The sequence below is a fragment of the Phalacrocorax aristotelis genome, chromosome 18 (genome assembly GCF_949628215.1).
Source record: "Phalacrocorax aristotelis chromosome 18, bGulAri2.1, whole genome shotgun sequence".
Taxonomy (NCBI): Eukaryota; Metazoa; Chordata; class Aves; order Suliformes; family Phalacrocoracidae; genus Phalacrocorax; species Phalacrocorax aristotelis.
Genome location: NC_134293.1, coordinates 10,353,201 through 10,425,289, shown reverse-complemented (window position 1 = coordinate 10,425,289; position 72,089 = coordinate 10,353,201). Strand labels below are relative to the sequence as shown.

The 72,089-nt window shown below is 42.6% G+C and overlaps 1 long non-coding RNA gene across 1 annotated transcript; it reads right to left on the bottom strand.

Annotated features, from left to right (window-relative positions):
* Positions 1–18,434: 18,434 nt before the first annotated feature.
* Positions 18,435–68,182, bottom strand: LOC142066149 (uncharacterized). The gene is made up of 5 exons (XR_012663615.1): positions 67,993–68,182; positions 67,165–67,538; positions 58,219–58,334; positions 55,980–56,052; positions 18,435–18,561 (listed from the first exon to the last, which is right to left on the bottom strand). It is a non-coding gene; the product is annotated as an uncharacterized LOC142066149 (long non-coding RNA).
* Between the last annotated feature and the right edge of the window lie 3,907 nt (positions 68,183–72,089).

Sequence of the window (72,089 nt, the reverse complement as noted above, 5' to 3'; positions counted from 1 at the left end):
CACAGCTAAATAAGAAGAAAAATGCACGTATACTGAGGTATATAAATCTCCCCTGGAGGATGAAGTATAGTGACCTTTTACTGAACCACATGTGTATTAGCTCTGCTATATTACTCAGGTGTCTTGAATGAATCCCCTTCTGGAAGATCACTGCATATAAAACAAATAAAAGTGAAGATATTTAGCTGTTGGAATATTGCTTCACCTTTCCCAAAATTATTCTGTGCACATCTACTTGTGCCAGACTGTACTGAAAAGATATGAATTGATCTCGCCTCATCCCTTTTTTTGTTGCTGTCAAGGTATTTTTAATCACTTGTCTAGTATAGACTTTGTATTTTCTCTTGTAAGCCCCATTCAAAGTCAAGGCTTCCTTGTGCTCCATGTCTGTGCATGGGCCAGTTCCCTCCTCAGCCACCCCTCAGGTCATCTTTGCTCTGTGCATGGCACATCCACAGACTAGTCACTGCCTTCTGTGGTCAGCAGCTCCTGGCCTTATTCATGCTTGTCACTGATTTGGCTTTCAGGCCACGCTTCCCTGTGGGCTCCTACCTTTGTTGTTGTTCTACACTTAGGTCTGCCCTTTTCTCCTCCTTTTCTATCAGGCAGGACATAAAAAGTACATCTCAGGGGTATATACACTGCCCTGAAGAGTTTGGTGTCCAGCTGGTCACTGCAGGCAAAGCTTGAGAGAAAGGGATATTTCAATCCCTTTTTAGCAACTGGGAGACAGGAGCATAAGAGATAGACCTGCACCGCATCAAACAGGAAGGTGGAAGGTGAACCCAGATTTGAACCCTACCTGAGAAACTACAGCCACAGAAATATCCTCCTGTCTTACTGCGTCTCTTTTAATCTGAATGCCGTTATCTTTGCCTTTTTTTTTTTACTTGTAGATAATAGCTCTAATTATTAAATACACTTTGAACAAGAGGTAAGTAACAAATCATTAATCTATTGCCTTCATTCACCCTGCCAGTGCACAGGAATTCCTAATTTCACAATGATCACAAAAGTGCTGCATCTAGTGTTGCAGACAATACCAAGTATTGCCAGTAAACACTTTAAAGCAAAATGTGACTTCATAAAATCTTTATACTATTGATATAGAAAAAGTTACCCTTAAAAAAAAGAAAAAAACTGACTCAATCCCCCAGTGTTCATGCACCTGTGGAGTGGAAACTTTTCTGGATTGCTCTTGAGCGTCAGGAATTTTTTTACCCCCTTATATTTTGGCGCCTTTCATCTCAACTTCTTTCTGAAGTTGATCATCCCTGTGGTGCCTAAATGAGAGATGACAGTGAACCCATGGGGAAAATAAGGCTGATGAAATGCAAAGTAGTGTTATTTATGCTAGGTCTGTGTGGAAAGTGCATTTCAAACTTCCTTGATTTTTCAGTAATAACCAATGTTGGGGGGGATGGGGCAAGCCAATATTTGCATTTGATATTTCTGAGTATTTCATATTTCTCTTTCTCCCTTGGTTCAGTGAAGCACAATTTTTTTTTTCCATTTGACTTGAGGAACTCAGTGACAACTAAAACTCTGCAGGAAACAACTAACATCTTTGGGATCCACAGATGGGAGAGGAAAATAGGCTAGAGAGGGTGGGTTTGGGCAACCCCTCCTTTCAGCCTATAGGAGATGAATGTCAGCTGCTCAGATTTTGAGGCATATTGCTGTGGTTGCTGTGAGAGTCTCACATTGATGCTGTCAGGGTCATATTCCTGTTCCCCATTGAAACGACTTACTTGACTTTGAAGTATTATCATGGTTGCTCCTCTTTAAACAAATATCCTGTCTTCCTGAACAAAAGACATCAGCTGTAAAGTGCTGCTCCAGGGTTGGCCACCTCCAGGCAGGGTTGGGGAACAGCCAGCAAACCCCTCTGCCGTACGCTGAGTCCATCATGCATTTGGCCAGGATTGTGACAGTAAAGAGCCAAATACTGATTTGTCCGGAGCACCTACCATCCCCAGGACTTCACTGGCCTGAATCAGCACTATGTAAAAAATTATCCAAAGGAGGTAGGATCAATGAGATCCAGAGATAAGTCACTCAATATTTCACCTTGGAAGTACAACTGGAGGACCCATCTGACCTATAATGCAAACCCAGATAGACCAAACCCTCTCTGATCTAAATCTGTGACACCAGTGAAATGCATTAAGTCAGGCAGGAAAGTACAAGGAAACCCTGTCCTCTTGATAATCTGACATTCTGCCTTTGCTTTTCATATTGCATAAATCAGGAGGGTCAGAATTCCTCCCACCGTTTGCACGAAGGGAGTCTTGCTAATTTTTCCACATCTAGTGTTACGAACACAGCAGTAAAAGAGAGGGTGAGACAGCCATCAGGCGCACACAATAACAGGTTTGCAGCTCTCAGGCTCAAGGCTTCCCCACAGCGGTGGCTCCGTGCTTATGAACACTTGAAGTGCATCCCTAATGATCTCACCCAGCCAGAGCAGACAGTTGGAGGTTTGCTGCTGGTTATCAGGCACGATGGTGGACTAGCTGCCCTGCTGTGCCACTGAGAATTGCCAGAAACTTGTGAATGGAGCCTCTGTTTGGGATCTTCATTGTCTTCACCATGATTATTATACCTTTGTAATAAGCAGAAAGAAATCCAAAGGACTGGTCTATAGCTCCTTTGGCCACAGGAATAGAGAGTAATGAAACCAGTGTGTCCCCAGCACTCCCATGGCTCTGTGTCTGCTCCCACTCAGGCTCCCCTATCCTCTGTTTAAGGCCCTGCAGATAACAGGGTCCCAAGAGAGGCAGAACTTGCAAAAAGAAAGAGGCAGTTCCAAATTTAGAAGGTAGTTCTGTCCACTTGTGTCGTGGTTTAACCCCAGCCAGCAGCTCAGCCCTGCATAGCCACTCACTCACTCACTCTTCTCTGGTGGGATGGTGGAGAGAATCAGAAGGGCAAAAGTGAGAAAACTCATGGGTTGAGATAAGGACAGTTTAATCGGGAAAAGAAAAGCCACACACACAAGCAAAGCAAAACCAGGAATTCATTCACTCCTTCCCACGGGCAGGAGGTGCTCAGCCATCCCCAGGAAAAAAGGGCTCTATCACATGTAATGGTGGCTTGGAAAGACAAACGCCATCACTCCAAATGTCCCCCCCTTCCTCCTCCTTCCCCCAGCTTTATGTGCTGAGCATGACGCCATATGGTGTGGGACATCCCTGGGGTCAGTTGGGGACAGCTGCCCCAGCCGTGTCCCCTCCCAACACTTGTGCACCCCCAGCTACTCACTGTTAGAGGGGGGTGAGAGGCAGAGAAGGCCTTGACTCTGTGTAAGCCCTGCTCAGCAGGAACAAAAACATCCCTGAGTTATCAACACTTTTTTTAGCACAAATCCAAAAAAGAGCCCCATACACGCTACTATGAAGAAAACTAACTCTATCCCAGCCAAAACCAGCACACCCTGGGGCAATTTTTGCTTGTTTCTAGTGGCACAGCAAAGGCATTTCTTATTTCTCCCCAAGCTAGGCTAAGCAGCTAGTCCTCACCAAGATCTATTTCCATATTTATTCTGTTTGTGTCACAGCCAGGCACTATAAGGGTGTCTATATGAGCATGGTAGCTCCAGGATCCCTGTTGTCTAAATATCCCCAGAGCCAGGCAAGCTGTATCAGCTGGCAGGGAAACCGGTGCTCAGCAGTGAGAACAGGCCTGAACTGAAGCCCAATACTACAGGAATTACTGACATTAACACCCCAGGCTGTGGAGTGCAGACAACTACACCCAGACACAGCCAAGAAAAGTAGTATAGCCATAGCCTAATTGTCATATTTGCATGAAGCTGAAAAAGAATGCTACATTAATATCCTGGTGCACTTTGCTGGTCTAAGTCCCATCCAAAATAAGGGCCCCGTTTTGCTTCAAACCATGAAGGCAATTATTTGCTTGCAACACAAACTGAATAGACTCTGCTTTAACTTTCCAGATTAACAACTCATTGATCATCAACCAGGCATGAGAAATATCAGCTCAAACTATAAATACTCGTGAAATTTATGGTCACAAAATGGTACAGAGAAAACCGTACGGCAGCCTTCCCTTGAGGGTTCATGTAACGCCTGCCGCCTCCAGCTGACTCCGGCAGTGCAGCACAGATGGCTGCTCCTCGACAGAAAAGGCAACCCCCATCACTGACGGGTGGTGTAGGCTGTTTTCTCCCACTGGAACAGGCACCAGAGGGGAAGACCACACTTCCTCAGTTTGTTGCACTGACTTCCAAATATATAGCTGTAAAAACAAACTACGGCCCTAAAGTTTTGTGTGTTTGAATGTAAATCATTACTGCAAGCATGCAAACAGCAAACCTGCTTATGAGATTTATTATTGTCAAGCTGGGCAATTACAGCATGAAGTCAAGTTTGTGTTTTAATAAATGAAGTACCAAAGCTCTTGCCAAAAGAAGAGGAAAAAGAATTAAGTCAAACTTAATCTGATCCAGATGGGCTGCACCAGGTTTTCCCCAGCATGGCACTGGTTTGATAAGAAAGCCGGGTCTTCCACCCAAAACCGGGAAAGGCTGCCCCCCTGCCTCAGGAAATTACACTTTTTAGAATCCAACTGTAAGAACATGCAATGGATCTTTAAATGACACAAATTAAAAATTAATTAGCTCTTTGGGTTCTTTGTTGTGTGATTGGTTTTGTGCTCAGGCGATTAACTGCCAGCAGGGTGGCGACCAGCAGAAATAAGCTCTGCTGCAGCCCCACGAAATGGCAGGGGTGGGTAACAATACGGAAACAGCTGGTGGCGAGAAGCTCCAGCACAGCTTGAAGAAAGGTGAGACTATCCTCCCTGACTTGCTTCATTTGTACAAGAAAACCAATGAGACCTTCTGCCAAAGTAACTGAACTGTGTGGGAGAGAGATACTATATTCTGTTCTCTTTTTCCCTTCCAAACAAGTGCAAAAGTAATATAGTAAGCACCTTCATCCGTCAGATGCTGCCCACTGAGGAACACAGCTTAGTTTACTTCATTTCACTGCTTCTCTTCCATGGACATTCACGATCATGTCCTGACAATAAGGTGCTGTTAAATGCTGTTTTGGTCCTTTGCCTGCGCCCACAGACCTGGTATCTCTGCCGGCGGCTGCTGTGTCAGCCTTCCCCCAGGGATCGGGCAGGCTGCTGCTATCCCACTGCTCACGTACCAAACAGACCAAGACGGGAACCGGGACTCCCACACATCGACAAGGCGAATCAGCTGCGTTGCACTTTGCGCTGGGCCAGAGGATGAGGACAGGTGGTATCCAAAACCTGGCAATTCTTTGCCCGTTACCACCAACGAAAAATCTACTTTCTAAGAACCTAACAAACAGGTAAACTGTGTCCTGACTTGGCAACTTCTGTCTGAGTTCTGTCATTGCCTACATTTTTTTTTCTGAAGTGCCCCATATTCTGCCATCATTTTCTTGCCTTGCTACTAGTCTCAGCGTTCAGGGTCACAAGCAAATGAGACACATCTGCTTTCTATTTAAACTGGTGAGGAAATATTTATTCTGGAGGAGAACCTGTGGTTTTGCTTGCAGTGTCAGAGGAGGCCATTCAGCGTACAGCAGGAGGCTCCAGGGCACCTGCCGATAGCTAGCTGGGCTAGATCAACGTCTTTGTATTTAAGTGGCTGGCAGCAAGCCATTAATTGTGTTTGAGTTTTTGCCTTCAGTAGGTGGTTTCACTCCACTGGAGCCCAGCATCATGGGGGGGGAGAGGGAAGGAAAACAGAAAGGCATCACCAGTGTATACCCAGTGTTCTGACATGCTAGTTAAGTTCTAAATTATGTTTTTAATTACTTGGCATGATTTATTGAGACAGTGTCTCAAGGTCATAAAGCACCACAAAGTGACACAACTTGCCTGCCAGCTTGAATCTCTGCCACTGAAGCACTCTCTTCTCTTCTGCTCTGTCATGCTCCCTGTGCCTCCCCCCACAGCACCCAGCATCTCTGTGGTTGGATGGGATCAATCTTAACACTTTAGGTGCCTTTTGGGGCTAATTTAGTAGCTCTGAGCCAAGGCTGGAAAGGGAAAAATTTGGGGATAGTAAAGCTGGACTGAAGGGTTGGCTTCCAAGGCATATGTAAAACATGTCTGCCAAAGGATTAGTTAAAAAAACCAGTCCCATTGTTGATCTGGTGATAAAGAAACAAGAAACCTAGAAAGCAATCAGGTAGGAGTAAACAGGGAGAAAAATTTTGCTGCTGTAATGCCTGTCATGCAGCCAGTTCATGCAGCATGACACAGCCTGTCTGTGTGGATGAGAGAACAGACCTGAAATCCACTGAATCCACTGAATCCACTTGTCTTGCACCAGCCTAAAATAAGCAAGAGGATGGCCAAGGCTCTGCTCCATGTTATTTGGCCCCAAAGAGCTGTAAAGGAAGATTCACTGATCTTAAGTGTATAGCAGGAACTCCCTTGCTTTGCACCCAGTGCATAACGATGTGTTACTGCACTGCCAATTAAAGCTGCTAACGCTCTTCGTGCCTTTGGGAAGGAATTTGTGCCCTTCCTGTGGCAAAATAGTGCAATGTGGCAACGAATAGACTGTGGAATCCGACCCTGATGCATTTTAAGGCTTCTATAAATAATTAAGGAAGCTCATTAATTAGTAAAAGAAAGTGAAATTGAAAAAGCAGGAGGAGGGGGGCAATGAATACCCACTGGGGGATACTAAGTATGTCCTACACTGCAGCTTACACAGACTGAAGTCTTTTAGGGAGAGTTAAAGTGGCTTTGTGGTTTGAGCTAGAGAAACAAATCTTAGCTGGAAGAAAAATCTTCTGGGAATAACAAAGCTACTTCCTAAATCCAAGTTACACTTGGGAAGATTTTTCAAGATTTACACACTCAAGTGACAACAACATGGGATATATACAGATGTATCTGTGTATTTCTCAAATACATGAGAAAAAAAAACCAAGAAGAACCACCTGGTGCCTGAGGTTGGCTTGTACCAAGTCTTTGGGGAAGAGGTAAAATACAGCAACGCAGAGAAAAACATCTTTCATTAATTAGATCATTATTAGTCTCCTCTGGCTCAAATGTGGGCAGGTTTGAAAGCCTAGCTGCTATCAAAGAAAAGATTTACAGAAGTTCCACAAAGACAGAAAGAAACAATAAAGTCTGGTAATATCCCAGTGGGCTAAGAATCGGTAGAGTACACTGACTGCAAGTTACTAATTACAGCAGCTTTGAAATCAGAAGCTTAAATCTGTGCTAAACAGCAACGCGGTGCTTTGGGCCAGAGTTTCAAGCACAGAGAAGAAACATGCCAAACACACGCACCCAGGCACAGACAAGCCATTGCAAAAGGAAACCAGGACACTGCAGGTGCAGCTGAATGCTTGTGAGCGCACAGTTACCCAGTGGGTGCTTGCAACTGCATATTTCATAAACGCGCAATTACCTCTTTGCACCCCGGCCTGCATATTTTTGTATGCAATTTAAATGCTTATCTTTAAGAATATGACCTTGGTATCTGAAAATACAAAACTTGCCTGGAGAGCTGATCTGAATGTCTGGTAGGCATCAGGGTTTTAACCAGGTGAAAGGGCTATTTTATCTCATATTACTGACACACTGCCTGACATGAAATTGGTACTTTGCTGATGATGACTTCTCATCTCCTAAATATTTCCCTTGGAAGTTTTGGCATGCAGCTGGTGAGCCGTGCAGCACAAGTGAAGGGAGAGTAGATGTATGTCTACCCTACAGGAAGGAAATGCAGAGAAAAGGTATTAAATGAGGTTGAAGCCTGCGATCTTGCCAAATCAAGAAAATGGAAGGTAATACAGGTGGCTGTGCTAAAGGGCTATCTTTTGCTGTCAAGCAGTCTGACATTTGCTCTGGTTTCAAATACTTATAATCTGTTGTGAAATATCCTTTGGATTTTACTGCCAGCATCTCTGCAGAGATGCAGGATCTGTGGCTGGGAGGGCGAAAGAAGGATGTACGAGTACATTCATCCTCTGCTGCCCGCCCCACAGACCCTGCCCAGTGTGGCAGCTGGCCAGCAGGGTCCAGCACACAGCTCCCATGGGTACCCTTATTTTTTCAAACTCTGCTAGAAAAGCTTCCACCATGAAACAATCATGATGCACGTTTGATGCAAAATGTATTTAAGTAGAGGAGAAGGCAGTCAATAATAAGACAATATCCTAAATAGAACTTTTACTTCCTACTTTAGAGCCTGCATGGCTCTACAACATGATACATGTTTAATAACACCCAGCAAGCTATTTGCAAGTAGTAAAGAAATCTTTCCCAGTGCAGAGCCAGCACAACCCTTATTTCTAAATTTTCCTCCCCCAGTGTAAAAGACTCAAAGCTAGGGTAACTTTCAAATCTGCTACACCATCAGGTTTTAGTGCTCTAACCCCACTGTACTGGCATCCCACAGTCCCAGAAAATTATACTAATCCTAAAATATATCTGATGAAATGACTGTAACTAAAATGTTGGGGGAAGGGGTTGGGGCTTATTTGTGCTACCTCGCTTGTACTGCTAGCAGTCTGCCATGCCTTCCAAGAAAAAGCAAAAGAAAGGAATAGAACTTGAAGAAATCATGCTAAAAAATGGATATTAGTTGCAGAAAAGTTACACAGTTATTCATTACTACTCAATAGTAGTTTTAAAAGACTGCATAAACATAAGAATTGATGGATGAAATAAAAAAAAATATTGCCACCTGGTACGGGGAAAAAATCTCTGTCCAAGGCTGTAATGATTTATTAATATAAGCAATCAATAACAATAGGTCTGTATCAGTTTTACATCTAATTTAAACTTTCAGGTCTCAATGTACTCATTAAATAATATAATAGATTTACATATTCTAATTATATTTTATGGATTCTGAACATAATGTAATTAAAAGGGTTTTTCAGCAGAAATGATTAATGAACAGGGCAGCCAGACATTCTGTACAGTCATTGTGTGGAAGGACTTCAATGGTATGAGCTCAACCCCTGAGCTGAGCAGCAGTGGATTCACCTACACACATAACGGCGTGCATTAAACAGCAGCATGCACTGAAACGAGGCACTGAAATGAGGCAACCAGAAGCCAGAGCGAACGGGCAAAGCCTTTTGACTTTAAGCTCCTCCCTAAGCAATCAGTTACACCAGGCACTTATCAAGACATGGGCTTAGAAAAGCATCGCCCAGAGAGCAGGACTGTGTCAAATACAGAAAAGATATTTCAGGTCTTGTGCCAAGGACCTGTCAAGGTGATATTCCCTAGACCAAGCACCGCTCCTGCACACGTTCAGCTGTCTTATGTGGTTTACAAGTGGGAAACTGAGCCCTGGAAGAGGGGGAATGAACTCGACCCAGGTCCCAGCACAGGCAGGGACAAAGCCAGGGTGAGGGACAGGGCTCCCCGTGTCTACCTTTCTTACCCAGCTGTTAGGCTGAATGAATGATTTGACACCAGGTTGGTGTGCCCAGAACTGCTTTTCCAACCATATCAGACCAGCTAATAAAAGATACTAAATCTTTCTGCAAACTTGCGTCTTTCATATCCTTAAATAGTCACAACTATAACACCATCGCTATTACTTCTACATTCAAGTATTACCTATCAGTAAAATACAGCTCCCTTGAACCAAGGTCAAAACCTACTGAACTACATCCCCAAGAGCTTCAGCAACCAAAGTGACTGCTGAAGACAGGAAGTAAAGATGATCTGAAATAAAAACTGAAATGAAAACACAGAGGAAAGGAGGTCAGCATTGCCAGCTCTCTTGTCTTCACTAAAGGTCTTTGATACTTCACGGTTCCTCTACAGCTTCAGCTATTTGGTCTTGTGAGCAAAGAAATAAAGTTTCTAGTCCTCATGGCTATGAAGGAAAAGCTAAAAATACAACTTCAGGGCAATCAAACAAGAAAACCTAGAAGGCAAAGAGAAAGACCCCCAAAATTCATACTTAATGCAGCCCAGGGAGGTTCTAGTCTTAGTTGAAGCCTCCTGGTGCTACTAAGGTATAAAATACTATTACAGCGCATAACAACAAAAGAGCAAGCAGTCGGTTGTCTTGTGATTTGTTGGCCCCTAGCATTTGAAAGCCTATGTATGTTTATTTAGTAGTCAATCCTCAATTACTCTCCAGGTTTCTTTTCTCCTTGTATAAAACCATTCTCTAGCATCTATACCAATAATACGTCAATAGAGCTCTATAATAGCCATAAAAATCCATGATGTAGGACGTTTTGTGGTTTTGAGATCCCTTCACTGATTTAGGGAAAGAATTCATTGTTCTCTTTTCCTTTCTACTTCATTTAAAACAGCTGTGCCCTCTGTGCCCTTCACTGCAGTGAACTGCACCATCTTCCCGCCTCGGTCACTCTTCCCTTCACAGCAGCCCCTGCAGAGGCTGGCTCAGGCATGACTGACCGCAAGGCCTCGGGAGGGCAAGATCTGGGGAGGGCAAAATTTGGGTCAGGTAAAGTTTGACTTTTACATTGTGGGGTAGAGAGGCCAGGTAGCCAAAGCATTTATCTGACTGTCAGGAGTGCTTAGGAGACCTGGTGAGGAGAGAGCAACACTCCCTCAGCCCTCTATCCATCCTGATCTTGTTACATATTCAGGGTTATTCAAAACACTTAGAGTTTCTTGCAAGACAGATCGCATAAATTGCCCATGTCCAGGATGAAACCCAGATTTCCTGATTTGCCATCATTTTCAGTGGCTTCCACATTTTTTTTCCATTGTATTTTTCCCTTACTGTGAACTTGTGAGACTTCTGACATGCAGGAAGGGGACAATTTTGGCTTGGCCTGGCACAGGGGCAGAAAGCAGCAGTAAAAACACCCCTGGCATTTCTGTTTCCATCTGAGCCTACCTTCAGCATCTGGAATTTGATTCAGTTTTCTGTGCAGTCAGGTCCAGGGAGACTCTCAGTACGTGTTATATCTTAACAACCCATAGACCTTTCCAAGCTGAGGCTGAGTTTAAACAAATCTGAGCTGGGCTTCAGACAAGCCAGCTGGGACAACTGGGCAAACTATAAACTATGAATAGCATCTGTCGACTGCTTTGGACTGTTTCATAGCAAATGTTCGCATATAGTGAGATTTTTTCTACCGTTACTCAAGTTGAATTAGACCTTATTCTGCAGAAAACATCACTGTAATAAGCTGTGCAACATGAAGTTGGCAAATCTTGTAAATGTTTCCTTTGATTTTCATGTATTATCAGTTCACCATACTAGTCACAGAATGCTGTTTTGGGAGTAGCAACTAGTGATTTAATTTATCTCTGTTATCTTCTACCCTCATGAACTCTTTCTCTATCACATAACACATTTATTTCCGTGTTTAAATAATTCCTTGTTACTGGTCTTAAAACCACTTCCCCTGAATATGCACACAGATGACATTTCAGTTTCACTGGTTTTTCTGAAAAAAATGGATTTTAAATGGAGTGTAAAATACAACTACATCACAACAAGGTTAGGAATTCCCCCCAAAAATCAACCTGTGGTGGCTGAAACAGATACCCACTATGAGATATTCTGAAAGGGGCCACTCCCTAAGAGAACAGCGCAAAATTTGGACAGATTTACATGGTGCTTCTGTTCCAGCTCTCTGCTTGAGCAACCTCACTTTCACGCTATTTCTACAACACGAGAAAACATTAATGCCTTCTAACACACACATTGGTTAATCAAGGTCAGTCTTAGGGTTACAACTGTATCCACTGGCAGATCAGTCGTGCTTAAACATCCTACTAGTTGAGATTGTGTCAGTCTTGACCTCTAGACAAGGTCTTTCCTCTTCTTGCTCAGCTCTACCTTCAAATCATAAAGCAAGTTTTATTATCTTCTCTGAAGAACCTGAATGCATCACTTTCCCGTTATTGTCCATGCTGTTACCATCAGAAACTTGTCCCCAGGGTCTCATCTCTCAGATGGCATGCCTGTTCCCTTCAGCCTTGGCTCCAATTCCAGCTCTCACTGATGTTTCTGCATTTGCTCAGTAAACACACCATGCTCTGTATAATGTAAAACATGAGCATCTCATACACTGATAAAATTACTTCTGTGCTTACACAGCTACTTAATTTCATTTTGCCATTGATTTGTCATTTTAAAGTTAAATAGTAAACATGGATTGTAGCCAGGATACTGAGTGCTGCTTTCTCCCCCTCTAGTTTTTGATTTATGTGTTTGTTTATTTACTGATATATTTAAGTACTCCCTATTGCATTTCACACATAATCTGACAAATCCTGAGGATTTACTTTCACAATTGATTACAAAAGTCAATGTTTTACAGATAGGATTAAAATGGAAAATATCTGGAAGCCTTGACGGAATCTACTTATGACAACTACTATCTCCAGTAGGCTCTCCAGCCCTCAAAAATCTATGTTGTGTGTTGTCAAACACTGGGAAAATATAACCATTTCCTGCCACAGGTATTACGTTAATTAAAGAAATATACTTGCTCATTTGTCCATTGTGGGAGCGCCTCCTAGGCTTTTCATTTAATCAGCACATGGGAAAAGATCATTGTTTTCCATTTGCTGGTAGTTCTCTCCAAAATTAAATCAGACAGGCTAGTAGGCAATGCTGAGGCAAGCAGTGCATCTTCAATATTGTCACTTCAGTAATCTAAATTTAAAAATTCTAAAGATATTAACATGTGACATTCTGGGTTTTTTTTTTTGTTTTTTTTTTTAGCTCCAAACCATGTACTGCTTCTTCAGTTTATTTATTTTCGAATCAAGTGTTTAGAATATTTTTAATGCTTTATGACAGGGCAAACTGCTTTTTAGCTTTTTGAGTCTCTGTCAAATGGTGAACCTGGCTTCCTTTTGATCCACTCTCACAAACAAAAATAAACCAGTTATTCGCACACAGCTTGCTCCACAGTGGAATAATTTTCCAGATCATGAAATTTCAGTGCAGAGTGATAAAAAGATTAGGCTGGTGTCAGAAAGCAGATTACAGGGCAGCCTGGAGAAAAGAATTTGATCTACTCCTAATCCCATTCTCCTGGGGCTCGGGTCATCTTGCTGGCCTTCACTGGTGCTCCTCAATGGTAAAGTTCAGTTCTGTTGCGCAGTGCCATCGGTGGTTTTTACTTCTAACAGGGCCTTTGTTTTGCTGTTCTTAGTGAATTTAATGCCAAAATGTGAAGGGAAAGGAAGGAGATCGTGTACTGGGACTGAGAAATTCCTAAAGAGAGCAAGGCATCGCTACATTATTAGCTGACCACTGGAATTTGTAGAACAGTCAATATTGATTGACCTTGCCTGTTACATAAAGGTCAAGTGAGCAGACAGGATAAGATGATGGGAAAGCACTGTTAGTGTATCTCATTGCTAAAAAGTCATATAAAGCCAGAGACAGACAATGCTCAGAGACCCACACAAATGTAAGGCACTGGAAAACACCCCAATTAAGTGAAAATTACAATCCCCATTAAGTGGCAGCCATCATTGCTTAATTGCTACCCAGGGAGGTATCCTGATTAAGAGCAGATGAAGTTCAGCACATCTTATGCGGTGGGTTATTGCTCAGATATAAAGGAAAGGGAAGAAAAGGAAAACAAGAAATACAAGACTAAGGCACTTTGGTCCAAAACTGAAGGTGTTAATTTTTGCTAGATAAAACCAGAGCAGGGCTGGGGACCCACTGAATTGGGGTGTCTTTGTCTCCTTGTGCGTAATGTCAGGGTCTTGCAGGGACTGGGGCTCCTATGTCCCTGTTTTGCCATTTCTTTGCTCCCAAGTGGGGAAGGAGCAGGAGACGAGTCTGCCTGCTCCAGTCGGACACTTAGCCCAGCCTGGGCTGGACTGCTGGCCCGTGCAGTCCTGCTCTGGCTCTGCTTCCTCTGCAGAGCTCAGAACAGCCCAAAAGCACCTTTTATTCAGCTAGAATCAGGCCAACTGTTCGCACTCTAAATCCCCTGGCCTGAGTGAAGAGCATGGCTTTGTCAAGGTAATGTGACCACTTTTTTTTTCCTAACCCAGCAATTCCTCTTTCTTTGGAAGAGCTTTGACCTTTAAATGAAGGTGCATGCCAAGAAAAATCCAGAGCTTGTTATCAAGACAATCTGTGGCACAGGCTGTGTGGTAATGTCCTCCCGAGGTGATGAATCAGATCTATCAGCGTGTAGATACTAAGGCCTTTTTTATCCTTGCAAACTCAGGGCTTTCCAAATCTTTAAGCCTGATCAGAGATAGAGCACTACAAGAGCTTACTTAAATCTCAGCAAGCAGAAAAGAGGGCGAGGGGGAGAGAGCTCACATAAAATAAAGGACACCACTTTTTAAAGATAAAACATAACTCTAGGTACAATAAAAGCCTTTAGAGAACAGAAGAGATCTTTGTCAGGAATGTATCTCATTTAGTCCCATTGTTTCACTTCGTGCTTTTCAGAAAGCCAGCCATTTATCTTGCCTTTTTTTTTCCCCAGGTTCTTTTTTTTTCTCCTTTCCTGATGCCAGTTTCCATTTCATTAGGAAATGAATCACTGATGAGGTGCTAGTGCTGTCTCCCTGCAAGCACACCTCAAAAACAGACCAGTCAGGAAAAAGAAAATACACAGTCTTATGACCTAAAACCTGAATGCTTTTACAAGTCCAGTATTATTTATGTTGTGCTGTGTTACGGATAGCTGTTGTTTAGTGTTTATGGCATGCAGGCTAATAATTCCAAGTCAGAGTACCTATGGTTAGATACCTTCAACATGTTTCTAGGTTCTAAAGAAAGAAATTTTCAAAGGGAAAAGCAACGGGCAGAAGAATTCCTAAACTTCCACACAATTTCCCGTGTGGGTGCTGTGAGCCAAACCTTCCTGGTTCACAGCACATTGCTGGAACACTGTACCCGTGTCCCTGAAAGCCTCAGAGGGATCTCTCATTTTCACAGTTGGTGTACTGCGCACATATTTGTTCATGGAGTTATATGCCCAGACAAGGAGACAATCACATTTCTGTAGCTTGAGTACCCCTGTGATGAGGCATAATGCTGTCGTGGTTTTTTGTACAGAGAAGGAAACTCCCAGGAAAGCCATGTCAGCTTGAGTCTGACCTTTCATTCAACAATGATGCAGATCAGGATATTTTCTATACAACATGACTGCATACTGAGCACACACAAGTTGTCAGATACGGTACAGTCTACACCCAAACATCCTTAATCTGATGCTCCCTGAAAAGCAAAGTCCTGACCCACACAGCACTTCATTTTGGCTACTTCAGGAATTCCATGGTGAGAGAGGAAGGGAGGGGACATTGCTTTCCTATCCTCTGCACAAACTCATCCAACTCAGACTGAATTGCTGTAACGCACAAACAGGACCATTGCCAGAAATGTCCATCTTGGAGCTTGAAAATGTGTTTGTTTTTCCCAGCAACATCAGTCTAATAAAATACATTTCTCCCTACCAGCCTAGTCTCTTTTATACCCTGTGACAATACACCTGCATGACTATCGTGATGCTGCATGAGTCTTTACAGCTTCCAGCTACATTTTTGTTAATTTTGGCTGGATAACAACAAAAGAAAACAAATGCATTTAGCATTTGCAGAATGTTCTCCCTCAGCTTTATAAGGTTAAGATACATAATGCACACACTCATTTTATACAGCTTCTAAGTGACTAATCTAATGTGTCCTCCATTTAGAGAGCACATAGCATTTTGCAAAAATGTATTGGATTGACCCACTCAGAAGATGGGCATGAATGACACACATTTTCACTCGCACCATCAAAAAGCTTTGAAAATTGTTGTACTGGGAGGTTGATCAAACTCCTGCACAGCAACAAACCCCACAAGGGCTTCTGCTTTTGAAGATCCAGATTTACTAACCAGCAGCCTGATCTTCAGATTTTCATAAGAGCAAAAAACCCAGCAGCCTTCTGAGTTTCCTTGCCCCCTTTTTTTCCAAAAGCAATGCATGTGCTGCATGACTTCTATTCATTCCTGCATGGGTGGCATGTGATGCCTAACTCCACCTGTTCCTACAAACTGCTTATAATCTTAACAGAGAATACATAAAGAGATCAGGAACAACACCAGAAACTTGATGGGCACAGGCTGAAGTGCATCTCAGGTGCTTGCAGTCAAAGACATGAATTCAGGGATGACAACACCAGTAGTCAGCAGCTTGCTTAAGAACATGCAGTCTGGAAGAATGAGCAAGTGATAACCACCATCAAACCCAGAGCAGGGTAGCCTAGCAATGCTGAACTTAGTTGTAAGTCTTTGGCCAAATTGCTTTGTTTCTCCCAATGCCTCCTGTCAGATTTGGCTCATCACCTCTATGAGAAAGCCTTCTTCACATGACGTAGGTAAAAAACCTAAGGTCATGGGGCAACCCCGATTATCTATAGCCTATCAGGCCACAAAAGAAAACCAACCAAGTCACCCTTAAAACTAAATACTTCTACTTCTCCTGGAAAGTGCTTTAGCTTTGCAAATTGGGTTGCTTTCTTGCTTATTCTACAGTGAATTGGTTTGTATCTCAAACCTGCTTGTAACTAAGTAAGCCTATTATACTGATTTTGATGTTGCATTGCTTCTTTGCACTCTGTTTCTCTCTACCTACCTGCTGATACTTGTTTTCTGTTCTTATTAAAGCATTTCCAGGTCAGTCCTTTTTGTATTCTTTCTTGTGTTGGAGGTTTTTTCCCCTCTGTATTTTCAGTACTTTTTGCATTTGTGTAACTCATAGTGCAGAGTTTTCAGTAACGAGTTTGAATGTTTTTCCTCGTGGCCAGTTTTGCTTCCTCTGTTTCTGTTTTCTCTCCTTTATGCTGGAGCAAAGGAGGAAATCTCAAATGAGCTGTACATCAGCCCATTGATTAAGTAGAGTACCTTTCCATGCAGTAATTACCATGCCTAATCTATACCCAAGCACAGCAAATCATTTTTATTTCTGTATGCTCTGCAACTCAGAGAGAGAAGCCCCAGTCATAGACAGACAGCGTATGAATTGCCAGAAAAATCCCAGGTTGTGTACAGATCATTTATAACCTAGCCAGCCCAGTGTTTGCAGAGGTTTTTGCCCACTAAACATCTCATAAATCACTGACTTCCTTTAAAAAGATAACAATAATTTCAAAGAGGTAAGTGGGATTGGTCTGGATCATTATGTTCTCCCTCTAGGGCAGGGAGTTGAAAGTTTTAATTTTCTTTCATCAATCTAAGTCATCACCCAGGGCTGGAGTGTGATGTTTGACTTCCACTACTGGAAACCTTAGATAAGACGAGATCTGAGCACCCTCCACAGAGGTCTCGAGTGGTGCTACTGCACTTGCTCAGAGATTTGTACCATAAGATGACTGCCTGTGAGCAGGGTGTTCTAACTCTGCCCCCGTGGGATCAAGGCCTAAAGCCACCAGCAGCAGGGCTGATTCGTTCTTCTTGTCATGGGTTTACAAGAGAAGGGGCAGGGAGATGTCATGTTTGTGACCAGGCCTTCCCACAGAGGTCTCTGTCTACAGGCATTAAAGAGCCCAGCCATAGTGAGTTCAGCATGGTTTTGGCAGCATTGAATTCACTGCGCATGTTCTGCAGAGTTGATTTGTGCACGGAATATATCTGGGGTTTCCAATGTCTGGCAACCCAAGTTATTCCTCCAAGCTAGCTCACTGACATTCAGGAGCCTGAATAATTGTTCTAAATCCTTCAAATCTAGGCAGAAAAAGAAAATATGGCCCCATAAACTCAGATGTACAGTACTCAGGGAGGGAGGATTACTCCTCTGTAACAGCAGCTGAAAGCTACGCTGACTCTCCCACCACGCGACACGTTTGTGGAGGTGTACAGCTGTCTCCCCCACCAGTCGAGGACGGTATCTCTTTCTGCATCTGAATCCCCCTTTCTGTTTGCTGCTCCCTTTGGCTCTGGAGCAGCAATGGGCTTTTTTGTTACATTTGGGTAACAGAGGACTCTAGAATCCTTGTTTACGGTTTATGGCTGATGCTTTGATGTGCCACCGATTCTAGCCGTGACAACCAAAACCGAAACAAGCGCAACCCTGAGCTAAGCATTAGGTTTTTTAAAATTAATCTAGTGGTTTTTCTTTTTGCAAAAACTGTACATCTATTTAATAATTTTACAAAATGTGCTAATTATTTTAAATAATTTGCTGAATAATTTATATGACTAGTTTTCAGAATGTGCGTTGTTTCTTTGTTTGTTTTTTTTATTGGAATCAACTTGGTTTTAGCCCATTGTAATAATTCTTTGTATTCCTGTCAAAAACAGAGGATCTTTCTGATAGGATCTGTACAGAAAATGAGATACTGAACACCCCTGTAGTCCATAACCATGTAAAAAATACCACAAAAGATTGAGACAAGCAGAAGGCAGTAAACAGGAAAGCTCATAAGGCACAAGTGGGAAAGAAAAGTTTTACAGAGCCACCACTGCTCAATCGTGGCTTACCCGCGTTCCTGAGTGTTTTAGAGGAATCCTGGCAGGAGGAAGTTCAGCACAGTCACACATGTGGGATGCTCCAAGCCTGAAGGATGTCAGCTTTGAGCTTTCTTGCAGTATGCTTCATATCTTCAACCTGGAAAAGAAGATGCCATGTTAATACATCAAAGGACAAAGCAACTCAGAGCAGACAATGTTAGAAACCTATTACTAACAATCTGACATTCTGGCAACAGCTTGTTGATGGCACATTGTAGCAGCTATGCGAAGAACTGCTTCTGCAGGCAAGAGGAATATCAGGGCACCAAGTTCATTGCTTCCTTAATCCATCTACTGACACTGCCAACACAGACAGTCCTGCTTTTAGTACCAGATTTAGTGAGCTTTTCCAAACAACATATTTCCTATGGGCCATAGATGGCAACTGGAGTGACGTACTGCAGATGAGTGCAAGCAAGAAGCAAATCTGTCAGGTCCAAATCACCTTTCCCACCCTTGAAACAAGATCCACCTTTTCTGAATCCTTGCAGATATTGGACTCACTGGCAACGTGCCTGAGAACACAAATACAGATGTGACAGAAGGAAACTTCTGCGATGCAGAATCACAACCATGCACCAACTACTGCAGGAGTGCAGGGCTTGGAGGAGGGACTGAACTGCAATGGACTAATCTTCCCCAGCTACTGCTTAATTAAAATTTTCATCACCCTGTTCAGGATACAGAATTAAGTTATAGTTCGATAGGAGTGTCACAGAGTATTTAAATAAAATATATTTTAAAAAAAGGACATTCAATCTAAAGAAGAGATTTTAAAAGGTATGGATGTATTTCCCAGAACCATTGTTTCTACCCTTACAAAGAGATGATGTGCTCACTAAAATCTAATACCTACCTATAATGTTTTAAGAGGAGTATATTACATTTAGCTGCTTACCTAGACTTCCTTGTAAATTAAACTGAAGCCCTCAGTGAGACTTATCTTCCTTTTGTTCTTTCCTCTCTAATTATACTGTGGCACTAATTATCTTATGGGCAGAAACAGTAGATTGCTGCTGCTTCAAAAATTCAACCACTGCTCCTGCTACTCACTCATACCTTATGAATATTTTCATTCAGTCAAAAACAACAACAAAAAAAACCCAACCAAAAAATCCAACAGAAAACCAAGACTCTGCTCCAAGTTTTCTCCTTTCCTACACATTCTTCTGTCTCCCTGGTTCTTACCTGCTTGCTATCTCTACTGATTCCCAAAGTCTGATTCATGTTTACCCTTGATCTATAGCACTTCTCTAGACTATAAATGGTACCTGTGCTCTAAAAAGCATGACTGTTTCCTTAGTAACACGACTAAAATTGTCAGGATCTTTTCCTGTAGCCTTTATGTGGATGAGTAGTCTACCTCTAGTGTAATCCCATCTGGAGCAATTTAACAGCAGCTGTCAATAGCATAACCATGAATTTTTTCATCTGAGAAAATGATTGTAAAATTGGATCATCATAGGGCACATTTCAGTGAAAACACCAGCTCTTTTTTTTTTTTTTAAGTATAAGCTCAATAAATGGTGTTTCTAGTGTTAAATCATGCAATGTTAACTTCTTGCTAATGGCACAAACGTATGCTCACTTCACAAAATCTACCACATTAAGACCCTCTAAAGAGAGACAAAAAGGGATCTTAACAAATTTTTCAACTCATCAACTCACCATGGAGTCAACTTAAAGCATTGATTAATAGGACCCTTGCTATTCTAGCTGAACCCATAAGTAGCTTAATAAGACATAAAATATTCTGCTCAGGGTTTTTAGTTTAATACTTTTTTTATTGATTTTTTACAGGAAAATACAATAACATTGTGCATATAAAGCAGTCTGTGCAAGGCCTTAATTTTGCACAGGCACATCAAAAGAAACATTCACTCATTTTGCATGTGTCACCAATCCACATGACCTTTAAACTGTTATTCAGCAAGAAAATTAAATATCTAGCAAAAAGCTTTGAAAGAATGATCCATTAGAGAGTACCTAGCATGTGCTACACATTGCATCAAGTCACACACGCACACACACATCTAATGGGAAGCTGTTGACATCTTTTAATGCCAGCGGTGAGCATGACAGTCTTTTTTGTGGTGAGGAGGAGATATTGCCGCACACGCATAGGATGTATTTGGGCATTTATGAGCCTCATGAGAAAAGAAAGATGTCAAGCTACTTCACCAAGGTCATCCACTCCTTTTAACAACCTATACGGTGTTCACAGCTGCAGCGCCTCCATACTTTGTACGGATTTCACTCCTCCTTTCACTGCAGCCCTGTGCTACCCAGAAGAGCCATCAGAGCTGTCACCCTCCCCAGGCCTCCTCACTTGTACCCCACTCCAGACCCACTACATCATCTTCCCACCACCAGCCCTTTCTCCCCCACCCAGGCAGTATGACACCCCTACTCCTAACCTGTGTTTTAACCACAAGGCTTTCTTTTTCCCCTGCTGAACTCCTTGGAGCTTGTTCTCCCAATCTGGCACAATGAAATAGCTGTGTGTTTTCCCCAGCTTGAATCAAAGTCTTAAAGTGCTTCTGTTTGCTTGATTTCTGCTGGCAAGGACAAACTGCTCCATTGACCTCAAAGCCATTCACGGCTTCCGACTACCCTCACAGCTAGGAGGTTTCTACCTCCATTTGTCATGGTGCCCACCCTACATGGCTCTGAAGTCATTACACAGGGCAAGAGAGGCAGCTGCCTAGAGCACAGGACTAATAATGGGCAACCAGGTTATTTTGGTTCTCTATTTTATCTCACTTTGTTTTTAAATGTCTTGCCTAGAGCAAAAGGCCTGGAGTCACCGCCATTGGGAAGCCCCATCATCACACAGGGATCTTCTCCATGAGTCAGAGCATAAGGCAGGTTTCAGACACGCTTATAACATCTTCAACAAAACTGTCTTCCCCCGTCCAACAGTGACCCCTTTGTGACATTGCTCAATAACAAGCATAGACTTTGGGGGGAAGGGGGATTGTAATCATTAAATTGTAAATCCCTTTAAATGCAAAGATCAAAGGGAAAGTTTCAATCCAATGACACATAATTAAAAATGCAGACGTGAACGGCTTTGATTCATGAATGCTTATGCACTTTTAAATTGTTGCCAGGGAGATCAGGGCATGAGAAAATTAAAAACCATTACACTTCAAAAGGATAAATGATTTTCACAGCTTTCTAACATTATTTCCTGTTGCGCAGATTTTTGTGTGTTTTAACATTTCCCCCGCCCTGCCTGGGCAGATTAGTTCTGAAAAATGTTTTCCAGAAAATGTTCAGGACTCAATGAGATTAAAAGGAGATTAGTGAACCTGTTGGATGGAGAGTTCCCATTGGTACTTAATGGTAAATGCTCGGGGCAGTTAAAGAGGAACACACACACACACATTTTACCCTTTTACCTGCATTTTAATTTTAAGAGCTGTGACCTTTTAATTCATTATTCTTTTTCTAATTGAGCCACTACAATACAATGGCCATAAACCTAATCTCCCCGAAGTTAAAGGAAATATTCCCATGACTGTAGTGGTTTCAATTTGTTTGTTTAACATTTCTCACTTGTCAAAGCACTTAAAGGAAAAGGCTGCTTCCTATTTCACAAATAAAAAAATTGACGCATACAAAGTGGACATGATTCTCAAACATCATATCACAGATGTTACACTAAATCTAGGGTTGTCAACTACGGCAAATGCTCCCACTTCTGATCCGTGCCATCTCAGATCTTCCCTGCTTCAACATGTAACTGTAACACTCCCAAATGGCACCTAAGACCTAAGGGCTTTAAAATTATCCCAGTCTTACCAGAGACAAGCAGTGTTGCTTCATATTTGTAAGTGTTTACAAGTTAATTTCTTGGACAGAAACATATTGCTGAAATTCACCTGTGAGTTGATGGTTTGCAATGAACTCATGGGCAGCATTTGCGTTAGTGGCCTGAAAGTACATGTGAAAACAACACGTGCTGAACTCACACTACTACTTCACCACTGCCCACATGAAGGGTGAGGATGACCAGATAAAATCTTGAAGCCTATACTTTACACAGATATTAGCTGTCCATTTGATGGAATACAGGACAATCCACCTCATCTGCACACACCTACATACGTAACTTCAGACGTCTTTGTATCATGTAGGTGTTTTTGGTTTATATGTCTAAAGTTACACAGGATGAATCCCACTGTTCAAAAGGTGAACCTTTGGGGTGAAGGAGTAGATACAGACCCAGAGGCACAGCAGCTCTAAATACACCAGAAATCCCATTACGTTTGCGTGTCTTGGAAATTCAGGACTCTACTTTTTTTTAATAAAGTAAGGTGCAGTTGAAATAAGGTCTGCATCAGGCTGACTTGCTCCTCACTCTACTGTGGCATTTTTCAGCTGCCAGTCAAGCCGACCTTCACAAAATTTTCCCTGAGGGGGAAAAGCCAGACACAAGTAGCAGCAGACTAACAGAGTACTGAACAGTTCAGCAGGCATTTGATGGTGAAAGCAAAAAGCTTTTGTATTTACTTTTGAACATATGAATCAGACATTGTTTCTGTTTGAGACTGGGCTACTTCTGAAAATTGTCTCCACAGTGGCAGCCGCCTGAGATTCGGCATAAGGGGCCATCCCAAAAATGCACGGATGGCTGCCTTTGTTATGCCCTGCATTCAGTGAGATAGCTCCAGGAATAAGATGCCCCACATTAAGATATTTAACATATCAGTCCTTTTTGTTATTTATTATTTCTAATACCTGAGTAGCAAATAAGACATGATAAATTTATTTTTTTTTCAGCTGGGGGTTGTTCAAGAACATGTTAATATTATTCTTTGTTTGCTGTTATTGGATCAATAATGTTGCTACATAATTCTTATTCTGCAGATTTCAGTCCAAAGGAGACTTTCTAGTTTCAGTTTCTTTGTAGCACAGACCATAACACTTAATCCATTTACTGCAAGGCTTGGATCAGTAGCTTGCATTTGACTTACACAAAAGCATCTGGTGTTGACTTGAGGACTTCAAGAAGCAGAGAAGGAGTTTATTCTATTTTTTTAACTGCCTTTTCTGTTATGTGAATTTGGGCCTTTCTCCACTGATGCTGATGTCCCCATCAGCATTTTCTATGTGCAAAACCAAAGCCCTCTTCATGTTTAAGCATCTGGATCCTCTCCTAAACCTGGCTGTTTAACACAATCTTCTTCCACGTACATGCCTGCAGAATGACTGGCCTCTCTTAAGGGAGCAAGAGACAAACAGACCACCTCCTCTGCAGGTTTAAATGAACTCTGATTCATTACTGTCATCAATTTACATTAACTGTTTAGCCCTAAGCCAGGCAGTATTATAAGAGCAGGCTGACAACTACTGGATGGTGGAGACTGACTGAGTTGAGACATGCCCCTCCATTGATGTGAATACTTGGACTTCTCCGAACACCCCCAGGGAAGGAGCTGATGATACTCCATTCCAGGAGGGTTGTCTGGCCCAGTTCAGGGCTCCTCAGAGGTTCCTGGGCCCATATGCACTCAGTCTTTGGTTTAAAGGAATTCACTGAGCCAAAGATGAGGCACTCAATTTCATCACTCTTTCCTCAAGCTTTTTGGCAAATATTTGTACTGTTCTGCTGGGCAGTTCTTGCCTTCAAAAGCAACATGCTTCCTTGTAAAATAAGGGACAGGGGCATATTTACTGCACCCCAGAGGTGCCTCAGGCAGTCCAAGAATCTCCTCTGTGGCTGTGTATTGAGTTTCTGCAGCAGCACACCAAGCATAAGGTTTGTTCTCCTTATAGTCAACCATCATGGCAGAGAGGGATTTGCTATAATTATGTCCAATCTCATGTCCAGTTGGGACACTGCGTAAATATCAATAATTCCTCCCACTCTATTTTCTGCAGCAAAACCTGTGATTTTTCTCTGGTTATATTTGTCAACTGCTCAATTACGAGATCATGTCTGGGATTCTCTGCTATTCACTGCATTTCTTTATCCCACTTGTCAAAACAGAATCAGTCTTTCAGTATCACAATGACACCTTAATATACTGTAGATCAGGTTATGACTGACCTACAGACACACAGAGGAGATGGAGTAAGAAGCTGTCTTCTGCATCAGTAGGACACTGCCCTGAACTGTGCAGATGTCATTTGACTCTCCCTCTCAGACATAATGTACACGAGGGAGAAGGTGAACAGCAAAGAATGACTTTGCCCCTCAGTACACATCTAAAATACACAGCTGAAGCTGGGGAAAGTGTGAAGGGAGGGAGAGGAGTCACAACAATCCTAATTCTCTCCAGCGTGGTACTCCTGCAATTCCCATTTCTGTTGATATCGGCTCTGAGCAGCAATGTACCAAAAGCATGTGTGCTGTTTGCACATTAGCTGGCAAAACCAGGGGAGACAGGTTCTGATAAAACCAATGTGAAGGCAGTTTCCTACATCATGGATCTCTGCTCAGCCACCATGCCAAATACTGAACTATTCTGTTTCATCCCCAGGGTCAGGGTTTGACTCTTACCAGGACTAATGGCAGGAGCTAGGCGAGAACAGCTGTTCTGATTCCCAGCATGCTTGAAAGCAAGGGCAACAGGAAATCTCACAGCTGAACAAAATCTTTTGCTCTTTGTTTTTATTTGTGTTCTTTCATTTCAGTAATGAGACAGTGTGAACTGGCATTCAGACATTTAGGCCCGTTTCAGGAACTGGTGGCGTGACTTTCTTGCTCAATTCACATTCATTCAGGGCCTAATAATGATTACCTTTGTCCCAGGCTCATCACAAGTCTAAGCTCACTGCAAGTCCAGGAAGAGGAAGAGAACAAAACTAATGAGTCCAAATGGTGTTTATCAGTAATAAATTGTATAAACTTCTTGGCTGTTTGCAGCAGCTCCAATTTACCCTGCTTAATTTGCTATGTAGGGCAAAGACCACCATAGGTTCTGACAATCTCAGTGGTTTATCCACATACTGTGGAAGAGATTATTTTAAGACGGATAGGTAGCCAGATGGCTAGCGTTCTCTTTAAGACACCTGCATATCTGGAGCAATTCTCTTCCTTAACACTCTCAACCTCACCATAGATAGGACCATTAGAAAGGGGAAGATGAAGAGGAAATCCTCATCCAGAGATAAAAGCTGCCAACTGCCTTTTCTGCCCTATTAGAAATTATATTAAGAGTTGAGAATATCTCTTCTCACCTACAGAGTGGTTGGCAACTGAGTGCTATCTATGTCACGAAAGACTCCCAGTCCACTCTTCTGTGCACTTTGCAAAAGAAATCAGTGTTCCTCATGTTCTGCAGGTTCTTTTACTGAACAGCTACTTAAGCAATATGCTTCCTCTGTTCAGCTTGTCCTTGAGTTGGAGTGGTTGTTTTATACTAGGACAGAGCATATGTTATAGACATGTTTTTCAGAACAGCTGAGTTCCTAGAAGTACATCATCACTGTACTGGGACTCAAGAGACTTGCATTCATCTTCTGACTCCATCACTGACTGACCGGATGACCTCAGCTTCACCACCCAAAAGGTAGTGATGAGAATCAGCAAACAGCTACTTGAGTCTTGAACACACAAAAGCTGGGGCTAAGCAGAGCTGAAGAACAGTGAAGCATGATTACTAATAGCTTGCATGATTATTCCCAAACATATGCAATCTCATAATATTGCCTTCATTTGGCATAACACTGCCTGAAAACACCAAGAGGAAAACACTGGTTTGCTCTAGTGTTTTATTGATAACTGGAAGGGGATATACAAGCAAAATATCTTCATTGCCCCTGCAGACAAACAAAATCCCCACATCCCGCAGGTAATTACCATCTCCTAATTGGGTTTGAAAACAGGAGATTTGAGTTTGAATGCATGGAATTTGCACCAAAATTAACAATTACTTGTCTGAGGAATTCAGTGGTTTCAAAACACAACAGGAAGAGACTGAAACTGAGGATGAGTTGAGGCTTTACCTGGGAGTTGGCAGATAGCCCTTACAGACCTCCTGTAACAAGCTGGTTACTTTTACTAGTTGGAATCAGAATACATACTCACCCCTATTGTCATTTTTATCTGCCACTCTAGGCTCATTACATCAGTTTAACTAATGGCAATTAATATGAAAATTAAAATCGATAGCAAAATTAAGTACTTGGAAGACAGGCACTGTTCCTGCGTAACTCTAGCATGTCTAATTACTGTTGTAACAAAACCCCAGTAACAACCTGTGCTTTCCCGGCCAGCCCTAACCCAGCCCCAGACACCTCTTCCTGCTGCACTCCCCGACCCAGCCCCTGTGTCCACGAGACAGAGCTCCCATTCCTCCCCGCTAGGTTCACTCATCACACTCCTGTGCAGCAGCCAAACTTGAGAACTTTTAAGATGTTGTCACAGGCTGGTCCCCTTTCTTCCTGTTGATGCATGCAAAGATTTATAGCACGACTTACAAGGCAGAGATCAAAAATAGACACAGCCTTGTTCGATACCAATCAGACCTCTTCAAAAAGTCAGGTTTTCTGCCAACAGACTGTCAAAGTCCTATACCTGATACGGGAGGAAAGGAAGCCCTCTAAACCTGTCCATGACCTTGGGGTTTCGTTTCTCTGAGGCTTGGTTCACAAAACATCTACTTTGCCAACCCAGATGCTTAATTATTCAGAGTTTGTATAACACTTTGAAGGCACAAGCTGTACCCCAGAGTTAAAATATTATTACAAACAGGTTTCTGATATCTTCCAGCCTTCACTCAGCAGCACTTTAAATGTTATTTGCACCAACATTATTGTGACAATAGCCTCTCAAGCAGATCATCAGCAATGTCCAAGCTTTCCACCCATGGCATGCAGCATAAAATTCATCTCTTGAAATGAGCTGGCAGAATTAGAACTATCCCCTATATTTTCCATTACCAAGATACCAGACATGCATTTTACAAACATCCTTTCAGCAAGGGAATATGTCAGTTTACTGATACAATAATCAACATAAATCTGCAAAACTCTTTTGCTGACATTGTTGATAGGGAACAAAACACAGTGTTAAACACACTCAGCCCTCGTTCCCCCAGTACAGCTTATCTGGAGTTGCTTTGTAGAGAGGATGGTGTGATTTTATGCTGGCGTATCCAATTTTATATTGATACCTGCTGTGTGTGAGTGGAGCTATAACTGTGTTCTGCCCAAGAGCTATCCTTACTATGCACCGACTATGCTGTAACTACCTTCATCTTGTATTTATAAATGGTTCCAAGCAGCAAAATAACATCTGTATTGATCTAAAGAACATTTTATTTATTAAACAGTGCGGAAGAAACCATATGAAACGCAGGCCCATTATTTAACAATGTCTTTCCGGTACCTGTGTTGGAAATATAAGAACATGAGGCTGTTAAATTTTTTATCAAATGGCTCCCACTGAGATTGCTGTAATGATGTAAAGTCAAATTGCTAAGCTTTGGGTTTGTTTTGGGTTTCCCCCCCTTCTATTCTCTTCTACAGGGGGAAGGGAAAGATCTACAGATGAAAAACTCTTCTGGATATTGACATTAAAAGGATAAGACAGGACAAAAGTGCATCCCCATACCTCTTATGGCAAGATGGCGCACAGGTCTAGGACAGGAGATTGGTGTGGTTCAGCAACCTTTTGGGAAGGACAGCTTACACAGATCCCCACTGGCCTGCACTTTAACAGCTTTAACTGTGTTTAATGTCAGATGAAAAAGCTACTGTGTCAACAATAAGCAACACGGTGAGGCGCACCCAATCCAGGAGGCTCCTGCAGAGCATCAAGGATAAATTTTTGACACAGGTGGTGGAGGAGCCAATGAGGTGAGATGTGCTGCTGACCTTGTACTAACAAACAAAGAAGGTCTGGTTGAGGATGTGAAGGTTGCGGGTAGCCTTGGCTGCAGTGACCATGAGGTGGTGGAGTTCAGGATCCTGTGGAGTAGAAGCAGGGCAACAAGTAGGATTAGAACCCTGGACATCAGGAGAGCTAACTTTGGCCTCTTCAAAGACCTGCTTGGAGAAATCCCATGGGTCAGGGCTCCAGAAGGTAGAGGGGTCCAAGAGAGCTGGTCAATATTCAAGTACCACTTTCTCCAAGCTCAAGATCAGTGCATCCCTGTGAAGAAGTAGTCAAGCAGAGGAGCCAGGAGACCCATAAGGATGAGCAAAGAGCTTCCAGAAAAACTCAAATGGAAGAAGGAGGTTTACAGTATGTGGAAAAAGGGACTGGCCACTTGGGAGGAATATGAGAATATAGTCAGGGTATGCAGAGATGCAACGAGGAAGGCCAAGGCCCACTTGGAACTAAATCTGGCAAGGGATGTCAAGGATAACAAGAAGGGCTTCTTCTAATACATCAGCAGTAAAAGAAAGACTGGGGAAACTGTGGGGTGCTGCTGAACAAGGTGGGTGCCCTGGAGATGCAGGATGCAGAGAAGGCGGAGTTACTGAATGCCTTCTTTGCTTCAGTCTTTACTGCTAAGGCTGGCCCTCAAACATCCCAGACCCAGAGGTGTGACAAAAAAAATCTGGAGAAAGGAGGACGTCCCCTTGGTTGAGGAGGATTAGGTTTGAGATCATTTAGGCAAACTAGATCCTCACAAATCCATGGGCCCCGATGGGATGCACCCGCAAGTGCTGAAGGAGCTGGCGGATGTTCTCGCCAAGCCACTCTCCATCATCTTTGAAAGGTCGTGGAGGACAGGAAAGGTGCCCAAGGTCTGGAGGGATCCAGCATCACACCAGTCTTCAAAAAGGGCAAGGAGGAGGACCCAGGAAACTGTAGGCCAGTCAGCCTCACCTTGATCCCTGGAAATGTTACTGAGCAGTTTATCCTGGCGGTCATCTCCGGGCATGTAGAGGAAAAGAAGGTTAGAAATAATCAATATGGATTCACCAAGGGAAGATCATGCTTGACCAATCTGACAGCCTTCTATGATGGCATGACTAGCTGGGTCAACAAAGGGAGAGCAGTGGGTGTTGTTTTCCCCGACTTCAACAAGGCTTTTGACACTGTCTCCCAAACCATCCTCACAGGCAAGCTTAGGAAGTGTGGGTTAGATAAATGGACAGTGAGGCGGATTGAGAGCTGGCTGAACAGCAGAGCTCAGAGGGTTGTGATCAATGGGTCAGAGGTCTGTGATCAATAGGCCTGTAACTAGTGGTGTTCCCCAGGCGTCTGTACCTGGTCCAGTCCTGTTCAAGATAGTCATCAGTGACCTGGATGAAGATACAGAGCGCACCCTCAGTAAGTTTGCAGATGACACCAAGCTGGGAGGAGCGGCTGATACAGCAGAGGCTGTGCTGCCACCCAGCGAGACCTGGGCAAGGTGGAGAGCTGGGCCCAGGGGAACCTCAGGGAATTCAACAGGAGCAAGTACAAGGTCCTGCCCCTGGGGAGGAACAAACCCCTGCACCAGTACAGATTAGGGGTTGACCTGCTAGAAAGCTGCTCTGCTGAGAAGGGCCTGGGGGTGCTGGGGGGCAGCGAGGTGACCCTGAGCCAGCACCGGGCCCTTGGGGCCAAGGGGGCCAATGGTATCCTGAGCTGCATAAAAGGAGTGTGGCCAGCAGGGTGAGGGAGGTTATCCTCCCCTTCTACTCTCCCCTAGTGAGGCCACATCTGGAGTGCTGTGTCTAGTTCTGGGCTTCCCAGTTCAAAGAGGACAGGGAGCTATAGGAGAGAGTCCAGTGGAGAGCTACCAAGATGATCAGGGGACTGGATCATCTCCCGTATGAGGAAAGGTTGAGATACTTGGGTTTGTTCAGCCTGGAAAAGAGAAGGCTGAGGGGGGATCTCATCAATGCTTATAATTATCTAAGGGGGAGACGTCAAGAAGATGGGCCCAGACTCTTTTCAGTAGTGTTCAACAACAGACCAAGGGGCAACGGGCACAAACTGGAGCACAGGAAGTTCCACTTAAACATGAGAAAAAACTTCTTTCCTGTGCGGGTGCCAGAGCAGTGGCACAGGCTGCCCAGAGAGGCTGTGGAATCTCCTTCTCTGGAAATATTCAAAACCCACCTGGATGCAGTCCTTTGTCCCCTGCTTTGGGTGTCCCTGCTCAAGCAGGGGGTTGGACGAGATGATCTGTAAAGGTCTCTTCCAACACCTACCATTCTGTGATTCTGTGATTTTATGTGGAAGGGCCATCCATCTTCAAGGCTTTGTATTTACTCTTGCAGGTAGAGGAGGGGGATTTGGAAGAGAGCTTTAGGAATTACATGAGGGGCAATTATCTGATTTTAAAGAAACCTCAGCCAAGTGTTTTCAGGCATAGCACGGAGCAGGAGAAGTTTGGCATACAGGCACAGGGGATCAGCACAAGGCTGCCTCCTGGCAGTAGATGACAATTTACTGTACCTTTTAGTTCACATCTTACATCCCTGTTTTTCTCCTGAAGAGAAATTCAGAAAACACCAACTGACATCTCTGCCAGGTAACAGGAAATGTAAATAAAACCCAACATCCTCTTGGGAAATCCAAACTCAAAGGCTTTCAGACTCACTCTCCACACAGCTCTGAACTCCCCAAGATTGTGGGAGTCTGTTCTTGTATGAGAAATCCAGTATCAATTGTTTTACCATTGACATTGTGTTGTAAGGGGAAAGATACCACAAGAAGGTGATGAAAATCTAAGTCAGGAAATTGGATGGAATCAAAGCTTGGGGGACAGAAAGGAAAGAATGTGATATGATGCACAACTGTGACACTGTTCAAGGAAGGTTTTCAAGCTATTATGTTATGGACATATTTTAATATTTCTAGTTGTATTTATTGTAAGCAGAGAAAAACCTAATGACTTTGATATCACAGGAATGCTAGTATAGATTTTTATGTGGATCAGTTGGAAGAGAAACCCAGTCATTGTACAGGAACCTGAGGAAGGAAAGCCGCGTTAAAACTGGTAAAGTCAACTCCGTGAGGATCACTTCCCTTTTTGGGTTTGGGGCTTTTTTGTTGATATTGTTTATTTTTTCCTATCTCCCTTCTATACTCTTTAAAACTTTTCTCTGTGGAATAGATTAAGATGAATTATGCTGGACTGAGTGAACCCAAGCTAGACAGTCAACTGAGGAAACTATTTTCTCTTCTGGCATTTTTCTACACCAGAAATCATTACCATCTGCCAAATGATATCTTCTAAAATACTTCTCGCCAGGTTGAGACAGTGGAAGCCAGTGCCGGAGCACACAGCAGGTAAAAGAAAAGGATCTGAACTTCAGCACCTCTGCCTCCAAAGACTCATTATGGTCTTTGGTAAGTCTTTTCACATGTCTTTCCATACCAGCATTGTGGATTTAATTGAGAGTGGGAGACCCTGCCCTAGCTTTTTAAGGAGGCTTCTTTTGAAGATTAAAAGTATTACAGAAATATTATTACCAGGGCTGCAGAGGAATTTGTTTTCCCAGGCTGTACATTGTCATTTTAAATCTTATCCCAAAACACAGAAAAACTGTTGGTGATTTTTTTTTTTTTTACACACACACACACATACATATATATACTTATTTAGCCTTTCTTGCACACACCCTTCCCGGTTTTGGTTTGCATTAATAACCATATTGAACATTTAAAAAAAGCCCACCAAATTTTTCAGGCACTGCTTTTGAGAGTTATGTAATTTAAATTCTTTTCATAATAGTTTCATATTGGTATTTTCAGGAAATAAAAACACTTAATAAAAATTACTTCCCCAACAGTACTTACAAATTAATGTATTCTTGCAACTACCAGAAGAAAAACCCAACTTTTTCAGGATATTAAATAATGGGGAACATTTTTAGAAGGGATTTTGTCCTTTATAAATAATAGCATATGAAATTGGAAATTTAAGAACACTTCGTTCTATGTGTGAAAAAATGTTTGGTGATTTGTAAGGATAAGCACAGTTTGAGCATTCTCTCAAGTGACAGGTTGAGCAAACGGCCTGGATTCAATCTGAACTTCTCCTCAGGGGAAGCTGGAGACCCTCTACTGATTGAGGCACCGAACTGGGACCCAGTTCTGTTGGGTGTAGTTCCTAACTAGACCACGGACACCCTAAGTCATTTTGAACAAATCATTTCCCACCTCCTTTCTCTATGTATGATGGAGGGATAACAATGCATCTGCCTCTACTTTATCTTCTATAATGGAATTAGGTCCTTAGAGATTCTTGGTTTCTGGGGTACACACCCAGCATAAGAAGTACTCAGCATAAGAAGTTATACCTAGATTAAATATGGGGCAAGTCCAACGGATAATGAATGCAGACTGAACGTGGGATCTGTAAACTCTGAAAGAAGTCTGAAGGACAGTGAGTAATTTAACCTCAGCAATTTTGCCCCAGAAAGCGCGTTGCTCAACCCCAGTTATGGCCTGAGCTGCTTCTGCAATGGCTGAATCAAACCAGAGGAGTCAGTGGGAAGAACCTGTAGACCAAAATCTTTTGGTGGCATGCAGCCACTAGGGGACGCCTGAGTCTGGTAGAGAAAATACAATAAAACTGCAGAGGTTCACCTCAGTAAAATAGAGCAGAGGTATATTTACAGCCAGACATGAGGTCTTCCGCCTTGTGGCTCTCCCTGTAATGTTTCAAGGACCTGGAAATTAACGTCAGAGTCAAGGACAGTGCTGAAATGCACTCCAGCTATGCAGCCTGGCAACTATGCAGGCAAGCCCCTTAGGGATGTTTAGACAATTTAATGGTGGAGAGTAATGCAAATGGTGTGTTCAGAGCATTTACAAAACTAACTGATTCTCCCTTACTGTTTTGCTACTGGAAAGAGACTTTTTTCAGTTAGTTACAGTTCATCAACTGCTACCATCGAGTGGTTCTTATTTTAATTTCTTTGATCTAATTCAGACAGTTTTTTTCTTTTTCAGCAGTCAGCCAGAGCGTAAGTTTTGGCTTAGTTAGTGAAATATATAGCTAATTTACATTAATAACTATTACAGAACACCTAGAAGCATTCAGACAGTCCAATCACTCAATAGACTGAACATTTTAATTTCATCCCTTAGAAGAGAAATGCTGCCTCATGCAATGGGAAAGGTAATGGCCCACTTTGGAATGAGCTTTGAAACACCTGAATCAAAAAACACAAACGTGTAGGTTTGGAAGAGGAACTATGGGGACACTTAACGAACATGCAGAGCCACGTAAAGGGAGACTCTACAGTGGTCTGAGATGGGAAAGGCAATTTCCAGTCTGGCCTCAGGCCCTGTGAGAGCTTCCAGTAGTTGCGACCCAAAGGCCCACATCTAGAAATCTCAACAAAGGGACCCAAGTGTTTCCAAGTCTGAGATCTGTGGTATCAAATCTTTTAGGCTGAAGTGAAGACAACTTTGGAAAAATTCCGAGTCCTTCCCTAACTTAGATTTAATTCAGTGTTTTATGACAAAGATATTATCTATGCCGTATATGTTCTCACAGGATCCAGAGAGACCTTGTGCCATTTCCCTGTCTTCTTCAGAGTTGAACAGTCTGCAGGAAAAATTAGCAGCATTACCAAAGCAAGCAGACTCCAGAGTGGAATAAAATGTTCACACATTTGAGGAGCAAACATATTAGTGATTGTCGGTCTTGTACCACACTACATACCAATATGGCCCTACACAGAGCTGAATGGGGGATGGAAGTCCTCTGGCTGTGACAGTGATCACCGTGTAAGAATCACAGCCATGCCTGCGTTTTTCTTCTTTTTCATTTTAAGCATCAAAATCTCTAAACCAAACTTAGACCAGTGGTGCCATGTGTGAGATGTAACAAATTGAGGGCTTCTATTAACTAAACAGAAGTTAGCTGCATAAAAAAGTAAGTAACAGCTTGTTTTATCTTTAGCATCTTCTGATGCATCTTCATGATTGAAAGGCAACTTTAAAAACATCGTATTAGAAAACATGGAGAATGTAATACTCAGTTCTCCTGACTCAGGAGAAGGACTTAGGTTACTACAGGGAAGCAAACACACAGAAAACCCCAGGAGTCCCAAGGTCAGCTTGTTGCTTTCCCATTCTTCATCGCAGGAGGGTCACAGTTACACAGCAGAACAAAGACGAAACCAGCAAAACTGACCAGGAAAAAACATGTGCCATTGCAAAGACTGAAAAAACCAACATTCCTATTCAAGTTTTATGGCACAAGCCTGACACCACTTTGGTTCAATTTTCTATAATAGAGGCAGACGGTCTCTGAAAGGGCAACAGTAATAAATATTGACAGACAAAATCTGTCCATTGAAACTTTTTCCTAACAAGATCTCAGATCTTGGCACCAGGCATAATTCCAGGGTGAGGGATCATGCTGCAGCATAGAGCATTATACCATATGCTGATACAGCCACAATAAAGAAAAATATCAAGAATACAAAAAGCCTTTGGAATCCAAATTTTTAGGGGCACAGTTTATTTATAGAGCCATAAATGCTTCCAGTAAAATTTCTGTTGGTTTATATATGAATAGGGGAAAGTAAAGTAATTGTGGGAAAAGTAGAGTCTAAGGCAGAACAATTGTTTTGATTATTTCAACAGCAACCACTCCAAACCAGTTTCCAGCTAATTTTATTGCAGCTAAGTACCTGGGATTTTATTGACATCATTTTTAGTAGTCAAAACCACTTTCTATCCCACTGAAGCTTCTCCTCTGCCTCTTGATCTCCCAGAGCATTGCAAATGTGGGGCAGTGTAACATAAGCTTCTAAACAGGCCATTACTTAAACAAACGGATGGGGTCATTTTCATTTATTTCATGGCAGCCATCCTCCACCCTTTGCTTTCCTTTGAGGTCATTTTTTGATTGTCTCATTTTGAAGCCAGGCAATTTGTCCTACACTCACTGCTGGTCATGGGCTAATTAGAATTTTAAAAGTAATTTAAAGACCCTTTGCAGAGTGCTGTTAATTCCCTCCAGATTGCTGGGAACATTAGCTTCAGTGTTTGTTTATTTTAACTGACTCTAAAATATCAAACACACTAGAGGTCGTACCAGATTTGGGATAACTCGCATTTAACAATGAATGTGTTACAAAAGTAAGCATCCTACTAAATTAGCATTGGCTTGTGCTCACAGAAGGCTCCACACCCCAAGAAGACTGTGTGGCTGAATCACAGGGTGGCAGATCTCAGTGCCGCAAGAGGCCAAGCTGGGAAGACATGGCCTCCGCACCCTGTAGCGACCGGCACAGGGTCGCTCAGGCATCTGCAGAGTTTACCTCATCACTAGCACAGGCTGGAGTCACAGCTTCTGGGACAGCCCTGCTGCTGGCATCTGTGCTGGCTGGACTGTCACTAGCACATGTGGGCCACCTCAGATACCAGGCACACCTTGGTCTTTCCTCTCATTTCTTCCAAGCAGCTGGAACTAGGTGCTGGTTTCATATGAGAACCTTCTCTGGCAGAAGTCAAACCCTGACCTGAGCCCACAGACACAGCCAGAAGAACCACAGCCCCCAGCACATCAAGCCTAAGTTACATTTGCTCTCCTGTGCTGTGACTTGGCGGGGACCCCAGAAGGGCCGTCCCCCTCCCTGTGTGGCTGTCTGGGCTGCTGCGGTGCCAGCAGGCACGTGGAGCTCTGAGCACTCCTCCAGGCTCCAGCGAGGCTGCTGCTGATCACCACGGCTCAGCCGGCCTGCGCCTGTAACAGGTACTGCCAGGGACAGCGGAACATGGTACAAGAAGCCTTGAATCAAATCAAACATGGAAATGTTCTAACCACCTTTACATTGATATTTTTAACTGAAGATTACTGTATGCAAATTGTGTAAACAGAATTAACTGTATAAGAAATAATTATGATACAGCAGGAACCAGCACCAGGAATTTGGGAAAGAAGTGGAAAAAAAAATTAGCAACAGTTCACAGAAAAGAATTAATACTATAATACATTCACTATCTGCAGAGTCATTTCATTTATCTTCTTCTACATCTCTGTCTGAAAAAAGAAACAGTTTTATGGAAAAAATAATCCCTACTACACAGTCCTGCACTTTGAAAATACCCTATTACTTGCACAAACAAAAAGTTAGTGTAAAATTCTCAGTAAAGATTTGACACCACTTTCCACAATGAGCAATATTATAAGCAATTAAAGCTGAACTACACTTGTCAGAGAAGTGCCTACAATATACGTTGGTGAGCATTAACAACCACTTCTATCTGGCATGTTTGCTTACGCATTAATACCCTGATTAAGCCAGCTAAGAACATGAAAGCAGCTGTACCTGGGTTCATCTAGCCAAGGAGCCTCTCTTCGGCAAGGGCCATAAGTTGACACCTAGAGATGAGTAAGAACTGTGCAAATGTATATGGCACTCCCCAAGTACTCTCGCAGCCTCTGACAGTTTTAAATTCAATGAATTTCTTGAATCTAACATGACTTGTCTATCTAGTAACACTCAACAAATGTTGAGAGCCAAATGCTGTGCAGGCTCTCTGGGTCCCACATACCCTTTTCCAAATACAACAGTCTTTGACAAGGAGTTTCTGAGACCTAATAACACTTCTTTTTGTCTTGAACACAGTTGCTACAATTTATAATGACATGACTATATTTTCCATCTATTCCTTTCCTAAAACTCTCAAATTTTTTTTTTTTTTTATTTGCTTTTCTGGTAGCTATGGAGTATTGAGCTGATGTTTTCATGGAATTCAAATGTGCTCTGAATTGTGGCACACACTTTTTGTACAGCTATATCACTTCAGAAATCAACAGCTTGACTTCCTAATGTGGTTACCAGTACATCACTGTAGCTTGAAAGAGACCAAATACTTTTATAGCCGTGTAACCGTGCCGGTACTTGAGGCTGCTCTAGCTGGATCACATGTTAGTATATTAGTTTTAAACTGAAATACTTAGCAAGGCACAAGCTGGTGCAGAGACCACCCAAAACCAGACTATCGTTTTACTGTCTAAGAAACACTGGCTTGGAGCAGCAGCACGAGTCAATCAGCACTGTTTCATCGGAGCCCGGCTCTGCTGACACAAAAACCACTCCCTTACTTCTCCTCTATTATTAATACTCTGTGCTTTTGTTTACCCCCAAAAGAGTTTGTATACAGTGCTCAGACCCTAACACATCAAAGTATTAATGAAGATTTAAACCGCCAGGCTGGCATTGAAAGTTGAGAAACAGTTTCTCCCTTCGGTTTCCATGGTTACTGCATCCCCAAAGTGCAATTCAAGTCACTTATGTCATAATTTGCTCCAGGTAGCTTCCCGAGCTGTCACTGAGGTATCATCCCCCTTTGGATTAATAAGCGTATGGCAGGGACAGCCGGTGTAACTCTGATCCTTCTCACTGGCGTTCCCAGGGAAGCGTAAGGTGTACTGAGCGAGGGTAGCTGCCGCCTCCTGGGGTACGGCCAGCAATGGCTCTTGCCGTTGAGTTCACAGGACCCACGCAGGCTATTGCAGATTTTAGGCTAGGTGCTCAAGACTCAAACCTGGCCTTGTGGGAGGCAATGAGATTTTGTCTATGGCTGAATCAGCTTTCAACAAAGCCATATTTACTGATGGCTTTTATAAATCTGGCATTTTCCAGAGAACATGAGGCAGTGGATAGCACCACCACAGGCCCGGGTCAGTGACCTCCCAGGGCCCTATTTGACTTGCTCAAATGCCTTCAGGGCATCACTGTACTTCTACAAACCCAATGCTAAAGCTCCAGAGATCCTGACAGACTAAAGTCAATCAGAACTCACTTAAAAAGCAGCATAAAGGAATGTAAGAAACACACATACCAGCCTGTAAAATGCAAACTTGGCAGATAACAGGATAAGTGAAGAAAACAATAACTATATATAAAAGAAGTCCTTAGAACAGCTGAGATTACAGGTCTAACATATTTTCCAGCTACCCAGTCCCACAGATAATCCTGCAGTAATAGAAATCACCAAGGAGACAATTGAGGCCCACAGGTCAGGAGCCTGTGTAGCAGAGACGCAGAAGGCAGTGCATTACATACTAAAGCTTATAGGAACCAGGTAATTTAAATACTGTGTGGGCAGCAGGGCACCGTGGCTCAACATGCGCAACATGTTTGAGGCTCAGTCATGGGATGAAAAGCAAGAACTTCAGCAGAGCAGTCTACAACAAGCAGATCTAAACACCGATGCTCGAGAGCACAAAAATTCTGTCACATTCAAGGCTATAGTCCGCCATCCTTTCCCTCCCGGAATGGGGTGTCTTGTCCCAGGAACGGAAGGGCACTATCCAAAGGGGATGATCTCCTTATGAAGAACACTCATGCACAATCAAGCCAGACATTCCTTAAGTGAGATGCAATTTTAAATTTCCTAGATTCAGGTATCATGAAAAACCAATTGCTAAGATGCTGTCAGCTGAAAACAAGCCCTGCTCAAGCATCTGAAAGTCTGGAGGCTGAGACAGTCTTCACTCATTCTTAAGGGTCATGGCTTAAGGAATTATTTCAGACTGAAGGAAAGTACGCTACCAAAGAAAAAATACAGACAGGTGAAAACTATCACGATTAATAAATACAGAAAATAAAATGAAATTCACTCCTAAGCATGTTACTACACTCAGTTAAAAATGTTTTAATTTCTGATCAGTCTAGCTATGTTTATCTGCAAACATATAAAATGACATTATATGTCCCTTCTGGTGGATAAAATGGTAAATAGTTAACAGCATGCAAAAATAATCAGGGCAGCAAGCGGAAAAAAGCACTTTTCTACTAGAATTTACACATGGAACCTAGAAAGAGACTAATTGCTCCCTGGGACCCTCTGATTAGCTAAATCTGACTTGTAAACAGCTGCAAGATCATGATATCAAGGAGTGGGTACCTCTGTTTTCTGTCTCACTGGCTGCTTGTGACACATTTTTTCCCCTGATTTGAGCTGATTGGGCCTCTCATTTACCAATTAGGGGATGAGACTGAACAGGGAGGAAAGGAGGATGATTAAAAAACCTGCTCTTTACTATTTCTGCAACAACTGTGGACCATTCCCTTCCAAATTAAATCTGGCTTCTGGCGGGTAAGCTAACTGGCAAATGCAATCTCATTCCCTGAGTGCCAGAGCGCATCAGCTGTACATGTGCCATTTGTGGTCCATCTGCAGGAAACATGACATGCCAATTGCTCTTGGGTGGGCCGGGAGGGGGATGCAGTGCTGTCAGGAAGCATGTCGCTGAGCTTTCCTACTCCTCCCACCAAGGGTGCAAGGTTTGGGAATCCTGTGAGACTGTGCTTTAAAACAACTTTGGCAATTCACTCTGTTTCCAAAACACCTGCTTTTGTCAACAGGTCTGGTTATTAAAGTATCATTCTTTAAACGGGAAGACAGTGGCTATGAAACCTTTTTATTGTTTAAAAATAATTACAATACTATCTTGGAGTTCTGGCAGGTGATGTAGTGGGAAACGTGTTTGGTTTCTTTGTCCACTCTACTTCTTGAACTATGGTCGGGTGCAACTGAACTGAACCCACACTCAGGAAAAAAGTTCAAACTCAGCTATTTAAAATTCACTCTGAGCCAGAAGAGAAGTAAAACACACATCTATAGGAAACCCGCATTCTCCATAGGATTATCCTTGGGCACAGGCGCCCCACAGAAGGCTTTAGGCCTGTTTCATAATCTTTATAGTTTTATAATCACTATCTTGGGAGGGAAGTGGTGCTCTGAGGAGAGGAGGAGCTCTCTTTAGAATAACATTGGGGTTTTTTTCTGAATAATTGTGCTATATTCTTTTTTTTTTTGTTTTAAATCATTTTCTGGAGAGCAAAATGTCATATTATATTTTATGATGTCACAGATTGTTTTTCAGCATGAGAGACTACTTTAGATGTATAACAACACAGAGGTAGCAAGGCCAACCCAAATTACAGCTCGCTTCTCTAGCTCCCATTCAGTGAATAGATAAACTGAGCTGAACAGCCTTACCACAGTAACTGAGGCCCATTTGTCCGTCTCTAATTTGTCCTAACTAATTTGTCCCAATAATTGTCATAACTGGCAAATTCAGCTCAGGAGAGATTCAGGAGGAAAACTGTTCATCGTTACCAGAGCAGATTAAAGTGAGCTGCCAGAGTTGCAAGGGGAAGCTAACAAGGCACCTGACTGTATTATGCTTGGAGTAAGACAGAGCTGTCAGTCTTCCACTGTTGAGTACTCTCATTTGAGAAAAGCACAAGATCTTGAGTGCCTCTTGTCCTCGGTGATTGCATCTGCACTCTAGTGCTGCCATCCTCTTGGAGTTTGACTAAGCCCCATGATCACTGAGGGCTTGTTTGCTGTTTTCGCAGCATACATGGGGACAATCCATTTCTTTTTTGGTTTTGTTTTTGGTCTGGGTTTCTTTTTTTAGCTCTTGTTTGCCTTGTCATGGCTGAAAGCAGATGCACACAGATACTGCCTGATATTGTCAATGGGGAAATAATGTCAAACACTAGTACCCTTATTGTTGACTGCAGCTTAACCCAAAAAACTGCGGCAAGTGGCCTGGTGGCACAGCACTGAATTAAAATGTTGCGCTTATTCATAAGCTTCCTTGACATTAATATGAATAAAATAGCAATAAGCCTATATTTTATATTCTGTCATTTCACTCTGCATGACTAGTACTGTAACTTTGTATGCTCCCACTACACTCATACAGATTACACTTACAAATTGCCCCTCTGAATAAAGAGCACTGCGCAGGGATGACACGTATTGATTTTCAATCTCCTTCCAAAATGACTCTATCATTGCAAGTAAGTCAGGCAATTTGCCTCACTTTACACTTCAGGCTATAGGGCCTCAGATCACATTGACAGGCCTGATCCTTCAGGAGATGTTTAATTAGAAAAGAAATGAAAGGAATTACTGTAAATCAGCACTTAGTCAGTGGTGCTACAGAATTTGTAAAGATCCTCCCTCCCCCCCGCCTCTCACGTACGAACTGCCTAATTTATTCTCTTATCCTCACCGGGAAGTTTGAGGTGGTTGTTTCATATAATTAGAATTGCCGCCATTTCTGCAGGCAACACCTCAGCATGGCGTAGCCCGCATTTTGCTCTTCACTGACAGCTCCTCCTAGACTGGCGCTGCAATAACGAAGGGACTCACCAGGGCTGACACAGGCTCACCTTCCCCGTCAGCGAGAGGCTGACAATGACGTGCAGTTGCTCGGCATTTTTGCTTGCAGAGCTATGTTTGAACCTAATTACGAGCAACACACAGTAAAAACACACCTTACTGGGAGGGAATTATAATACTCTGAAGTGCTGTGCGCAGTGAGAAAGCCTCTGCACGCTCCTCTTGTATTCCCACTAAAAGGCATACCCTCAGCGCTGCTCTGGGATGAAGGCTCCCTCCAGCCCCAGGACCCAGACGAAGCTGTTAAATTTCTTCCACAAACAACTGAAGTTTTTGACACTTTATATCATGGTGCTTTCGAGTTTTTGTGAGGTGGGGTTTTTTTTCTTTGTCTTTTTTTAAATGAACCTTAGATTTATAGGCTTCCTTCCTCTGCCCCACGCTTACATCTTTCTCTGTCACACACGAACTCGCACGTTTGCCCTGCTGGAGAAGGCAGCGCTCCCAGTTCCCCGCATTTCTCCTCACACCCCATGGCAGACCAGAGAGCGCAGCTCCCGCCGTTAGCCTGACAAGGGCGACTTAGCTGCAGACGGCAGCACACGGCCGTGCGAGCCGGGCCCTTCCCGCCTGCCGCCACCTGGAGGTGGCAGAAATGCAGGGGGTTCCGGCCCACCCGAGCCCGCTCTGCTGGAGCCCTCTCTGCCCTCAGCCGGCCCTGGCAGGGGCTGACTGGAGGGGGGAAAAGGGCGTTAAAAGGCCCGAATGCTTCTAGCGGCAGAAGAGGAGGGGAGCGGTGAGTACTGCTGAGCCACCAAGGGCTGCCCCACGCTGCTGAGGGGAGAGCGCGGCTGTGGAGGAAACGGGCTCACCTCCACCCCCGACCTTCCCGAGGCGCGGCGGCCGTTGCAGCCCTCCTGCTCCCAGCTCCGCTGGTGACAGCAGGGTGTGACGCTGCCTGGCCGGACCCTGAGGAGAGCCGCAAGGCCTTGAGGCTCGGTTCGGTATCGCGTTAACCCGGTCCCTGAGGAGGCCTTTAAGGCCAAATACCTGCTGTGAGGCCTCTGCGCCGGTAACCACGGGCTTTAACAGGGCACACGTAACCCCACGGCGCTTGTGGCACAGGTGCCCAACTGTGAGCAGCGCCTCTGCCCCCTCAAAAACCACAGGAGAGACTTTCACTTGGACTCTGTGAAGGCTCCATCCCCTATTGAGATAATTTAATAGCACGAACTGAGTTGTGTCCCTGTTGTGCATGGACCTCACGCATCCTAACGCAGCCCCAGTACAGGTGAATGCAACTGATATATTGACTTAAGCTGTGTAGCTCTGGTTTCCCGTGACTAGCACTGCTGCGCATCCATCCCATGCAAACGTGTGCAGATGCCCTGGTCATACATCTACCAGAGACCAGGTACCTCCTGGAAACCATAATCCTCCCACACAGCAGCACGCAAGGAGTGCACTCTGTCCTGGGGTCGCAGGGCTTGCTTCTGCCTCTCCACTGAGGTCCAGCCACACGCCAGGCTCTCACAAAAACAGCAACAACTAGGCAGCCACCAGTCGAAATATTCCCCAAAGCACAGTGCAAGTTCTTAAAATATGCCCATGCAGGTGTCTGCAGGGCAACAGATGGCACAGTACGAGTAATCCTGGATGTGTGGCAGGTTTGCTGTAGTTTCTTTCATAGCAAGTCAGTTCGTAGTTGTGTGAATGACATACCAACCTTACCATCTGCATAACCTCTGTGACTTTTCAGTACTTGTTAAAAAAGGAATATCTCTAAGCTAAGGAGAAGGATGCAATAACTGTGACTCTGAAAGAGCTTTTAAAAAATTACCTGCTGTGGGAATGTAGTAGGGAGGAAAACCCCTCCTACAATTTTATTAAAACTTGTTACAAATGGTAAGTACAATCATCCACCACCTTGTACAGATTACTTTTTCTTCTCTTTAATGTGAGAAATGAAACCACTTGTTCACTGTAGCAGTAATACATGGAGAACTACTTTCAAAGCTCCCAGCTGTGCCCCATCTACCACTCACTAGAGAAGTGACAAAAAAAAAACAAACCAAAAAAAAAGCCAGCCAACAGGTTTAGATGCCAACGGTCTGATAGTAGGCTGCACATGGCTGGTCTTGCTCGTGCGGTACAGAAGTACTTGAAGGAGGAGAGTTTTGTACGAGTGGTTTTTGGCATGGCTGATGCAGGTTCCTCGGCAGCCTTGGGGTGGATGGGGCAGTGGAGCACCACGGGGCTCCTCCGTGAGTGGTGTTAGAGACCGTTCTGTGACATGAAGGGGAAACATGCTTCCCCTGAGTCAAGGACAGCAAAACCCTACAAAACACTTGAGATTAATTTCTATTTTTGCTGTAAAAAGTCAGGAAAAGTTAGTTTTATTTTTATAAATGCATAGAAAATTTGAAACATCTGGAACCTTCAGTGTATCTTTGAACACAGTGCTGTTAGTGTAAGCTCAGTTGAGCCTATGAACTTTAACTAGTGCTTTGCTGTTAATTGGGGTCACCGAGGTCACTGAGATGACTTGGACTTCTTTTGGTGTTGTGAGGAATTCTGGCTGTAGAACAGCCTACTTGCTATTGACGGACATGGCTTGCCAGCTTGACTATGTACAAAGGCTTTTAATAAATAGATTGAGTCTCATTCTAAAGCATGTTCTAATTCAGCCCTGATTTGTTGGAGTCAGTAGACAAAATACTAGGTGGATTCCCGCCCCCCGCCCCCCCCCCCCCCCAAATGATTCAGGAGTTTAGAGAATAGGAATCATTGTACTAAATAATAAAAATACAATACTATGAACTAATTTAAAAATACTTCATGATTAAAATATACTTTTCTACCCAGAAATCATTAGAACAAGAACCAAACACACAGAGTGAACCTTCTGTGCTTTATTACTACCACCATTAATATTTTCAGATATTTCCACTGCTTCAACTATTTGTTCTGGCTCTAAAAAGATAACCTTTGATTTCTGGTGGTCTCAGCTAAAAACACCGAGTTGTTCTGTGAACAACAGAGATAACAGAGTCGAGCTTCCTATGAAGTTGAACTTTTTGTTCCTTTTTTTTCTTCTCCTTCCAATCAGAGTAACTGCAGCCTCCTTGTGTGTCTTTTGTGAAAGCCACACTGAGCAAGACAGGCCAGACAGTGACCCCCAAGCAGAATATGTAACAAGTGAGATCCGCTTGCCTTTTCCCTGGTGGAGGTGCTCATTTGCGTCCATACTCTAGCTAGGTACTAATTGCCATAAAATTTTTAGGAATGTAATTATCTTTGAACTGCCTATTCCTATGTAAAATTTTGTTCAAGTAGGCTCATAAGTTTCTGGGGGTTGGTTTGGTTTGGTTGTTTTGGAGGTAGACTGACAATGTGGTTGCAAAGGCCTGTTTTCCTCCAGGAGATTAGGTCACTGGATTTAAATGGCTCAAGTTTCTAGTCTTTATCCTGGGAACTTCAGTTATATTTTCAGGACATTTAGGAATGAATAATGCTTCCTCACTATCAAACTGCAACTTTACACATGGGGTTTAAAGAAGTGCAATGAACCGAAGGGAGCCCATAGTGTAGCATAACTGAACGATCAAGCATACACAAGAATTTTACAGCCTGGGGTAAGAGGACAATGTACTTGATCTAAGTCTCTTTCCACAGCTGTGGAGGGCTGCTGAGATTGCTAGTACTCACCATCTACTTCTAAAGGGATTTGAAGTCTCTAGGACTGCACTGTCTCTCCCACTGGTATCATGGCTTTGTGCTGGGTAAGAGAGCTCCTGCACTCAGCATCATCTGCAGCCCCACCTTGCTGGGGATTTTTACTGCTGCAGAAGCTATGATAGCATCAAGCTTGCAACTGATGGAGGGGATGTTTCTTGCTGCGGCTTCTGCGTATGTTTTAGCTCTTTTGGAAAAGTAACAGCAGCCTCAAAGTTCCTTCAGAAGTCCCTATAATGAAAACAAACTAGTTGTCTAAGTGTTTCTTTCACAGTCTGTCGGCAGTTTGCTCTCTCTGTCAAAGTGGCCACGCTAGCCAGATAGTATAAACTTAGTTCTCCTGTCCAGACATTCCCAAGGACCAGTGCAAACACTATTTTAAAGTTGCAGAAAACATACAATTTTAATAAAATATCACAGCTTCTTTCATGCAGATGAGACCTAAGTGGTCCAGCCATGTGCCCTTCCTCACTTGCACTCCCTCCCCTGCTGGGCTGCTGCCATAGCACAGCTGTCCTCCCCATCCACGGGCAAGTACAACCAAGAGCTCCCCTTCTGCTCCCTGTTCTCAGGGCTTTGGCTTTCCAACATTACAAGAAAGTGCAAGGAATAAAAGAATAACAAAATCTGACACCTCCTTAGGATTGCTTTTCAACAGGTCTCTGCTGCATTACATGCAGCCTGTGATTGTAAAGTTATTTTGTGCTTACAAATATTTTCTGTTAGAAAACAGAATGCTTATTTTCAAGTGTTCCGTAATGTTTTGTACTTTTTTATTAAAAATAAAAAATCTATTGATCTAAATACGCCAGAATACAGGCCTGAATTTTCAGTGCAGGAGTTATTTATATATGCTGCAAAAGAGATTAGAATCATGCTTAATATAAATCCCTTTTTCCTTTTAAAGCTCTTATGATGTAGGTACAAGTTGTACTATACAAATCGGGAAAATGAGGACATGGGGAAAGTAAATTACAGAAGACCATGCAAAATTAGCAATGGTACTGATTATCACTAAGTATTCTGTTGCTGTTATCTCAGGAAGGAGGGAGAAATAGAAAGCGCAAATTCATTTCAAAAGCTTCAGATCACTGAAAAAGGAAAATGCTTTCTGATTGCCTGGCAGGAATAACTGTTGGAGGGCATCACTGCGACTCCTTTGTTGAGCGAGGTTTCTTAAATTCCATTACTCATACTGCTATTTTGCTCATTTCTTGCCTAAATGCAGGCCTTAGCCCTCAATACGCTTTGGTGGATCACTAAGACATGGGCTGTTGTGGGGCACTGTCTGCCCAGGGGCCTCCTGACTACACAGGATGGTTTTTGGGGCTGAGGCATTTGGAGCAAGGACAGCCTATTTTATTTCCCTGTACAGCACCTTGCACAGTCCTGTCTGCACTCGGCAGCCAGCACCTTCGCTCTCTCTGCTTTATACTGGGAGGACAAAAATGGCCCAACCATTCCCCGCCACTTACTCCCCATCTCTGTCCCTTCTGCACTGAAATAACTGCTAATCACCAGCCCCATTTCAAAGGGATATACACCTCTTGCACTACTGCCTTACTTGCTGAGATAACTTCTGAAGGAAACCTTTTCATTAAACCAATTTCCGCATGTTCTATTTAGTTTTTCAGAGATACTGTGAGAGAGAGGGAGATAAGTGACACAGGCTATTTATTGAACCAGTCCAAAATACTGCACTTTACTTAGAATTAAGTACCGAAAAATGTTAACTTAATTGAAAGGATTAATTAGGTCTTTGTAACTCTGCTCCTACCAAAAAGTGCGTGTGACATGAGGGGGAAGAGGCAAGTACTTGGATGATGGAAGAATAGCTGGTTACTAGTTGTACACCATCTGGTCAGAGTAATGCTGACCTTGACTTATACTAGTTCCCTTCCCCCAGAAATACCCTACTTCTTGTTTTGAGTTGTTTTCCTCATTAGTTTTGCAGTTTTCCTTTACACTTCTTCCCTGTCTTGAAGAGTTTCAACAGATATCCTTGCCGAAGCACACCAGCCCTCTCCCATCACTCCAATATGTTTCTAAAGAGGAGATGGAAAATTTTTCTTGAGGGGACTCTTCAGTCACAGGTTCTACTGGAAATCCCTTTTCCCTTCAGTAGCTTATTGCTCTGCTGCTTTAGCCCACATTCCTGCTCACCTTAGCCTATATATTTGGGATTCTCCCTCCTGCCTGGAAAAAAGGCTTGCTATCATTCCAGCTGCACTTGAGCCTGTGTGGTCTGAAGCAATCATTTTATTTAAGCTGCAGTTTAAAAATAAAATCCTCTCCACAGTAATTATAGCGTTGCATTAGAAAATACTGGATGTCTACATATTGCATACAAATACTGTACTCTCTGCACTGAGATAACTGCACCATCTGCTCTCCTGCTCCCTGTTCTTACTCCTGCAGACATTAGATAAACATGTTGAGAGAGCAGCAGGCTGTTTTCAATCATGACATATCTGAGCTGTGTTTAAAGTCACAACCTAAAGTGCCAAAGACCATGGTACTTTAGACTGGACCTATTCTTCAGTCAAGCTGAGCAGAGTTGCTTCACTCTGCTTCAGGAACTTATCCAAAGCTGTTCCCAGCTGATTTCTGCTCTCTGCAGGTCTACCAGTGGCTCTGTTTGTAGGAATTTTCTACTCTCTTGAGCTTCATCCAGGGAACCTGTCTGCCACTAGTATATTCCCTGCAGTCCCAAAGTCCACATCTGATCATTAAAACAGGGTGGGGGGGAAGGCCACAAAAAGCCTCTCATTGCAGTTTCAGAACAGCACAGATATTTTTCTTCCTAAGCTCTACGTACTATCTGTATTATTATATGGCGTTCTTTGCCTGCTCAGGCCAGGCAGTGTCAGCATCTGCCAGGAGGTCCTGCATTGTGGCACTGTAGGGGATACAGGCTCCTGCCATGGGTTCATTTGTAGCCAATGCACAGAAAGGAATAAAGGAACGCTTTCGCGTTCATCCATCAGTATACTGATGATTTCTGTTCCTGGTGTCACTAGCTGAGAAGGCGGGACTCTCCCAACGTCATGCCCGTCAACTGTGTTCTGAGCTCTGACGTGGAGGGAGCCATGGGTTAGGTGGCACATTCGGGACATGCACCATGCCCCCTAGACTTACAGCCTTGGTTGTCCATATTAATCCCACAAGAGAGGTGAAATCATCTTTGCCTGCAGAGGAAGAAGTGTAATGCCCTGTGTCCAATTTTCTTTTCATTGCTGTTTTTATTATGGAAACAAAATATTCACTGATTCTAAAATGAAAATGGAAAAAGCTAATTTTTGTAGTTCTTGCCAATAAAATTCTTAATGTGCTCTTCTCCCATTATCATAAAGATTGTTATGGTTTACTTTATCTCTGGAATCTTATTATTTTTCCCAGAATTCATGGGCATTCCTTATCTTCAAAACTATTTTCATCTATTGAGACATTCCTCCTTTATCTTATCTTTACCCTCATAGCTAGTATGAACATATCTTTATTATCCTACTTCTGTTTTCATAAACAATAAGTGGCTATTGATCACAAAAGCTTTAGGGTCTTCAAGAAGATGAGGCAGCAAAACTACTGGAAGCACTGGGTAAGAGTCTAAAGAAGAAATTCTAGGTTTACAAGTAACCAAAAAGTCTGATAGGCAGCAAGGTAATAGAAAGCCATTTAAAAATGGGTAATTCCGGTAGTACTGAGAAGCATCAGCTTAATTTGCTATATTGCAAATGCAGCAGATAATACACTGAGCCGAGGCCCTGTTCACACTGTAGCTTGTGGCCCAACCTTTGCAGGCGTGCAGTGGTCCCAGTGACCACCTGCCGAGCCAAGGTGTACGTAGAACCTGTTATACTCGTCACAGGCATCCTATCGCTCACTCACACTTTCATTCACAGGCTTCTGCCACTGCCTTTGTTTGAGCTGGTCTAAACATCCAGGCTGGTTACTGAAACCTGTCTGACCATGTCTAATAAAAGGAGAGAATTGGAATTGTCAAGGAATTCTGTGAATTTGACTTCCGAAATCCTGAAACTCTTATCTATCCTTTCCTGGGATGGCAGTAGGAGCCTAGTAGTAAGCATGTCATGAAGAGAGACTGAAACACCTCTAAGCTGTGCACCCCACCACCGGAATTCACCTTGTGCTTCCTTTTGACACCCGGCCAAGTGAGTTGCCTTCTCCTGGAATATCCTGAAAGCTGGCAGCTAGGTGGGAGCCAGAGCATCGACAGATTGCCCAGGCAGCCACAGCGACTCCAGTGTCAGCAGGTAACGAGGCAGCTGGAATCCTTCATTTTCAGAATGTCCCCTCCATCTCCTTTGAGCCATCAGGACAGGCAAAGCATGTAAGTACAGCATGAATCAGGCCAGCTTTGCTGACAGCACGTGCTGACAGCAGGTTCTCTGGTTCAGACCCTCTCTCCTGCCATTAATCAACCCTGCACTGAGCCAAATGCTCACAGTGGCTTTTTCTCACCCCCTCTCTGTTGAAAGCAAACTGTTACAATTGCTGCTGAGGTGAGAAGGAGAGGACAGGGCAGCCTGTGCGTCAGAGGATCGAGTCTCTAGCGGAAGGGAGAACATGCAGCCCTTGTCCTGCTTGAGCAAGGCTGGCCTCTGCGCACACTGCTATGGCAGCCTCAAGCTCTTGGGTAACTTGATGCCATCAGCGAAACCTGTAAGTTGCACTGGCTGCAAGGAAAGTATTTTGAGGCCCTCATCGCTATTCCTTTTCCCCCCACCATTGAACCTGGACCACCACTGAACTTGCCAGCTGCTGTGGAGCAGAGGCTGTAAGATTCCTGGAGACATAAGCTTTTCTGTTTTTTTCATTATAGCAGTTTCTGCTACAATGTCCACACATTGCTAGTACAAAAAAGACAACAGAAGGATAAAAGCTAATTATAGCTGTTGGCAAAAATGGTGGAGGCTCTCTCCATGCTGTCAGTAGTTCACTTGACATGTGATTAATGGTGGTTAGTGTGGGCACAGCCAAAGCTTGTACAACCCTAGATAAATAATAATGAAGTTTAAAAAGATATATGCTCCTTGAGTTAATAATTTTAACAGGCTGTGAGAAATGTTGCTGTTCTCATGGTAACAGGAAAGCTATAATTCCATCTCTAATTTCAGAATGCTTGTATAATGTGTGCAGATAGCTTTCGGATGGGAACTTTTTACTTTCTTCTTTAATTGAAGCCTTTTTAATGAAATGATATTATTGTGTAGTTTGGGCAAACAATTAAAAATGGTCTAATTAGCAGTAAATACACCATTGAAAAGTGTATCCAGAATTATTTGGAACTGGTATTCCTGCTTGCAACCCCTGGTTTCTGTACCAATAGGTGCCTGATACTGATGTAGGTGGGCATCTCTCAGGGCTCTTCAGGAGGCTCTGAATGCATTTGCATCTCACCAGAGGTTGCACTTGTGGAGTTATATTCATTAGATAAGAAAGCAATGCATCTACTGGTCCTCATCTCTGTACTATAAACATGTGGTCACCATTGGAATAAATACCTCAGGAACAAAGACACTGAAAACCCAAGGATTTGGACAATCATTTTCTTCTATCATGGCTTTGACCATGTATCTGACCACGTATCTGGATATCGAGATACACAAAGATATCAAGAGTCTCATCCTTTCTGTAATAATTCTAAAAAAACCCATACAAATAAGGCACCCTCATATGTGCTGCAGGTGCAGGACTGAGAATGAGACTTTCTTGGAAAACCAGCAAGAATTAGGCCTGTGATTCTTTAGCACTTTCAAAAGTGCTATCTGTGGTCCTTTTCAGTTTATTACAATGGCTTAGTCATGGAAACCAAATGACAGCATGCATAATGAAAGCATTTCTGCTAGTTGTGCAAAAGCGTCTCCATTGACTACTGATCTTAAACCATCTCCACTGCTCATTTTTCCTATTAAAGCTCTCGATTCAGGTTTATTATTCTGTGTCTGTTCAAGAACATTTAACTGCCTGATACTGGGACTGTGCCAAAGCAGTTTTAAGTCCTTAAAAATATGAATTAGTACTTTGCTTATAGGAAAACAAAATGTGACCTTGCCCCAAATGGATGCATACAGGGATTGACCTGGGACCTCAGTTACCCAGGGGTCGGAGTGGATGTGTAGGTGGTTTGATGAGCCTCGCTCACCAGAGGGAGCTGGAGCTGAGCATGGAGGAGGAGAAAATTGCCATTTGCAGCTTCTTTTTATCTTTCAGCATAGACAGATTGACATGTGATGAAACATACACATTTTCACAGTTAGCTTTTCAAAGGCTGTGTTACTTCAGAATCATTAACCTGGCTGAGATCTTTGCATTCTTATCTGCTTTGTTGAATATTTTCATAGCAGCATTTGGTGGTGGCTTGCGTATCCTTAAAGCTGCAAAGGTAACATTTTAATTTATCCTAATTCAGAACCTAATTGTCTTGCACTGTTGGCTAATTAAATGTTCAAAGAAGTGATAAATTAAACAGGTTGATCACTACAACACAAATAATTAGTCAGTCCAACTGAATCTGAGCCTTGAAATCCACATTCTCCGAGATGACAAGAATTCTGGGGATGTTCAGGGAAGTTAAGTATGTGTCAAGGTTCAGGAGGAAAAAACGTCCTTGAATATTTTACAAAAAGTGTCCAAAGCTCACATCAGTTTGAGGATTTTCAGGCTATTTAATTTGTGCATAAATAATTCTTTTTCTGCTGGCCACTAAAAGAAAATGAAGGCCCATGTAGCAACTTAAGCTGCTGAGATTTGCAGCTAGTTTCCCACAGGATCTGACATCTTCCTGTATTAGACACAGAGTGTGCTTTGTGAAAACAGGTATGAGTGGGGTTTTAAAAAAAAAAAAAAAGCACAAAACCCCCAAACCTCTCAACATTGGTTAAATACCTAAATAGGCAGTTATGAATGTAATATTCCCTGGTAGGAAGCTTTCCATTCACAAAGGTTTTCATACAGCTTTTTACTAAAAATTCTCCCTGGGGCCAAATTAGTTAAGATCTAAGACCAAAATGTATGTTTTGAAAATCTCGGTCTATCTGTGCACCTGTTCAAATCCTCAAGACAACTTTCTGCCAGAAAAAAAAATTAAAAATCTGTGCAATGCATCATGATAGCAGCGCGATAGTCTTCCTGCTCATCTACCCAAGTGCTCTTCAACCTCCCATGCAGCCGACCCTGTATGAAGGTGCATGTCTAGGGAAGGGGCACGCTGGCAGACTGTCCGGCAGCACCACCTCATTGGGGACTGGCTGGAATGAGAAGCTGGGGAGGGCGTGCCTGGGACAGGACACCCTATCTTGCAGCTGAAAACACGGATGAAGAATAGTCAGCAGAGGTACTGAGGTGGTTTAATTAAAGCATGTGGGGGACCTTATCTGGGAGTTCACCTCATTAGTTAGCAAGAGTGGTGCTTGGCTCCTGCTGCAAGAGAGAAGGATGCCTCAGAAGCAATACTTGGTGTTATCCTGGGGAGTGCTGCATCCTTCCCAGCTCCTCTCTGCTCTGCACAGCATCTGGCTCTTACTAGTCAAACTCCTCCACCCTGCCTTGCTTCCATACCGCTGATCCTCTCTGTGGGTTCAAGTCTCAGTATGTTTTTTACCAAAATCAAATTAAGCAACTGTTTGCACCATCTCCACACACAGCTGTCTCACTTTATTTGCAATCCTATCACTCACTATTCGGTTCATTAGCAGAGCTTTCTTCTCTCTTCCTTTTCATTTAGGACAGCAAGGTTTGAGGTTTCCAGTCTTCTGCATTGGAAATAACAAATAATTGCTCACAGTGTCTCTTAAGGGTAAATTTCAAATGCAGGCTTCCCACAGGCTGTGTTTTTCTCACCCATCCACAGTGGCTGTGGTGTGGGACCAGCATTCAGATCACTCTCTCAGTGCTGCTGCAACAGCCAGACTACTCTGTCTTCTGCCTGCCTCTTCTAGAGGTGATAATAAGTTTTAAAGGTTTTCTGCTTGTCTTCTCACTGCCACGAGGAAAATGTCCTGTCACAGCTTTTCAGTTTATCTACTATTTCCTTGTGTAGTGGGTTATAACTCATTTCCTAAACTCAAAACTCCTGCTTGCTTTGCCGAATCAGCTGGTATTTCATATTGCAAATGATATTGTTAAAATTAAAGCTCCTAAAAAGTTCTAATTTCTTTTTTTCCCCCTGTGCTTTAATTGGTCTAGCTGGATTACGTTAACTATTCCTGATCAAAACTGCTTAATTAGCATGTCAGGTCAGTAAGTGATGGCCTCTGGGGTTTCAGGTAGTTATTTTTAGTTATAGTGTAGGCAATCCATTGTTATACACTTATGTTTCTAGAACGATCCCTGAATTAATGGAAAGTTAACAGACTGGGATATAAGCAAATGCTTCATAAGCCTCCACCGAGATCTTGCACTGGGGATCGCTGGTACCTAAAATGCTTCTTTAATGCTTCATCACTGAAATCAGTCTTGAATGCAGAGTTCATGGCCTTGCAGCTGGCCCACAAGGGGACAAGCACCAGGAGAGCCAAGTACTACCCTGAGCCTGGGGGATGAGGGTTAGAACAGGGAAAGCTGCAACCACAAGTGCTCTCCCTTCCTGTTCATAAAGCGCAGGGATAGCAGTAATTTCCCATCTGTGATATCCATTTGAGGAACTTCTTGTAAAATACTAAAAGGCTGCTAAATGTTGTTATGTTTGCTTCTTGCAATACCCATTCATAATCAGAGAAGCCTTTAGATTACATTGGCATAGAGGGTGTCAAAGAAGAGCTGTCCACAAATTTAAGTCTCTTTTTTAATATTCTAAATACTTGATTTATTTCTGTGAGTGTAGGTTTTCATCAAACCATCTTTCTCCTTAATTGAGCTAATAACTTTACTCCTGTCCTCTTCTTTGTTCAGCCTGGCAAGCAATTTCCCAGCCTCATCTCCCATCTCACATATCCACTTTTGATCTGATTATTAGCATTTAATCTTCTACAACATTCAGTGTACGATATTCAAACCCAGCCTTATTTAAGGAAGTAATACCTTTTGGTGTGCTAGGTGTCACACGTTTCCTTTGTAAGGTAACAATTTTATCTTACGTTATTGCAAGTTATTTGCTCTCCATTTTCATTTCCCCCCTCCCCTTTCTTAACTGGCACATGACTCCTCATAAGAAGATATAAATGGAAATGCAACTGCAGAATGAAAATTGAGGTAGACATAGTTTTGTGTGTGAAAAATGACCAAGGAACAAACATTGAAGGATTTAACTCAGAAAAAAAACAATTTACCCCCTTCTAAAGAAGCTTTTACCCCCAGGCAACTTGTGGATCCTTCTAGAAAGACTGGATACCCACCCATCCCCTAGCCTTTCCTTACTCCATATACAGCTCCCCAAAATGATTCCCAGAGGCCAACTGTTCAAAGCGAGATCTGGATAGAAATTGTGTGATGCTGTTGCTGTGCATCTGGATTCATCTGTCAGGCAGACCAGTCTTCATGCTAATCAGCCCAGATCACCTTGGGTACCTACTCTGCCTGTTCAGGTGGGTGACCAGCTGTCTCAGCAATCCCTGTGCATGCACCAATGCCAGGTGGGTGTAGTTACACAGTTTCTGTGCTAATTTTTTTTCATTCTGTTCCATGGGTGGCCCTTCAGCTTGAAGCGTGATGCATGTACTCAGCAGAAGAGGCAAGCAGGAGAATTGAAGCATTGTGGTTTGCTCTGAACACTTCTGACAGCAAATACTTAATTTCTGGGCCAGCACAAACACTTTGGTGCACACATACAAATGACTTTTTGCTCAGAAACCTAACTGGGAGTACAGATCACTGAGACAGACCGCTCAGAGTTCAAGAACATTTAAGCATAAAAAAAAAAAAGAAATCTCAAGAAATGGCAAGTGATCGTATAGCCAGGTAGCTGTCTCTAATTCAGGAGTCTAGTGTAACTGTTAGCACTGGGTCGGTCTACTGAGAGGACTGATCAGCTGAAGTTACCACAGCACGCTCACCATAATGCTGCTCCTTCACTTATCACAGAGTAGCAGGGGTTGGAAGGGCCCTCTGGAGCTTATCCCGTCCCACCCCCTGCTGGAGCAGGCACCCCCAGAGCAGGGGCACAGGGCCGCGTCCAGGCGGGGTGTGAATGTCTCCAGGGAAGGGACCCCACAGCCTCTCTGGGCAGCCTGTGCCCCTGCTCTGGCACCCGCACAGGGAAGGGGTTTGTCCCCATGTTCAGGTGGAACTTCCCATGTTCCAGCTTGTGCCCGTGGCCCCTTGGCCTGGCGTTGGGCACCACTGGAAAGAGCCCAGTCCCATCGTCCTGACACCCCACCCTTCAGATATTTATAAGCATTGATGAGATCCCCCCTCAGGCTTCTCTTCTCCAGGCTGAAAAAACCCAGGCGTCTCAGCCTTTCCTCATAAGGGAGATGCTCCAGCCCCCTGATCATCTTGGCAGTTCTCCGCTGGACTTGCTCAAGCAGTTCCCTGTCCTTCTTGGACTGGGGGCCCAGAACTGAACACAGTACTCCAGATGTGGCCTCACTAGGGCAGATTAGAAGGGGAAGACAACCTCCTTCAAGGTTCACTTATGCACATCTTTCCTTCAGCTATTTCCAGCTAAATTCCTAGGGATCTGTTCTAAGCTTTTTCCCAGATTCAATTTGACATTGTATTTATTTGCAGCTATAAACAGACATGAGAAATAGTGATGAACAACAGGTGCATAGTCATATTGTAATGGCTGCTGCACTTACCCTTCCTCAGGTGATGACCTCCCTGCTGCACACTTTCATGCTTGCAGCTATCAGAAGAGATCCAAGAAAGAACCTTTTAGCAAAAAAAATAACAAAAAATATTTGGTACAAAGGGAACAAAAAGCTATAAAATACATAGCCTTCCTGCACTTCTAGTACAGTTACCTTTCCACAGGTCTTGCTCAGCCGTCTGCCCCCCAGCATTCACCCCAGACACATCCATTGCCCACTTCAGGAATCAAGGAACCAGATTATCAGGAACAACCCCCCATTCAAACAGTCAACAGCCTAGAGTAAGCATTCCTCGTTTTGATAAATCAAGACTTAAAACTTGCTTGAAAACAATTCTCAAAGTTAATGATTTGCTGCTGTATATTTTGATTGCGTGCCTAGTGTCCTTATCTGTGAAGCCACTGAATGGTCTTTCGTTTTGTTTCTAACTACAATCCTATCCCTATCCTACGTTAAAACAGTCTGTTTGAAATACTAGATTATTTATCATTAATCCTAGGCTCTACATGTATGTCACATAATTAACCTCCCAAATTAACAGGGAAGAGGAATTGAAAGCCATGATACACTGAGCTCAGAGTCTTCTCAAAGTAGCACGAAAATGGAACGTTTAGGTCTTCTTAGTTCAAACATTTCCTGCAGTTACATTAAGAAAATAGGTTTCCTTCAGATCTCATTTATGGCAATATTTTAAACAGAAGATATTTTTGTTCTATGCTAATATATTTAAGGGACATCGATGATCGAACCCTAAAAAACACAGTACTGTTATGTGCTTCAGGGACTAGTGTAGCATAGCTAGAAATTCAATAATCATGCAACAAATCAAGACTTACTTTATTTTCTTTCATTCTTTAAATTCATTCATATTACAGCACTCTCCTGATGTCCAAAGAGATAAAACAACAAATCAGCAGTTCACCAACAATGATTCACACACCAGATGAGCCATTGGTTTCCTTAAAAAAATTTAGCAACAAACCCTGTCACTCTACTTATTGTCTTCACACTGGATGTGTTGGAGAGTGTGGTGTAGGGTGTTTTGTCGGTTTTTGCAAATAGTGTTTTTAGTCTTGCTTCTGATGGAGGGGATGTTGTATGTGTGTGTGGGGGGGTGTTTTTTAATTTCAGAACTGATTAGGATTGTGAAGTGGTAATTTTGGGACTTGATTGCTAACAGCTGAGACATTACAGGATATTCTGCAGTGGAAGATTCGAAATGGCTGAGGGAAAAACTGCTGCTAGTGATTAATAACACCTTTACTGTACAGTTCCTCCAGGCAACATGCCCTGGAAATAGCATGTGGGAGGCTTGGGCTATGCAACCAGGCGGAGCTGAGAGCAAGGGGTTTGTGTGCTTTTCAAGCATCTACTGAATAGGGGGAAAATCTTTGCCAAAGGTGCAGGAAATGCATGCTTCACTTCTGACCTTGAAGGTCTTTGTGAATGACCATCTAAGTACTGATTTATTCCAGTACCTGGAACGGAAATGCTTTCACTCTGCCTGTCTAATCACGCTGTAAGCTTCTCAAGGCATCGCTTCTTGTTTATTTCTGGAGCAATCAACATGCTAAGGCTGTGGCTTTACGGCTTGCATACCACTGTAGTGGTTATCCTTGTACTCACAAATTCTAGTCATTCACTCGCAAGTGGCCTCCCCTGGGTGACCAGCTCCACAGCAGAACTTGTAAATAACCATGCGCGATCAATTATTTTTTTTTTAAATGCAAGGAACTAAACTGGATCTTTTTCAAGCATAGCTCCAGCGTTTACTCCTCCAGTTATTCTGAGGGAAATGCAGGAAAATGAACTCAGAAAGCTGGATGCATTTGGCTCTTATACCTGGTAACGCAGGTGTAGTGGCTGGGCTTTTTCTTATTTAACATGCTAACACATCACAGTGTCGCAGTATGTGTTTCAGTGGGATTCCAGCACCTCATGGATGCTGATGAAAGGTAGCTCCCCTTTGTCCTCTAGCAAATCCTGGTGCTAGACTTCCCCACCCCGCATCAAGACACCCCAGCTGGTAATTTAGCTTATCATCCATCTACCTACATGCATATGCACAAAAGTGTCCTGATAATGCTTTTGAAGTTTCTTTCTAATGGTCCTTGCTCTCTAGTCTAACTACAAGCAGTTGTATAAAAAAATAGCAGAAATAAGCAAAAATATCCAGAAATAAATGAATCTGTAACTGATAAGAAAACCACTAGTATGAAATACTTACCATGGAAATATCCTGCCATTGTGCTGGTCCTCTTGTGACTCTACACTGCTGATGTGCGCTAGAAACAGTCTCTTTCCATGAACAAATGCACCCTTCAGTCAGAGGCGAGTCCAAACCTGCTTGTGAGAGGCACGAGAGAGCTTTAATGCTGTGCACATGTTGTTATCATTACCCTATGTGCTAATTGCAAGGTATTGGTGAAGCACAAGTGATCACAGGTGATGGCAACCAGTGAGGAAGTCACCAAACGATCTTACAAAGGCTATTTCTGTCCTCAGTTGAAACCATTTAGAGCAAAGCCCAGCCCTTTTGACTAGCTTGGAAGAATTTTCTGTAGCCAAAACTTAAATAGAAGCAGGACCAACACAAACCTGGAGAGGCAGATCAGGAAAAGTCCAGGCAATCCATTAGGAAATGGAGATCTTTCTAATTATAGAGCTTGGTATAACCATCTGCTTGGTACAGCAGGGAGGGAATAGTTCGAAAAGGCAAAAGTATTAAGCTCCAAGAATTTAAGAATCTGACAGGCATGCGATGGCTCACCACTTCTGGGTTTTTGCACGCTAACAAAGCTATATTCAAGCATAATGAAAACGTCTTTTCTCCTTGAAAAAAATGTAATGAGAATGCAGGACTGTAGATTTTTGTTTGTGGTTTTGGTGGTTTTTTTTTCCTCTAAATGTGTTTGTATAAAGTTTCAGGCACAGATTCTCTAACTTTTTATTGAACTCTTCACAAGTACTCTTCAACAATGTATCTAAAGACATTTTGATGTGTAAAAGCTCATGAAGAGTGGTTAATGTGATAAAAGCAGAAGCTTGAAGCAATGACATCTAAAGAGAGTCTGTCAGAAGATCTAGAAATCAGATAGAATAAAGAGAAGGCTAAAATGACAAACATGTTTGATCTTATGTACTTAAACAGAAAATCATTTCTGAGCCCCGTCTTAGCCTATAAAAGCGCTGATGAATGTCTTGGATTTAGATACATGTAGCTATATTTGCTACTGAGAAAATTGCGCACTTGCTCCTTTGCACTAGTACTGTATTTTGGGAGCTTTGAGTTTATTGATTTAAAAACCCAAATCACCCACTTCATTCCTCTGCCGCTCTCTCCCTAAAGAAGTATTCAAAGGGAAAGCAGAAGTCACCTTTCTTATAGAAGGAACAAATTAATTTCCTTAAGGAAAAACAATTAAATGCCTCCAGAAATGAAGTACTGTCATGATTTTTAGGTCAAGCAGGGAAGAGCAATGCACACAGAAGGTAGCTGTTGAGTCAAGTGCAGTCACTGCAATGCAACTACACCATTTACAGGGGGAAGGCAGGTAATTAGGGTGAAAAAAGACAATTTCTATGGCATTAAACCTATAAATGAAGGGAGAATATGGAGGAATAATATGGCGTGAGCCCTAAACCTGTCATTTCTGTATTCAAGTCTGGAGCTCACAGATCAAGACAAGCAGAGAGCTTGGTAACAAGGAGGTAATGGTGATCATTTCACTGACAAATTTATCGCTGGACTTGTATAGGCACAGACAAGCTTAGACCTAGACCCTTTCCGTTAAAAACATAGGCTCCATTCTTGCAGAATTAAAGGAAACTTGCTTTGAAATACTTCTTTACCCAAGCAGCCCTTTTTACACAAGAAAACTTTTTCTTGTCTGCATTCAGAATGTTCCTAGTTCAACCCTTCCAGCTACAGAAAGCTTTTAGTATACCATGGCCCTGCTTCAGTAAAGCATTTGAGTAGTTGCTGTATTATGAAAGTAGTATTACGCATACAACTCTGAGCTCCAAGTTAAGGGGCAAGAAGACCTTGAAACTAAATAATGGTGCATCAGAAAAATTAATCTCTATTAAATGCTGCCCCATTCCTTAATCCTGCAAGGAGGTGCAAAGCGAAGCATGGAAAGCTAAGACTGCAGGCTCTAGTTACTGATCCAGCTGGCCAACAAAGCAGCCTAGTTTGTGCTTACTAGCACACCCCCTTTCTCACACATCTGCTTTTCTTCCCCTCACTGCTCTCTAAAGGACCTATATGTTATTCTTGGTTAGTTACTGCTGTCTCTGTCCAAAGCCAAGACGTGTCAACCTCCACATGTTCTTCTAGGCAAGCCACTGTCCCAAATGCAAAGTATCTGCATAAACAAAATCTTTAGTTTCATGCAATAAAAACTGCTAAAGAAGAGTAAGGAGAAAGCATCAGCTCTAGGTCAATGGCAGCTGGGGCCACCTAAGCCGCTGTGCATGGGCTCCAGTCAGTGGAGAGCAGCGGCTTTAGAGACTTTAGAGACTCTCCAATTCCTTGTGCACCCACATCTCTGGTATTCCGCTGAAGTTATACTTGAATGTACAATATTTGCATTCCACTTGCTAATTCATGTTGCTTGTTCTCTCTAATCTCGACATCACAGCACAAATCATTTTCATGCTCTATTTCCTATGCAGTGCAGCTCCCTGGTTTTGTAAGCAGCATTATTCTTCCCATTGAAGCTAATTTCTATAGCAGACTACGGACTGGCTCTAACTTTCTCTCACGTTACACACTTTTCAGTAGGAGCTACATAAAAAAAAGTTGAAGGAATTTTTTTCTATTAACTTTTTAATCTCCTTATGGACTACCAAAAAGTTGCTGGTAACTTCTGTTTGTCCTCTTCTAGGGCCTGTTTCAAAGCCTTAGAGCTGTTACATTTTCAGGGTTGTGGATGAAGCTATTTCTGAGCAGTAGTTAAAGTAGATGTAAGGCATCACTGTGAACACACTAAGGAGTCAGTTGAGGAAGATGAGCGAGACAGTCTGCTGAAGGCAGGCTTACACCTTCATGGATAGAATCAATGCAGAGGAGGTAAACGTGAATCCTGAAGGTCGTAGGGGGGTAGAAGGAAGGTCCATGAGCAAAATAGAATGGGTCTATGGAAGGTCGTGAAGGGTGGCACGGATTTTGCAAGGTACTTCTCAATATGTGTGCTGTCCCAAGATAAAACCCTTTAACTCCTTTGGCTTTGCTGGCTAGGTGACACTTTCTCTGCAGCTGACATGCAGGCCCATTTTTTTTGAAACAAAGCCACAGCTAAATGTCTTTGTAAGAAGTTGTCAGCTGACCCTGATGAACACTGACCAAAATACCCATTCATTCAGTTTTTGTTTGTTTTCTGTCGTGTCTGCAATGTCACGTCTGAACTGGTAGGTCTTAGCCTGACCTGGTTTAAGGTCTGCTTTGGCACCCAGAGAAAGTCATGTTGAGTCAAGGTTCATTCATTAGTTTTATAGCTGCTGACTTTATACTGAGAAATTATTTCAGGATCCATTTCCTAGTTCTGTAGCAGGGAATATAGGATTTCTTACATACACATCCTGCTAAATGCTCTAGGAGAAAACACAGTCTGTGCTGTGCAGTATAATTTAGACCATCTGTAATGACAAATCTTTCCAAGCCATATTTTTGCTGGAGCTCTCCGACATTTCTGTGTGCTGGGGCATGAGTTATATAACAGCGATTCTCAACAGACATCAACAAAAGCGTCCCCAGCTTCAGCAACACCGTAGCTCTTGAAATTATGCCTTGTCCGTGTGCATGGACATTTGCAATGCAAGTTCTGATATATCCATTTTATTCCCTCAATGTTTGCTTTCCACTCGTACAGGAAATGGTGTGGTTTTTCCTTTTGGCTGTGGGGCAACAAGGTTATTTCTCTTTCATTTCCGTATGAAGGTATCCTTCCTAAGCATGTCAGGAGACAGCAGCAATGCATTTTTGTGTGGTTTGTAATGAAAAACTCTTCATGAACTTTCCTTTTTGCAGCATGCAGGGACAAGGCAAGACCCAGTATTATTGTTCAAGTCCACTTTATACTGTATGCGTAATAGTAGCTTCATGGGTGAAGTGGAGTTAGTGAGCGTTAATAGCAGCCCATGATTTAAATGGCTGCTCATTTCTTCTGTCTTGACTCCTGTGTGCTCACACATGGCTTAAAGTATGGCACAATAGAAATCAGCTCTCTTTTGTGTCTAAATTCCTGCAGATTTTTTTTCTGTGTCCAGTGAAGGTGCAGAACAATTGTATTAGTCCTACAGGAATAGAGATTGCATCTGTAGCTTGTCAACACATGAAGTCAATTTTGAAAGTATCTCCCTGTTGCTGTCCATCTGCTGAGGGACAAGTAAAAGGCCAAAATGCAAGGCTGGGACTCAGCTGCACAGATGTCACTCTAGATGCCCCTCCGCTTGCCACTTCAGACCAGCATAGCTCTTTTGCAAGTCCTTTGCTACATCTACTGGCCTGTTTTAGATGTCTGTGGTTTTTAGGCAACAGAAGTTTGATTTTTAGGCCTTCAGATTGAGTTCCTGGCTCTGCAACACGTTCATCAGAGACTTAAAGCAAATCTCTTGATTCCTCTGCAAGACACAGATAACGATCCTTTCTATTTAAACAGTTGGAGGCTCAGAGAAGAACAATAGTTACTACATGTACGTCTAGATCCTAACACAGCAGGACCTCAGTCTTAGCTGATCCTCATGCTCTAGACCGTTGGTATTTGTTTCCTCTCTCTCTCCGTCTCCAAGCTGCCAGCATACTCTAGCCAAGAGAACAGCCTGGGGGCATTTCAGGGGTGGAGACTGGATATTTTAAAATGTTGTTTCTGCTTTAGGCTAAGAAACTCAACCATTCTGGGACAAATTATTTGCTGCTTCTGTGCCGAGATCATTGCCACCCCACGGTAGGAAGGCTGGATTCATTCATAGCTTATACAGACGCTTTGCTTGAAATTGCTGACCCTTCCACTTGTTCATCTCCTGTTCTCTGAAGTACCACCATCTGCGTACTGACTGGTAGAGAGTACACAGCCGTATTTTTATTCTCTTCTAGGAAAAAAATTATGGGCTCAGATGTCCTATCCCCTAGGCTAAAATGCTTTCTACATAATAGTGAGCCGCATATGGTTTTTGCCTAAACTGTAGGAGAGTTTAACATTTTATACTGACTCATGGGAGAACATTGACAGAATACCTGTTTCTACCTCTAAATTAAAGGCTAGGTCAAATCTCATCAGTGCCCTTAAATTATAACTACACTAATTTTCCCTTTTTACCTTTCTGTCACTAATTCACAATTATAAAATAATTATACAGCACAGATTTTCATTCCCTCTTGTACAGCACTTAAAATATTTTGTTCACTTACCAAATGTTTTGTTTCAATATTTATGGTCTGGACGCTTTACATATGTCTTAGACTACTAGAGATGCTCAAAACACTCCTTTCAAAAGTCCTTATTTCTGAAACCAACTTTGTGTGGTTTTTCTTTTCTCACTGCTCTCCAGACTACATCTTCACAAAGTCATCTGCATTTATTTTTTTTTTTTTTAAAAAATGAACAGCAGTGCTTAGAGTGTAAAAATAACAGATTGTATTTTACTTGGGAGCGCATAGCATGAGCTTCAACCAAGCATTAGAACAGTTTGGACAAACTGCCTTTTCACTGACAGACATTTTTCCAGACTTCATCAGAGGGGAAGAGGGTGAGTGCAACGCAAGCATGCAGAGGTGCGGCAAGGAGGGCGGTTTGGGGGTTAGAGTCTGCAGGACGCAGAATTTTGTGCTTCGCAAGTCACTGGGCTGTAGCCAATGCAGGACAGGAGATCTCAGCCACAGCCTGATCTTTTGGAGAGCACTGCATTTAAAAAATGAGCTGGAAAAGTATGGTCTAGTGTAAGGTTAAACTGTTCTATTGAAAATGGGCAAACAAAAACTCACTTGCCAGGTTTGGTTGACAATACTGAGTAATAAGCCAGGGATTTGAATGCCTTTTCTACACAAAAAAAGACTTTTTAGTGTTGTACTGTTGAGCAGATAAAAACAGAGGGTTATTCTCTATTGCTTTTTCCTGTCAAAAAAACCAAGATGGGAGAGGAGTCACCTCCTTAATCTCGTTGTATGGGCAAATTCCAGTTCAGGAAATGAGTCTCTTCCCTCAGAGAGGACAACACTGCTGGGCTGCTCCTCCCAGCCTGGCTGTGAGCTGCGGCACTTCCATGGAGGATGAAGCAACCGACTGTCACAAATGTGATCACTTTGTTGACGATCAAGAAGGATGATGTGCCATTTACAAGCAGCGTGCTGGAAAAAAGAATTTTTCATAGTATCATTTGTAGTTTATAATTTAAATTTTTGTGTTAACGCACAAAAGCAGTCTGTTATAGTCCAGAAACACTGTGCGCAGCAACTTTTGGTGTTTGTTTATGAAAACAATACAGTGTGGTTCCAGTGGGAACTGATCAAGTTGCATAAAAGATTTAAGAGTCCATTCTGTATCTAATAATGCTTTTAGCACTTTCTTAGATCCTTCTCTACATTCCAACATAGTGGCTTATTTATCTTTTGGACCATAAACCATTTTATGCCTTCAGTATTTTAGAAGTGGCATCATGATAAAAAATTTAAGCCACAAAATAATACACAAATTTTCTGTTTGGAAATGTGTTAAATCTGTTTTTGAGAAACTGACTGCCTATGAAACTATTAGCATGGTATTGGTAATACCCTAGAATATCACTCTAAAAGCGATGTCAGGTTCTTGTATTAAAACAGGATTACTTGTTCACAACTATTGAAAAATGCATCATTGAAAAATCATGTTCAAGAAAAAAATATGATTCCGCTCTGAGACTTTAAACAATTTGTTTTCTGTTTTAATAATTTAATCAAGAGTTCTTGAAGACTTTTATGGAATTAAGACTAAGGGGTTTTGGGTTTTTCAATTCTTCTTTAAAATGTAACAGCTTTTTGATCCATATCCAGGCTTTTCTAAATGTTCAGCAGGTAAACATGCTAAACTTAACAACTCCAGCATCTAAAACAATAACAATGGAGGTGGGGCGATACTCTTTTCAGTTAAAGTTAGCAGTTTGCATCATAAGGGAACATGGCCTCAGACAGAGCCGTTTCGATGTATTATTCCCGTGAAGAGCATTCAGGTATTGTAGCTGGAGTGAAGCATTAGCATTGACAGCCATGCTTTAACAGGTACCTGAGAAATAACTCCCTCTGCAGTGCTTAGGAGAAAGTAATTCCGTTTAGGACTGCATAAATTTTCAGTTTGTTAATTAGGTTAAGAGGAAAAATAACATTAGGAACTTTCACTGGAGTTGTATTAGCTGCAAAATCGCAAAGAAATTTAAAGAAAATTTATGTTATCCAGTTACTTTGGCAATCAGCTCTACTTCAAACCAGAGCCCCAAAACACTAAAATCTTCACTTAGACATGTGTTCCCATTTCATTCCAGCACCATTAACCTCTTTCTTTTTTCTCATTTTTTTAATGATTTGCTTTTCATTATCATTTCTCAAAGACAAGCAGCCTGTGAAGCAGCTATCCAAATGTATAACACAGAATTATTCTGAAATCTGTCATTTCAGGAAGCATTAGCCAGAGTAGATGTACTCAGCCCAGGTATGCCAGGTGATATGTAGGAATTACCCCAGAGAAATGGCAAGTAGCTTAAGCCTCTTTTGAAAGTGTCAGGTCCCCCTTCAAAAATGATTCAGCATGCTGAGATCGTGACCCGCCATCGCGTTCGCTTTGGCTGGGACTCTGGGAACTGCTGCTAACAGGATCACCAATTGCCAATAACTGATGCAATTAACTGAAAATCTTAAGGAGTGTGGAGGAATGGTCAGGAATATGTTTGATAATGCAGACAGGAGTTAAGTCTAAATCAGAAATCGGCTTTCTATCAGCAAAGTTTTATCAGGTTCAATAAATGGAGGCTCATCCACTCCAAAAACTTGCAAACTGGTGCTTTAGACACATACATGAGAGGAAAGCCTTGACCAGAGGCCTTTGAATTCGCAGCTGAGGATCCTGATCGAGAGGGCGAGAGAATGTGAATGTATGTGTGCGTTGCTGAAGAACCCTTCTTAGCCTTTAACTGCTCACAAGTGAAAACACTTTTGTTCATCTGAATAGATTCCAGGTGGAATATGAAGGACTTGGATCACTTCTGAAAGTAGCCATGAATTTCTAGCTCAATACTTATGTTGGGGAAAAAAGGACCCTACCCTTTAATTCTAATCCACTGAAGCAATAAAACTGGCAAGTGGCTCAGACCTAGCCCTTGCTTACAAATAGTTACACCTCCTTTTAAAAATGCTACTTTCAGACCCGGGTAGTTGAGCTCATCCAATGTATTCACCACATGCTAATTAAACAGAAGTTTGGATGAGGCATCAATGGCCTCATATATGGCTCTGATCAATCCTAGAGATGGTGCCTGAATTTCACCTCTCAGCATGTTTCTGTAGGCGTTCACCCTCTTTCTGAGGTTTCTACTTCCAGAAACCCAACTTGAGGGTTTTAAGTGTTTGTAGTAGATAAGGAAAGCAATAGTTTGCCTCAAGTGTAGGCCAACACACAAGAAATAACATCAGCCTTGGTGTAATCCCTGTCCAGTCTGCCTTTGCTGGCAGTTGAAAGCTAGCAGCTCTCAGATTTGCTATCGAGCTCACAATCACAGGCAGGTTTTGGAGCTTTTGAACCAATTCCAGTCTATGATAAGCAATCTCAAACCAGAGGTAGCATTTATCGGGGGCAGGCATGAGTAGTCCCCTTCAGAAGACCCTCCATCAGGCTTTTTGTAGCCAAGGTTCCTTGTGGGCTGGGCTTGATAACACATAGGGACCATCATGGGGAAAGTGGTCCAATGCCATTGTACTTGCCACCTTCTGTAGGAGGCAGAAGAGGGGGAAATTTGGGGAAAAGTTTGCGAACCACTGCTCTGATCTCAGGATACAACCTCCCTTTTCTGTAGCTCAGCAGAGTGGGCGCTGAGCCATATAACGGGGGGTCACTGGTGCAGAGAGTGTCCTGGCATGAATAATCGGCCTCACTTACAACACAAGGCAGTCACAATTGCAGGATGTGCAACACAAGTACAAAGTATATACCTCAACACAATTCAGGAGTCAGCTCCATGGTGGGTACAACAGCCTTCAGCTATACTTAGTTTTCCTTTTGGTTTTTGGTCCCTGCTTGTCATCTGCAGCACGTACTGAAGGGAACAGCGGGCACCTCATTATTTAGATTTACCGTTCTATTTGTAGCACTTCAGAGCAAAGCAGAAGGGTTTAGTAATCCTCCCTCCACCAGCTAAGGGCTGGGGAAATCAGTGGGAAACCACAGCCCCACTGTTTGCTTCCCCTCGTGGCGGGGTCTTCTTTTAGCTGCTGCCTGCCTGATGCTGCTTTGTGTTCTGAGAGGCGTTTGCTGCAGTCACTTGATGATTTTCCGTGTACAGCAGGCATATGATCAGACTTTTAACCTGGGGGAGGGAAGCAAAGCAAAATTCTGGTGAGTTAAATTACCTTCTGCTGCATACAATCATCTGGCATAACACAGCTCAGCAATAACATTCATGTTACCATTAATAGAAAACGTTTGGCATTGCACTCCAGAGATTTTTTTTTCTTTTGGTATGGAAGAGATCCATTCAGATTGGAGCTGCCTGAACAAAGCCTAGGGGCTCAGACACCACCAGCAGCATCTCTCTAAATATCTCTGTCTTATTGTGTAATCTCTACATTGACTGGAAGGAAATGTGCCAATTGCTGAAGCTATAGGGCTCTGTGTATATAAAACACACGCTTAGCTGAGTGGCCCTATGGGACAACACGAGTTATTTGCTGATTTATCTCAAGTAAATCATGATAATACTTCAACAGAGTTCTCTTGGCCTCAACAAAATGTGTCAAAGCATTTTTAAATAGAACACTTACTCTGTGCCTCACTCCCTTGTGTTGTGAAGTAAAGAAACAAAAACGTGACTATGCACTATGCTGGTAAAAGCCTGAAAATTCTGATGAAGCACTCAGAGGGAGGGAGGTGGGCATTTTCTAGCATGCTTAAAGATATCTTAAGTTTTCTGAATAGAGAAATGAAAGCTTGTCTTGGAAACTTCTGGTTATCCTGAAAAATAAATCAAAATATAAACAAATAGAATTATAATAATGATATCAGAAGACCAGAATCAACATTTAATCCTATATCATAGAACAATAGAGTCATCGAGGTTGGAAAAGACCTCTAGGATCATCAAGTCCAGTCCATACATGCACTGTTCCATCAAGCTGACAGGTGCCTGTATACCTCAGAGGTAAAGATGGCTGAAGCGCTGACAGCAGGACAGTGATACTTGACTGAAAGACAATCAAGGTGTCAGGCAGCCTGGATCCAGCTGGAGGAGTGAGTGGGGCTTGCAGAGGCTGGAGACTGGTGGATGTGGAATCCCATTACCTGAGATGTTACACTATTTTGGCCCCTAAAATGTTCAAGGGATAGTTATACTCCTGGCTAAAGGACACCACTCCCTGAGTTATTTTATTAATATTTCTTTAACGTTTGATGATGGCTTGCATAGCTTAAGGCTGTCTACTCTGTTAAAATTAGTGCTTTGTGATGGAAAAAGTCATCCTGTTTTCTGAACGGAGGTAAATCATTCACAAACCAAGAAGGGACGCTGCAGCCAGCCCTTAATTGAATTTTGTGGCATTCTGAATGATAATGCATGAGTCTCCTCTCCAAATCAGGAAAGAGGAATTATTACACAGAAGGATAAACAGGATAAAAATGAAAATTAATGCTCCTGGAAAACAAATCAAATATTCCTGCAAATCTGTTTACTGGCATTTCTGCTCATAGACTCGTAAGTTAAAAGTCTCTGTTATTGAACCCAGACTCATCAAAGATGATCGTTCCCTAATTCCATGCCTTTGTACTCCTGGTAAAAGACCATGAAGTTGCATAGAGCATTAAAAACATTACTTTAAGTAGTATGGTAAATAGACTGAGCTTATTAACCTCTGTACAAACAAGTACGGTAGGAACTGGATTATGGAGGGTAAGGCTCATGTTTACACACATTTATCTAATGTAATTACGCATCTGGGTGGGGATGGGGTGTAAACCACAAACACAGGAGCAGAAAATTGATTTATTCTCTGAAATTGTCTGCCTTTTACACTGCAATCTAAAAGTAGACCCTATCAAGCAATAATTTGCTATGTCATTTACAACATTTAGAAATGAAAGTGGAAATTACCAGCCCTCTTTATATGTCAAAGGTTGCTAGACAAGGTTGGCTCAGCATTTTCACAGCAAAGAGCGTTCAGGTCTTTCAAATGCAGATCTCTGTCTTAATCGGACATCAGAGGAGTCCATCATAAAATAAGTAGAAACAGCACAGGCAATCTAGTTTATGGACAGCTCTTCCTGTGGCAATGTTATGGAAATTAAGCCTGGGAGACTTGCTTATTTCTCATTGCAGAAATCCTCCCTAAGGTTGTTAGCGATTTGGAAATATTACTCTTTTTTGGTTTTACTGGGAGGAGAAATGAAGACCTTTAATGCAGAAATTTTCTGATGTAGATTTACTCCACCATGTACTTAACATTCTGTATGTTACAGTGAGTTAATATTAGTTCACTACCACTACTGATGAGATTCTATGAGATATCACAAGCTATTCAGGATTTATCTTAGTCTGTTTTCAGAATAACTTGTTCTTAAAAATGGATTTTTTTTTTCAAGTAGTTGTCTCCTCTATTAAGATCATGATATGTATATATTTAAAAAAAAATTTAGTTCATAGAGTTTGTGGAAGGCGTAGGACAAGGGCGTTCAGGTGACCTGAGGAAGTATTTTCTTTTTGCTTGGTCTCACTGTCGCTTGCCACATCAACTGTCTACTCTGAAGCTGAGCTAACAAGTCAATACTTTGAAAATCTTAGCTTGTAGTTTCTTGTAATAGTAAATTTTACCAGAGTTTAACAGACTTCCCAAGTGGTTTTTCTCCTAGCTGAAAACAAACACAAGAAAAACATCAGAAACCAAAACTACAATTAACACTAGAAGAACTACAATAAGAAAGCAATTTAATGTCTGCAAATTAAAAAAGTTTTGCCTCAATAAAACACATACTGAACTAGTTGAAGCTTGGGGGATCACCTCTGCTAAGAGAAAGGTATGTCTGTGAAGTGTTAAAAAAAAAAATAGTTGGTGAGGCTTTTGCTTTTCCTGTGAAAGATATGTTTGCACACATCTGATGCCTTGAGAGTCTGTGGTGATGCAGGAGCAGCTGATTCCTTCCTGGGTGCCAAAGATCATGTCTGTGGGGTGGCATTTTTTTTTATCATTTCCAGCCCTTCGGATGTGTCTAGCGTTATCGTGTCTGAGACCACTTAAGTGGGAAGAGCTGTTTTACCATACGCCATAGTCTACTTTACATATGAGAGTCTGGCATGTTTGCATAAGTGAAGATGATGTCAAAATACGAGTTTCTCTTGTGTAAAGTAGAATTTGAAGCCAAATGCTTGGGTAGATGGCAACTGACTTGTGCTGTTGCAATTTCATCTAACAGGGGACTCGTCCTGACTAAGGTTTAGTCCTTTCCTGGTGTTTGTTAACTATCTGTGTGGTTTTTCATTAGCAAACCACACCATCTAAAACCTTGTACTTTGTCAACAGTTCTCTCTTATTAGGAATTAATTCAAGACAAGACAAGGCAAGGGGTAAGTCTGAGCTGCACAAGTCACTGAGTAAAGTTCATGGACATACGTTCCTATGTATCTCACTGTTCGACGTGGGAAGCATTTTCTGTATTAAGCCTATCTGAAAACCAGGCTGTGAACTAAATTAAGTAACTTTAAAAGTGCTAGTACTGGTGACTCCACTTGCTCTAAGAAATGCGACCACTTTTTTTTGAAGAGGGAAATCCAACTCTTGCGAATCTTAACTGCAGTAGTGCGGAGATCTCCTTCCCTTAATTCTGGGGAAAGTGGGAGATTCTTTCTAGTCTGGTACAAGGATGAAGGAGTTGGTTTGAAGGCTAAGCCATCAGCCTGAATCTCTGATCACAGCTCCTGACATTCAGGAAGTTCAGAGCACTCATTTTCTCCTATTACTTATTATTGTGTACAGCTCTAAACTACAGGATAAAGTAGGGTCAAAAAAAGGACTTCTGAATCCCCAAGGGGTTACAATAAATCCTCTTGTTGGCTCCTGTTTGCATTGATTTCTTTTCCCTTTATCTAAATATTCTTGCTGAATGTCACCTTTTCAAGATTAATAAGACGAAGTTTGTTCAGGCCCTAAGAAGGGCAACTGCCTCTTACTCCGCACTTGCTGTGTGGAAATACCTACAATCAGTAATGATTGTCGGTAAAAGGCCTTTCTTAGGTATGGTCCAATACCCAGATGATTTACTGCATCAGTACTTTTTACTTGAGAGCTTTTAAAATTGAGACCTGAATCCAAGTTTTCAGTATCCCTACATCATGCCCAGCTTGAGAGCAAACGGAGCATTCAGTATTCCCAGATTTGACATTCGGCAACTTTACACTTCACAGCAACTTCATTCTTCTGTACATGGGCTTAAATATTTAAGGATTAATAAAAGGAGCTCACCCTGTGAGTTCACACTCACACAGTGAGTGCAGATCAGCATCCAGAAGCTCAGAAAACAGCCTTCATATACTGTTTTTCTTAGGACTCTGGAATAGCTTCTTTCTGGCCACAGTGGAAAGAAAGAGCGAGCCTGCCAGACTGCCTTCTGCATGAAGGGAGTGCTCTCAGCCCAGGTGAGGACCGGGACCGCTCATCTGTAAATAGCGTGTGAGCATTTCCCAGGTTGGTCCCTGACTTCTGTGTCAGAAGGCTCCGTAAGCCGGAGTCAGGGACTGTTTGTAACGGTGCTTCCCCTGCGTGCGCTTGTACAGGGAGCTTCTGATTCAGGACAGGTTTGCGCCTACTTGATAATTTTTTTTTCCCCTCCCTCTCTTGTCAGCTTATTCTTAGGCATGATAAAATGAGGATGAGAA